The sequence below is a fragment of the Macaca mulatta genome, chromosome 4, assembly GCF_049350105.2.
Source record: "Macaca mulatta isolate MMU2019108-1 chromosome 4, T2T-MMU8v2.0, whole genome shotgun sequence".
In the NCBI taxonomy this organism is placed as follows: Eukaryota; Metazoa; Chordata; class Mammalia; order Primates; family Cercopithecidae; genus Macaca; species Macaca mulatta.
In genome coordinates this window covers 118,303,566-118,375,654 of record NC_133409.1, presented here as the reverse complement: position 1 = coordinate 118,375,654, position 72,089 = coordinate 118,303,566, and positions in this window count along the sequence as shown.

Genomic DNA, 72,089 nt, shown 5'->3' with positions numbered 1-72,089 from the left:
GAGGTAGAAACCAAGTTACATAAAACATCAACAATCAGGATATTTGGAACTTTATAATAACAATATTGGAGACCAAGCTATGGTCCTGGAGTACTGGGAATTTTCAAGCCTTGGCACATTCCTCAATACATCCCCCCAACAAATTGATACAGATGGGATATGGGGAAATACTGAGTAAAAGAGGGAGGTTCCCCTAGCAAAGGCCCCACCCTCAAGTCTGGATACTTATGGCCCTAAGTGAGAATAGGCATTCCTGTTTTTGCACACAAAAGTTGCCTTTTGGCCTGCCACACCCTGCTATCCTGTAAACAGCAAACCCCAGGATCTAGGAGGAGACAAGGAGATAAACAGACAAATGACAGAACAGCACGACAGGGAAGGAAAGAAAAGGAGTTATCTGAACACTGAGAGGAGTTTGACTGGTGGCAGTTGAAGAGAAGTTATGCCAAACTCCAGAGGAAGATCATCTTTCCACTCCATCCCCTTTCTAGTTCCCCATCAGTACTGCTGAGAGCCTCCACCACTCAATGAAGTGTTCACATTCATCCTTCCCGTCCCTGTGTAACTCAAGTTTTCTGGGACACTGGACAAGACCTGAGGATACAGAAAGCTCTCTGCCCTTGGGAAAAGGCAGAGAGTTCACTACGCTGATTAACCTGTAAGTTATCTGTGGATGGCAAAGCTGAAAGAGTGCACTGTAACATGACCACTTTGCTGTGAGAGTTGCAGACACTCACTCACCCCTAGATACTACCAGTGGAGGAGGTGGTCGAGAGCCCAAAGCACTCACTCTGGCTCCTACACCTGCTCATCCATGTTCCCCCTCCCATAAGGGGTTTGAGCTCCTGGTGACTGAATGGAGAGCCACACCTTTGTTGCAGGTCCTGAAAGGGGGAATCAAGGAACTCTCTCATTTCAAAATTGTGGAAATTAATGGAGAAATGATTCTCACTGTTTTGTTTTGTTTTGGCTTGAAAAATTCTGGAAAGCATTCCATGTGTTCCTCAGAACACTGCAATGTAACTGAGCTATAGTTGTCCATATCAGTGGTTACATATTCTTATGTTATCCTTCCTTTCTTACTGTTTTCAATTTCCTTGATCCCTCCTTCTTCCTCTCAGGAATCAACATGTAAATAAATTACTTGAGATCAAACTCTTGTCTCACACTTTCCTTTCAGAAAAACAAAAAAGCAAACAAAAAGAAAAATAAACAAGTTAACAGAGTACATTTATTGTACTGCAGGCTACATGGGCACTTTTAGATCAAATATCCAAATGTATTTAACTTTGAAAAATTTTCTTTGATTGTTTGTTTGAATAATTCCTCTATTTGGGTGTTTGTTTTGCTTAAAAACTCATTTTATTTTAATATTGAGTCTCTGGAACATAAATTTTATTATTATTTATCAATCTATATTCTTTAATTTCAGTCCTTCCTTGTCTTCTTGTGCACTTTATTTTAAACTTTTGTTTTTTGAGAATTGTAGATTCACATTGCATCATAATAAATAGAGAAATCCCATTACTCTTCACACAAAATTAACATTGTTTGAAAATATACTACAGCATCACAACCAAGATACTGACACTGATATAGCCACAATATAAAATAATACAGAATATTGTCATCACCACAAGGATGCCCATGTTACCCATTTATAGCCTACACACTTCAACTTCACACCCTCCCACCTCAACTCTCATTACTCACCAGTGATTACTAATATGTTTCCATTTTCTATAATTTTATTATTTCAAGGATGTTATAGAGACAGAATTGCACAATATGTACCTTTGATATTGACATTTTTGCTCAGCATAATTACCTGGAGATTTATTCAACTTGTTGTATATACCAATAGTTCATCCATTGTATTGGATTTTTTGAAGTATTAGCTTGCTTTAGTTTTTAGCTATTTGAATAAAGCAGCAAGAGACATAGGTAGACACTCTTTGTTTAATCATAAGGTTTCATACATTTGGAATAAATGTTCAGGAGTGAAATTTCTGTGTCATATGATAGTTATATTTTTAGTTTTTTGTTTACTTGTTTTAATAAATGACCAAAGTGTTTCCTTAGAGGGGTATTACCTTCCAAATAGCAACAGATGAATTATCTGATTTCCTCACATTCTCACCAATATTTGACGTTATTAGTATGTTTTATTTTAGTCATTCTGATAAGTGTGAAGTAATAGCTCAATGTGGTTTTAATTTGCATTTCTCTAATAGCCAATGATGTCGAATATTTTTTCATGGATTTTTTTTTTTTAACCATAGGTATAGCCTCTTAATTTAAATCACTTTCTTAACATCTTTTACTCAATTCTCAATGACTTTTTTTTTTACTTTGAGTTTTGAGGCTTCTTTGTATATTGTAGAAACTAACCGTTTGTCAGTATCATTTGTATATATAGTCTCCTAGTTAATAATTTGTATGTATATATTTTCAGTAAGGTCTTTAACAGAACAACATTTTAAATTTTGCTTAATTTATCATTTTTTAAATTTAATTTCCTTTGTATTTATTTTAATATTATTCATTTTCTTTTATCGTATTTTCCTTTTATTAATTGCATTTTTGTTATAACATCTAAGGAATTTTTGTCTAGCCCTATATTCCTAATGTTTTTTCTATGCTATTTTTCCAAAAGTTTTATAGTTTTGTGGTTACATTTAAATCTGTATTACGTGTTCAATTATTTTTGCCTTATATAACTTGAGGTTATTTTGCCTTATTAGACTTGAGATTAATTTTTTGCATATATTCTCTCTTCAGTACTATTTATTGAAAAATGTATTTCTCTTCCATTGAATTGACTTTCTACCTTTGTCAAAAATTGATATGTAGGCATATATATGTGGGTTTACTTCTTGGATATCTGTTTTATTTCATTGATCTGTATGTCTATCTCTCAAAAAATATCACACAGTCTTTATTGCTGTGGCTATATAACAACCATAATTGCAGAAAGATTATTCTTCCGGGTTTATTCTTCTTATTCCAAAATGTTTTAGTTATTCAAGTACTTTGTCTTTCCAAGAATGTTTTAAAATACTTTTGTCTAAATATACAAGATAGCTTGCTGGAATTTTGACAGGAATTTAATTAAACATTTATTATCTATTTGGAAAGAAATGACATTTTGTTATGTTGAGTCTTCCAATCCATAATGGTACCATACCTCCATTTATTTAGATCTTCTTTGATTATTTTCATTAATGTCGTGTGGTTTTCAGCATACTAAACCTATATAAATTTTGATAAATTTGCATATATAGAGCGGTTGTAAATAGTACTTTATTTTTAATTTTGTTGTCCACATATTAATTGTCCCTGTCTTTAAACACCATTTGGGTTGCCATAACAATATCATAAACTGGGTAGTTTATTTACTAGGGAAATTTTTTTCTCACAGTTCTGGAGTTAGCGAAGTCCAAGATCAAGGTACTGATAGATTTGGGGTCTGGGGAGAGCCTACTTTGTAGCTTTCAGTTTCATAGGTAGCTGTCTTCTCACTGTGTCTTAACAGAGTGGAAGAGGAGAACTGTATCTCTAGCTCTTTATAAGTGCACTAGTCTCATTCATGAGGGCTCTACTCTCATGACCTTAACACCTCTCAAAGGCCGTACCTCCTAATCTCCTAATAACAACACATTGGGGATTTGGTTTAAACATTTAAATTCGGTAAAAGCATAAACATTCATACCTTAGCAGGACTCCTCATTACAATTTGGAGAGAGTGAAGGTCTAGGTGCTTCACTCATCCTTTACTGACAAGGATGGGAGAAGGATCACAAGTTTCCTGTGTTTTGTCTGGAGTAGTGCAGTCATTGTCTAAAAATTCACTGTCTCGTTAAATTGACTTTTTCCCTCTTTTGGCTAGAGATAGCAGGATTTTGTTAGAGCTTTATTTGTCTACACCATTGGAGTATATAGTTTTATGGCTTCTTCAGCATCCACTTTGGGATATGTGAGGCAAAAAAAGAAACACAAGGAACTCACCACTATGTTATTTGTCAGGTCCCAGACTCTCCAGCTTGTCTGCATTTTCTCTACCTTCAAAATATCTTTTATGTTTTTAAATAATATTTGTAAAGCCTTAAGTTTTTACTGTACTTATTGGGAAGAATAGGGAATTGTATGTCCACTTCATTTTCCAAAAGTAGACGTTGTTTATTCTTTAGTTTATTCCACTTTGGAAGATTTCAATTTTTGTACTGAGATATGTGTGTATTTTAAAATTATGTTATCACATTTTTAATCTTCAAGAACTCTTTTTTATTACTGTAAATATTCCAAATTTGTAATATCCTGTTTCTGTTTCATAAATGTGTTATAGCTCTCTTAATATCCCAGAGGACAATTTTGTTTTAAGTTTTTGTCTTTGTGCATTGTTTTATTTGTTTTGGACGATTTTCAATGATTATTTTGGTTTTACTCTTTAAGTTAAAGAGGTTTATTGTATATCTGCTGATTCTGGAGTTTCTCTTCATATTTAAGATTAAGACAACATTAATTGAACCAAAGATGTTTCCTCATACACAAGATTCATTAACATAAAGCTCCATTTTGCTGAAGTATGAAGACTTTTTTAACTTGTACTAATCAAATCTCACAGATAAAAATGTCTTAATATTCTATTTGCAGTACACCACTTTATTGTCATTTGGTAAACCAGTAATGTGGAGACCTTCTAATCTTGGTATACGTTACAAAATATGATTATCTGTGTTTATAATTTTTTTAAGAAAGTAATCTTCTCCTTAACATCCATATCCAGTTAGTTGTACCTGGGATTCCTACAATTCCTACAACAAGAAACTCTCTGATTTTCCTTCAGGGAGTAAAAGTCTATCATGTTCTTTACCCCCATAATTATTTATGTATAATTGACAAATAATATTGTATATATTTACTGTATACGCCACTGTGTTTTGAAATATATATATATATCATTGTGAAATGATTACCACAATCAAACTTATATTCCTTAGTTCAAATAATTACCCCTTTTCATGTGTGTGATGGGAAAAATAATTAAGATTTACTCTTTTAACACAATTTAAATTACAATACAGTATTATTAACTATAGGCACCACAATATACACCAGATCTTCAGAGTGTATTCATGCTGCATAACTAAAAATTTGCTGTAATTTATGTTATCAGGGTATGACCAGGGCAGAGAAGCACTGTCCTGTGTCAGTAGTTAAACACAGCAATTTCTCGGCCTTTTGGTTTATGTGTGCTGAAAATTGGCTTACTTCATTATGTTTATTATTTTATGATCTTATTGTCCTTTTCCTGGATATTTAGTGTGGTTTCAGTACCAAGCAGAGCTAAAGGTTTACATTAGCAGAGTTAAATCTAAAGCTTTTAGGCAAATAGCCAGTATTTTTGATGAATCTTTAAAATGGTTTGTTCATGTTAATATATAATAACCCACTAGTTATTTTTTATTTGTTTGTTTATTTCATTAGACTAATTTTGTCACGATTTTTTCCAAAGTTTGCCAGTTGATAAAACATAATCCTGGGGTACTTTGTGTGAATATTTTATATTTAAGTATCATAAACCCTTGACACACTAGGTGGATTTAGTCAGTGTAAAATTGTATATAATCTCATTGTGAAGTTGGAATTTCAAGAAAAGTTTGAAGAAGGTTCAGATTTAGATATATGTTGCTCTTTCATTTCACTTTGTCTTTTTCAGTTGAAAAGTTGAAGCTTTTTCTGGATTTTCTAACAGTATTTTAAAGAGCTGTACATAGTAGATAAATGTGTGTGTGTTTGTGTGTGTGTGTATAGGCGATTACACTATTTGATTTTATAAAACAGCGAGCATATTAGAAATAAAGATATAATTTTTGTCTCATTCAGCTTTGAACAGGCTTCTTCTATTAGTTTTCTAATTTTTTGATATATCAGAGTTTCTATGTTGCTTCTTGTTACAATTTCTTATTTCTGTATTTGTAGTTGAAATTTTTATTTCAACTGGCAGCAGACCATTTTATTCCCACTATGTCTTCTTACAGACACATTAAGAACAATCTCAGTGGTGCTTTTGGCCTGCTTAGAATTCATGATTAGAAGCTTTCGAGCTCTGGATACCTAGGAAATTCTCCACTCAACATGTGCAGGGAAGTTTGGCAATTCCTTACCGGCGAGGAATAGAAGATTAAAGGAGGTCCACTACTCCTCACATGAGCGTCTCTTCAGATACAATGTTTTTAGTTCATTGAAAAATCCTATTTCTGTTTTGAAATGTTTGAAAGTGAGCAATTTTGACCTGAATATTACTGGTGCCTCCAGTAATGGCATATCCAAAGCCCACTTTCAACACACAGGGAAGAATATTAATTTATTACATAAGTGCTTAGAAGTACTTGTGAAACTTGTTGTCTGACAGAAGAGTTGTACTGGAATCAAGACTTATGTGTGCATGATATAAATAATTCTCCCTGCCACGATACCTTCTCCCTCAACAGGAAGATCATCTCTCTTTACGTGGGACAATAATAGTGCAGATATTCTTTTAAGTATTAGCTAAGTATTAGCTAACTCTAAAATCACCAATTGCATTTTTGACACTTTATGGTCACATTTACATATGTTTATTTAATCTTTTGAGAATCCAAAATATTTTGAAGACCATAATATGCATTATCAAAAATCTAGAAAGATATTCAGTTTTTTCATCTTAAATTTAATCACAATTTATGTTTCTAACCCTTAAATATGTTCTGTTTAACCTGGAGAACTTCTCTCTCAGCAAATCATCACCTTAATTATGCCCTCAGTTGTTCTTCCTCCTTTTTCACTTTGTTTCTCTGCCTGTTCAGTTCAATCTATCAAGCAAGGTTAATATGTGCTTTGCAGAAGCAAGAGGTGTAGTCACAGTGTGCTAGACCAGAGTGTTGGAGACCAGGAAGAATCAGAAAGGCATCAAGAAGGAAATGGAATGATGTGGTATGTTGGCACCTGAGCAGAGATAGGAGGGCATCAATGCAAGTTGAGGTGGAGTGGAGCTCATAGTTGTGATGAAAGATTGGTTACATGCACAACTGTAAGAGGAAATACAGCTAAAATAAATTCAGGAAAATTAGGCAAGAAATAAAAATCAATGACATTTATATGTATTATATAAAACCCCACAAAAAAAAATGAACCAAAAAAACACTATTATATTTAATAAACTAGTTTGTCAATGTTGCAGGATGTATCTTTATAGATGATCTATAACTTAGAATGGCTCAACATATTATTTTTCAATTTTATGATAGATTTATGAAGGTATTAATTTATTTTCTACTTACAATATTTTCAATATATCATGGCAATTGGAGCCCCATGATATTAGGTTGGTGCAAAAGTAGTTGAGTTTTTTGCCATTACTTTAAGTGCAAAAACTGCAATTACTTTTGCACCAAGCTAATACATTAAGAAACATCTGTATATTAAAAAATGATACTTTGCCTAATTGTCTTGTATGAACATACACAAATATTCACAAAGAAAGGTAATTATAAACATATATAGAATATGCCACATAATTAATGAGCTGGCATTCACATCATAGTTTCTAAATATCATTGTCCAATAAAATGATCTGAAATTTAATGGAGAATGGCTGAGTTAGTTTGTATAATTTATTGAGTTACTGATTGTGTATGATATATTTTCTTATCTTTGCATTTTACTTAAATACAAACTAAAAAGAAAATCACTACAATGAATAACAGTGTTTTTACTATATAACAGATGAGCCAGTTTTGTAAGATTGATTGCCCATGTCCTAGAGAACATGATTTTGCCAACTATATATATAGTTTTAGATATATATGTATTTTTTCCTTTTTCTGGCAAAAAATATTATAATATTCGGTTTCCTCTACTTCTTCATCATTTATACCATAAAAACATTTACTATTACAAAACTTACAATGAGTACATAATATACAGGACATCCTATGAAATTTGAATATTAGATAAACAATTTTTTAGTGTAAATATTCAATATACTTTATATGAAATACTTTATACTAAAATGTTCTTATGTATCTAAATTTTTAATTTAACCTATTTTTTTGCTTTTGCTAAATTAGAAAATCCTAACTGAAGTAGTTCTGCTCAAGTCAAAATGAATTTCAAATAAAAATAAACCCATGGAGCAAAACATATAATATTGAATAGATCTGCTGAGATAATTGATAAATCTTCCTGACTTCCCAGTGTTATGCTACAGGATTGACAATAAATGTAATTTTTATATATATATGTGCAAATAATTATGAGTTTTGCCTCATTAACTATCTTCTATAGTTTTTCAAAAGCTAAATTTAATAGTGTAATATCTCTACCATTATCAAAGCAAATATAAGATAATGTTTAAAAACGTCAAGATGCCAAGAATAGTTTGTCAACAATTTGATTCTATAATATGAATTTCATCAGACACTTCCGTGCCTTTAAAATCAATAACATTGCTTTCACTTCTGAGTTATAGTATTTTAAAGTTATTTTCTGCAACTACAGTTCACTTATATTGGAGTTGATGATCTTGAGTAAACAGAATTTATTGACATTGATAAATGAATAACTAAAAAGGAAACATTACAGCAAAAGCAACTGTTCATTTGAACTTAAATAATTGAATCACTGATTTTCTAAACAGAAAGTGCTATAAAACTTCAGCCGTTTAGGTGTCTGTTATTCTTAACATTATGAAAAACCCGATATTTATAAAGTTCTGTAAAACTCAGTAAACATATTTAGATGGAGAGTTAGAAACAAAAATAACAATAAATAGGAATAATCAAATGGACCAGTCCATGGGAGTCTAGGGTGTGGAATCTACACTAGACAGTTGCAATGAAAGATGAGAAAAGGCTGAAGGATCAAACAGGCACAACAGACTAAATCATTTCATTATGGGAAGTGGGTAGGAGGGAACTTGATGATCTTAGTCATGGGAGTAGGTTTCTGTGGTGGAATTACAATTTCAAAGTAAGTAAGAGAGACAAGGCAGGAGGACAGAAGGTCAGGTAGAAAAGAGAATTCAATTCAAAATATATTTAGTGAGCTCATAATTTACAAAGCTGATGGCTGGTGTTATGGGAGTAAAAATTTTAAAAAAGCATATATTTTTATCAAGGAGGTTTGGTTTGGTATAAGGGATCGAGTTTTGTAGAATAATAATAAAAACTATCTCACAAAATGTAATTAGATGGTATAGAACAATTAATAAACCAAGAATCATGTAACCTAATTTATATATGACCAGTTCAATTTTCATAAAGCATCAATGTAAAATTTGGCTCCCTTTATTTAGCTACACTTGAATTTTATCAGAAAAATGTGGAGAAATATTCCAAATATTATGCCACTAATCTAATGTGCCTTAAATCGAGTTTCACTTCCATTCTGACTTATCTAGGTTTGACCTCACTTCCATGACTTCTTTTTTCTTCTGTCATTCCTTATTTAAACTTCTCTGTATCATCCATAATATTTTATTTCAACTTTTGCATTTGGAAAGACATCAAGACTCTATGCTCCCAAAAGGCAAAACTTTAATTAGATTCTTGGTATTATAATGCAAAGTTTTGTTTGTGATGAAATCCTTTCCAGAAATATATCTATAGGAAAGTTCTGCAGAATGATGTTCTAAATGGTAATTTAAGGAAGAGATGTAGGTCTATTTTATTTTGCTATAGGTATTTCTTTTTTTTTTTTTTTTTTTCTAAATCTAGGTTTAGGCGAAAATGTTATGTGAGGATCATGTACTTCAGTATCCACCTATCTGTTCTGCAACTGCTTGCTAATAGGTATATTACACCCAATGTGGGACTCTTAAACAATAATTTTTGTCTTATTTATTTATTTATTTATTTATTTTTGAGACAGGGTCTCGCTCTGTCGCCGAGGCTGGAGTGCAGTGGCGCGATCTCCGCTCACTGCAAGCTCCACCGCGTCCCAGGTTCACGCCATTCTCCCTCCTGTCTTCCGAGAAGCTGGGACTACAGGCACCCGCCACCACGCCCGGCTAATTTTTTTTGTATTTTTAGTAGAAAACGGGGTTTCACCATGTTTGCCAGGATGGTCTCGATCTCCTGACCTCATGATCCGCCCGCCCTGGCCTCCCAAAGTGCTGGGATTACAGGCGTGAGCCACCGCGCCCAGCCAAACAATAATTTTTTAAAACTTAGGTATTTCATTATTTGAAAAAATAATACAGTAATTCCTCCTTGTCCACCCAGTCCATGGAATCCTATATATATAGGAATATATATTATATATAAATAAATAAATGAATATATATATTTCTCTATAGGAATATATATGGAATCCTATATATATATGGATGATATATATAGTTATCCTAGAACTATAGGTATATATATATGAATATAGGAATATATATAGTTTTCCTTATATGTACATACCTATGATAAAGTTTTATTTTTTTAAGTTTTATTTGTAAATTAGTCACAGCAAAAGATTAACAATAAATAACACTAAATAATATTACAATTATATTACTATTAATAATATTAATAAACAATATTAAAAATAAACAATTATAACAATATGCCAGCATCACTACTCTGTGCTTTGTGGCCATTATTAAGTAAAAATGGGTTATTTGAACACAGGCACTGCAATACTGTGACAGTTGATCTGATAACCAAGAGAGTTACCAAGGGACTATACAGTATGAATTTACTGGACAGAGGGATGATTGATGTCCCAAGTAGGACAAAGCCAATGCCGTGACATTTCTTCATGCCACTTGGAATGGTGTGCAATTTAAAACTTATGAATTGTTTATTCTGGAGTATTCCACTTAATATATCCAGACAGTGGACAACCATAGGTAACTGAAATCATGAAAGGTAAAAATATGGATATAGGGTGACTACTGTGAAGTGATCATAATATAATGTGTAAAACCACAGAAAGTCTACGGAACCACCCATTATTAAAAACAATACTATTCTGAAGTAGTCCATACATTTTGCTTCAATAAATTGAATAAATAAAACTATAACTTACTTCAGGACATATTTGTGCTAAATGAGTTTGTCACCAAAGTTATAAAATATTCAGTTTTGAATACTTATATGGATAAGTTATTGTGGACTTATACATTCTTTCTAAATAATAGTCACTGTGCTAATATTCTCCTTGAGGGCACTTCCGCCTCTATTAAAGGAGATACAATGATTTTAGAGAAATACGAAGTTCAGCTTTTAAAAAATACACAAGCTCACAAAACAGGTAAGAAGCAAAGACAAATAATTGCTCCAGGATTCAGATGTCACTGGATTCCCATGCTCTCTTAAGCACCAAGGAGTTCTAAAGTCCCTTAGGCTGGCCACCTCTCTCCATTTTTAGTACCATAAAGAAAGTTACATGCCTTAAGTTGATATTGTCAGCCTATTTTCCTCCACTATATGCAATTACTTAGAAACAAAGAATTATGTTTCCATGGAGCTTTGAGTGATAAATTATGTGTAATTAAGAATTTCTGACATACACATATATATATATACTCTCTGTTAATACTTATCAAGATAAAATTGATATATTTTAGCAAAAATTATTTTAGTCTCTAAAACACAACATACAAAAATGTTTTATTTCACATATTGTTGGAGAAAGATAATTAAAACATGAATTATTTCACAGACTAAAAATTTGGAACTTTCAAATTGCACTTTTTACATTCCAATGGCCTTTTGAGATCCTCTTATCATTTAAAATAATTTTCTTGTTCTCTCACATTTATCTGTAGGATTATATGCATTTCATGTCATATAGTTATCTATAACTATTTGATTTTACAACATTAACATTTCTATACTAGTATCTAAATCTTGATAATAAAACTGCCACAAGTATGTAATTCTGTGTTTCACCTTGTACTGGCAAAGTGAAAGATGTAACCTAAAGCTTTTAGAAGTAGCTGTTTGGAAATTATGGGTAACTCCTCCCAAGTGGCTTATTGCTTTAAAATATTAAACAGGTAGCTATTATATTTACATTGATGTTTTCATTGTTTCTTACTGATTTGTCTGAAGTAATTGTATGTGTATATTTGAGATAGATACTAGTTGAGATATATCTTGAATAATTTACTTTATGAATCATTTTAGTAAAAAAAAAAAATCACTCATAGTGCCTTTAACTCTATATTTGTTTGCTGGGGAAATGTCTTGTTTGGAGTTTGATGTCAAAGCAACCTGGTTTATTCTTGAACTAGGGTCAACATGTTTCATCTCCGTTGATAATGTCTCCCATTCTTAGAGTGTGGCTAAGTTCAAGAAAGAAAAAGACAAAATTTAAGATCAAAGAAACTCTAGGCACAGCTGGGCATTGTAAGATAGCATAGCACAATATTATGTTCAATGAGGAATAAGAAAGATAATCAAATGATCGTATCTTTTTTACAGGTATAATGACTGGAATATTTTTAAATGACCCAGACCTATTTTCTTGCACTGATAGTCTTTAGGATACTGATTAGAAACCAAAGACATAGCTACATAGGAATGGGAAAATCTTACTTGATATTATTTCCAAATGGTTACTCTCCCATTGCAAGTCAATCAATGCTCAGGCTTAAACCATCTTTTGAGAAAGAAGCTTTCTCAGGCTTTTGTAATCCAAACTAGACCAGTCATGTTCCACAGATAATACCTCTTTCTTCATATATAATAAAAGCCACCTATAGAGTATTAGGATGGGAAAAATATATCGAAAGGGGAATACTAAAGACATTGTTGCTGGCACTTTTAATATGTTGTCTTAAGTTTGGGTTCACATCTTCTCAAATGGTTGTGCCTCATTCCTTATTTTCCAAATTCATCTTGATAAAACTCCTGCCAAATTTCAGAAATACATAATGCAGTCCTTCTCCACTTGCCTTTTCTCAGACACTTACATAGGTATTCTTACTCAATGCAAATGTCTGGCAGTAAATTTGGAAGATTGCATATCTTTTTTTAGCTCTTCATCTGGATTTCTTTAGGAATACTAGCTGGGGATATGTTTACAATGAAATCTTAAGGAAGAATAACAATAATGATGAGAAAATAGCTTTTGTATGAAATTAGTTTTGTTTTGCATTCATCATTCATTTATTCAACAAATAAATATTTTGAACTAGGCCCTGGAGATGTACCTGCAAAAAAATATTTAAAGTATACAAAGCAGCACTTTGGGAGGCCGAGACGGGCGGATCATGAGGTCAGGAGATCGAGACCATCCTGGCTAATACGGTGAAACCCCGTCTCTACTAAAAAATACAAAAAACTAGCCGGGCGAAGTGGCGGGTGCCTGTAGTCTCAGCTACTCGGGAGGCTGAGGCAGGAGAATGGCGTGAACCCGAGAGGAGGAGCTTGCAGTGAGCTGAGATCCGGCCACTGCACTCCAGCCTGGGTGATAGAGCAAGACTCCGTCTCAAAAAAAAAAAAAAAAAAAAAAAAAAAAAAAAGTATACAAAGCAATTCTTGCCTTCATAAGGTTTACATTGTAGTGGTCATGAAGACCAAAAGTAACCTAATTACTGAATTGCTTAACATATTCCTCTTCCCACAGCTGTTTTCTTTCTTTTTTTTTTTTTTATTGTCCAAGTATCTCCAGATAAGGATTGGTAATCTGATTAAATCATGGTTAATTAATAGCACGCTAAAATTGGTACATTTTTGGAAAAGGCGCAAGATACAAACCATTAAACAAAGCATAATATTCTTATCTGGCAAGAAATAATTTCATCTTGCCAAGCAATTGACATTTTCAGAATTAATTTGGAAACTGATTTGTTAAATTTATGTTTTGGAGAATTTGTTTTCTCATAATAGTTGTAAAATAAATTCATTTCATAATTCAGAGTATGAAAGCAAGTTCAAGTTCAGAATTTTGTCACCCTAAACTATTTTTCCAAGCTAAGCTTTACTTTTGTTCTCCTGACTTGTAAAGAAAGTCAAAAATTATCTTTACAAATGTATATAAAATAACAAATGTGAATATTTGCCTCCAACCTAAAGAGTTGTGAGAGTAGCTAAGTTCAAGAAACTTGCATTTAAACTAATATAATATGAATATATGTTCAAAATAATTAGCAGTAAATATAATTGGCTATCATATGACAACTTTAATTTATTTCCAAAAGTGTTTACTCTGCAAGAGAATGAGAAAATTAGTAAAATATGTACACATATACACATATATACATAGACATACATATATACACACACGTGTGTGTGTGTGTGTGTGTGTGTATATAAAGTTAATATAGCAAGTTTTAAGCTAAATAATTTGCCATATTATTCTGGGAGGTGAGGTATGGTGGATGATTATCTAGATTTGTATTTCACAAATCATCCAGCCTAACCATTCTTAAAAGTAGAACAGAACAAATGCTTTTTTTAACCTCAAGAATATGAGGAAACCCCTGAGACCTCTTGCTAAATTAAAAGAAATTATTTTAGTGTCTTATAGTTAAAAGTGAAAATTTAGATAAATTGTATTTTCTATGTCTTGATACAATAATTTTTTCCTAAGATTTTATAATTCCCAGATCTCAAAAATCATCAGGTAGACGTCCTATTTATCAATGTCAACTAACTTTGCCATATTCTTATGACTTAGCAAGATAGGAAGCACTTCAGTAAACTATTGACATTATTTTTAATATGAAAACAATGTCATATATTGCACTGCTTTAATGAAATGATATTCCAAGTTGCTGTGTTTTATATGTCAATTTCTACAGCTACACCAGTGGGCAGTGCTTGTCAAAGGGTAATGTTTCATCTGTCATCTAGGGAGGGAGCTCAAAAAAGCACATGCAAAAATCCCGTGGAGCTTTCCTACCATTTTAAAATGACCATTGCTTTGATTCAGTATTTACTTGAGTGCTACAAACCTTTGACTGTTTTCCAGAATTCTGACAAAGTTAGTTCTACAAGTTAATGCTCGATTTTTTTCTTTTTTTCTTTTTTTTTTTTTTTAATTTTTTGAGACTGTCTTGCTCTGTCACCCACGCTAGAGTGCAGTGGCATGATATTGGCTCACTTCAGCCTCTGCTTCCTTGGTTCAAGCTTTTCTCCTACCTCAGCCTCCTGAGTAGCTGAGACTACAGGCGCATGCCACCATGCCCAGATAATTTTTGTATTTTTAGCAGAGACAGGGTTTCGCCATGTTGGCCAGGCTTGTCTTGAACTCCTGGCCTCGTGATCTACCTGCCTCAGTCTCCCACAATGCTGGGATTACAGGTATGAGCCACAACGCCCAGCCAATTTTTTTTTCCTTTTTTATGTTTTTGTAGAAGAACAGGTAATTGGAGCAAATTACTCCATCATTTTCACTGACATTCACAAATATCTTTTAACACCATAATAAAATGACTATGATTATTTTTAGCAAATAAAATCTACTTTATGTATATCTACTATGTTAACTAAGCAAATGCATATTTAATATACAGCATAATATTTAATTTTTAAGTAAATTTACATAGTAATAAAATAAATACTTTTAGCTGAAGAAACAAACCCACTCTTTGGACGTCCCCATGAGGAGCTCCTTGATTCAATCATCTTTCAGACTTTAAAGATGTAGGCATCTTTCATTTTAATTCCTTTAATAAGTTAATCACTCATAATTTTTTTAACATCATTCTACAATCCTAAACAGCATAGTGCTTAAATATTTTATCTCCCAAACTGCATTAATAAAGAAGAATCCCACAGACTTATGTTGAATCAATATATGCATCACAGAATAATACATAGACTGTGACAACTTACCAAGGAAGAGGAGCTGCCTGTGTTTTTCTTATCATTTTTTTAATCTATCTCTACTCTGACATTTTGAGATGTTTCTCATGTGCAGCATACGGTTATCTTTCTTTTTTACATCTAGTCTTAAAATCTTTGTGTTTTGAGGGGAGGGAAGTATAATTAGTTGTCCTAGTTTTAATTACTGGTATATATGATAAATTTCTTGTCTCTTTATCTTCATGCTGCATTTTCTGTTTATTTTTTCATGTTGTTGCCATTGATTGTGGGCTTTTACTCTTTTCCTTTTTTAAAACAAATTGGAAATTATACAAGTAGTAGATACCCATCAGCTTTAACATTCATATATCATGAAATTCAGAGTTAAACAATATTTTTACCCATATCTCAAAAACTAAGTCAAGAGATATTATATGTTGGATAAGATATTCTCCCCTTTTATTTTATTTTGGTCTAGAAATTTAGCCTTTTTAAAATGCCAAATAACCGTTATTATTGTTAGTTTTTCACGTAATAATTTATATTTAGCTATACATGTATTTGTTAGGTTAATATTGCTAATGAGATTAGTCTTATGAACTCCACTTTAAAAATAAAGACTGGATACCCATAGAAGTCAAGGAACATAGGAACATGTCCAAGGATATTTAGATAAAAGGAGTTGGAATTGTCCTACCTTCCTGATATGGTTTCGGTATGTTCTCACCCAAACCTGATCTTGAATCATAGTTCTCAAAATCCCCATGTGTCATGGGAGGGACCCGGTGGGAGGTAATGAATCATGGGGGCAGTTACCCTCATGCTGTTCTCATAATAGTGAGTGAGTTCTCATGAGATTGGATGGTTTTGTATGGGACTCTACCCCCTTTGCTCAGCACTTTTCTCTCCTGCTACCTTGTCAAGAAGAATGTTTTTGCTTCCCATTCCATCATGATTGTAAGTTTTCTGAGGCCTCCCCAACCATGTGAAACAGTGAGCGAATTGAACCTTTTTTCTTTATAAGTTACCTAGTCTTGGGTCTGTGTTTATTATCCGCATGAGAACAAATAATACAGTAAATTGGTACTGAAGAGAGTGCAGTGTTGCTGTAAAGATATCTGAAAATGTAGAAGCAATTTCAGAACTAGGTAACAGGAAGAGGTTGGAACAGTTTGGAGGACTCAGAAGACAGAAAGATGTGGGAAAGTTTAGAACTTCCTAAAAACTTGTTGAATGGCTTTGACCATAATAATGATAGTGAGATTGTCTCAGATGGAGATGAGGAACTTGTTGGGAACCGAAATAAAGATAACTTGGTATGCTTTAGCAAAGAGACTGGTCAACATTTTGCCCCTGCCCTAAAGAGCTGCGGAACTTTGATGATTTAGTATATTTGGCAGAATGAATTTCTTTTCCTGTTTCTTTTTTCTTTTTTCTTTTTTTTTGAAATGTAGTCTCACTCTGTTGCCCAGGCTGGAGTGCAGTCGGTGGAAGAAATTTCTAAGCAGCAAAGTGTTCAAGAGGAAGCAGAGCATAAAAGTTTAGAAAAACTTCAGCCTGATGATGCAATAGAAAAGAAAAACTCATTTTCTGGGGAGAAATTCAAGCCTGCTGCAGAAATTTGCATAAGTAACAAAGAATGGAATGTTGCTCCCCAAGACAATGGGGAAAATGTCTCTATGGCATGTCAGAGACCTTCATGGCAGCACTTCCCATCACAGGCCTGAAGGCCTAGTAGGAAAAAATGGATTTAAGGGCTGGAACCAGGGCCTCCCTGCTCTGTGCAGCCTTGGAAAATGGTTCATTGCATCCCAGCTGCTTTAGCTCCAACCAGGTCTAAAAGGGCACAAAATACATCTCAGACTGTTGCTTCAGGTGGTGTAAGTCCCAAACGTTGGCAACATCCATGCAGTGCTTGGCCTCTGGTTGCAGAAAAGTCAAGAATTGGGGGTTGGAAACCTCTGCCTAAATTTTAGAGGATATATGGAAATGCCTGGATGTCCAGGTAGAAGTTTGCTACTGCAGTGGAACCCTCATGGAGAACCTCTGGTAGGGGAATTCAGAAGGGAAATGTGGGGTAGAATCTCCCAAACAGAGATCCCCCTGGGACACTGCCTAGTGGAGCTGTGAGAAGAGGGCTATCATCCTCCATACCCCAGAATGGTAAATCCACCATGTGCCTGGAAAAGCCGCAGAAACTCAATGCAGAGCCTGTGAAGGCAGCCTGTAAAGGAATAGTACCCTGCAAAGCTACAGGAGCAGAGTTGACCAAGACTGTGGGAGCCAACTTCTTGCATCAGCGTGACCTGGATATAAGGCATGGATTCAAAGAACATCATTTTGGAGCTTTTAGGTTAAATGACTAACCTATTGGATTTCAGATTTTTATGGGGCCTGTAGCCCCTTTGTTTTGCTCAATTTCTCCCATTTGGAATAGGTATATTGTCCCAATGCCTGTACCCCCATGTATCTAGGAAGTAACTAACTTGCTTTTGATTTTACAGGCTCATAGGTAAAAAGGACTTGCCTTGTCTCATATTAGACTTTGGTTTTGGACTTTTGGGTTAATGCTGGAATTAGCTAAAGTTTGGAGAGACTGTTGGAAGGGCATTATTGTGTCTTGAAATGTGAGAATATGAGATATGGGAGGGGGCAGAGATGGATTGATTTGCTTTGATATGATGAGATTTGGTATGTCCCCATCCCCAATCTCATAATCCCCATGTGTCACGGAAGGGACCCAGAGGGAGTTAATTGAATAATGGGGATGGTTAACCTCATGCTATTCTCATGATAGTGAGTAAATTCTCACAAGGCCTGATGGTTTTATAAGGGGCTTTCCCTCCCTTTGCTCAGCACTTCTCTCTCCTGCTACCTCATCCAGAAGAACGTTTCTTCTTCTCCTTCCACAATGATTTTACGTTTCCTGAGGCCTTCCCAGCCATGCGGAACTGTGAGTCAATTAAATCTCTTTTCTTTATAAATTATCCAGTCACAAGTATTTCTTCATAGCAGTGTAAGAATAAACTAATATGCTTCCCAATACCTCACTGTATATCCAGTTTTATGTGAATGTGTAAACAAACTTTCTTTTCAATCAATGTAGTTTTGGCCATGATGACATTAAATCTTCTCTCTTAATTTCTATAGATGGCCATCATGTACTCAATTTATCAAGTACCAGTTATCATATTTGTTTATTTCAACTCTCACATATTTGATGAATTTTATTTTCCTCCTCATTCCCATTATGCCTGCCTTAGTTCAGACATGAGTGAATTAGACACTACTTTTAGCTGTAGCTCATTTTTTTTCTGTACCCTGACATAAATATCACACTGCTTTGCAGACCTGATTTTTTCTAAAATGGAATCTAATCACAATATTCTCCTACTTTAAATATATAATACCATTCTAATACCAAAAATAATAAACCCTAAATCTCTTGGTTATTTTTCCCTAATATATGTATTTCATAAAATGCTTAGTGGCAAGAATGATATACACAATATTTACACAGACTAAGATGCAGCTAGTAACTGATCGGGACCAGCTTACTGAGATGCTACACTAGAGTATCTGTGATACTTCCTTCTCCTATTCCCAAAACAGAATTAATAAGCCTTCTGAATTGACGCACAAAATTATACACATAAACTTGGGCAACAGCATTCTTGATTGAAAGCTGAAAAGTTGAAAAGCTGGTGATGCATAGCTATGATCTCAAGTCTTGGTTCTCATTGCTTCTTTACACACTTAACAATTTTTGAATATCCCAGCTAGAAATTAAAACTGGAAATCTTAGAGTATTTTAAATAACTGATTTAAAAATCAATCATATGTCTATTACATGTTAACATGAATACATTTTTTATAAAATGTGAATATGAATCAATTTTATAAAATACAGACATCTTTTTTAAGAGAGTAAAAATTAGTGAAAAGTAACTCTCTTTTACATTTCTAAATCTCTTTAATGTCTGTCTTAATAGAATACAGCTGGATTTTCATTTACTCCTGCATTCAATCTGTAATGATGAAGCTTTTTTTTTTTTTTTTGAGACAGTCTTGCTCTCTGCCTAGGCTGGAGTGCAATGGCACAATCTTGGCTCACTGCAAGCTCCACCTCTTGGGTTCACACCATTCTCCTGCCTAAGCCTCCCAAGTAGCTGGGACTACAGGCGCCCGCCACCATGCCCAGCTAATTTTTTTTATTTTTTATTTTTTTGTATTTTTAGTAGAGATGGGGTTTCACCATGTTAGCCAGGATGGTCTCGATCTCCTGACCTCGTGATCCACCCTCCTAGGCCTCCCAAAGTCCTGGGATTACAGGCATGAGCCACCGTGCCTGGCTGATGTATCTGTTTTATTTACAAAAGAATGAGAATGAGGCAGTCAGATTATTTTGTTTTAGTATTATTATAAAATTAGTTTTGAGCTTGTAGAGACCCTGAAAGTTTAGGGGTGCACAGAACACTGAACCACACTTCGAATTCTAGCATGGAGCCATTACAGGAAACATGTTACTTATTTTAAATATATGTCTTAGAAGAAAGCTTGAAACCTGCATTTCTTTATTAAATAATCTGTAAAATCAAAGTTTGAAGATTTGACTTCAAGAATGTCAAATTCTGCAATTATTTGTATATGTGTCCTCTGTTCCAATAGACTGTGAGCATCTCACTAGTAATATTTTTAAAAAGTTATGTGTCTACAGCATGAAGTCGATTCTAAGGGAGTATTTATTGAATTAATCTTATTTTTCACCCGATTGCAAACATCCATTAAAGCAATTCAAAATTCTGTTTATCTTACTGTGGTTTATAATGTTTAAATGGTTAGTGAATGAAAATTGTGAGGGATTATAGTACTTCTGAGTGACTACTGCTTACAACAGGAAAAAAAAAAGTGTTCTAACAAATTCTTACATCTTGTTTCTAATCTAGCAAGAAAAAAAAATTCTGCACTTCGATCATTCAGACCTAGGTTAATTGAAATGGCCTCCACATGCTTTGGATCTAATTAATTGCATTCTCTTTAATTGTACTTACATCCCATGTAGTCTCTTACCAACACCAAAGTTGTTTTATTTTTTTTTTACATAAATGTGCTATTTTTGTCTGTCCACCTAGTATCCACATTTCAGAAGAAAATTTAACATATTTTTACTTCAGGGTATAAAAGTTGCATTGAATTAATAAATCACAGAGGCAACTTAAAAGTATTTATGAAATAGAATTTTGTCCAAAACCACAGAAAATTACTTAGTACCCATCAATCCTAGTATCCTAAGTTACTACAAATAAAATTGCTAGAAGAAACCTATGATCAAAATAAATATTCAAACATATGTATATATTATTATAATGATTATTTCAGACAGGTATTATTGACTTCCTTTTCATTTTCCAGAGATAGTCTTTGAGCAAAACTGAACCATCTATTATCATGTCAGTTCCATTTAAATTTTTCCCAAATGTTTATATTTTCATAACAAACAAAGTTAAAAGCAACTGAACTGGTCAGACAAAGCTAGGTTGCAATACGATCTTCTCTATCTACTATTACATTTACCTCTCTTGCATTTAATGTTACAGAATTTGTGAAGTGTTTTTATAAATGCTGACACAAGAGAGAACCATCTACTTTGACCTCTTGTCTTTGACAACCTCAGGATTATTTCCAAGCAAATGCTCAGCAGATCTGTGTAAGCCAGGATCTTTGGATAAATGGGTGTACTTTCTGAGTTAGGTAAATTAAATAATGATTCAGTCAATGATATAAATATTTGCATATTCTAGGAGTGATAAACAGGTCCTAAATCCAGATAAATGACAGTGGCTACCTGGTGGCTACTTAAGACTAGGAGGCTCCAGAACAAACAAAATGAAAAAGCAGTAGTGGTGTTTTACATATTCAGACACTGGTTTATAACTTGACAAAATTCAGATATGATTATGTTGAAATGATAATATGAGAAAACAAAACATCAGAAATAAAGTGTAGAAGGTAAAAAACTGGAATTGTAGGGTTGCAAGGATGATTTTGTTTTTCAGACTAGCTTGCAGAGAATCTTGAGTATCAGTAAGTCTCAAATGCTTTAAATGTAATTTGATAGTTAATAGAAACCATTAAAATATTTTAGTGATTTTTCTCAATTCCTCAACAACAGTATTTGATTAGAATGTTGGCCATGTCTGTAATGCTTAGAATACCCTCTTTATGTGTATTATTACTTTTTTCAAATTCAGCTGATATCGATGTTCTTTTTATACACATACTCAATGTCTTCTCTCTTCCTCCTCCAATAAACACAGAAAACAATATCTCTTCTCTCAAAATGTCTGTTACTTAATACACATTTCTATCAGGGCATCTTGGACATACTCTGTCGTTGTAATTGTTTATATACATGCCACATATCTACTGTGGGAAAATATAATTATTAAGTTTGAAATCGTTGCCTGATTCTGGGAGGCTGAGGCAGGAGAATGGCCTGAACCTAGAAGGTGTACAGATTGAGACTCCGTCTCAAAAAAAAAAAAAAAAGGAAAAAAATCAGTGTCTGATTCATTTTTCTATATTTTCTTTTAGAGTAGTTTCTTTAAAAATATTCAATACATATTTATCAATTGACTAAATTACTTTGGAAATACAAATTATCAAATAATTGTCATAATGAAAAAAAAGCAGAACTATCATAGCAGACTGTCTTACTCTATTTTGTTTTGCTATAAAAGAATACCTGAGACTTAGAAATTGTTAAAGAAAATAAGTTTATTTAGCTTAAAGTTCTTCAAGCTGAGAAGTTTAGCAGCAATCTTTTGATATTTGATGAGAGCGTTCATTCTGCATCACAACACAACATGGAAGGTCAAAGGGGAAGTGGATAGATGTGAAGAAAGGGAACACAGAGGGGTGTCCTGGCTTTATGACAACACATTTCGGTACCAATTTCTTGCCTTAGTCCATTTTCTGTTGCCTATAACAAAATACCCAAAACTAGGTAATCTGTAAATAAAAGGAATTCATTTCTTACAGTTACAGAGACTGAGAAGCCTGGGGTCAAAGGACTACAGTAAGAAACTTCTGGCTTTCAATGACTCTCTGAGGAGTCCTGAGGCAGTACAGGGTATCACATAGTAAGGGTCTGAAAATGCTCATGTCCTAACATGTTAGCTTAGGTATCTCTTCTTCTTTTAAAGCCACCAGTTCCCAACCCATAAGTACCTATTAACCCATTAACTCACTAATAAATCCAATGGACTAATTCATGAATGTAATTGACAATTCATGGTGGGAAAGCCTATATGATCCAATTACTTCCTAAAGTACTCACTTCTCAATACTGCCACATGAGGGATTCAATTTCAACATGATGTTTAGAGGGAACAAATATTCAAACCATCGCAAAAACACAACAAAAAGCACTTAAATGTTTGAGGCGATAAACCACATTTTCACTCTTACTGCATGTTTTGACATTGCATAGATGATTTATGATTAACTAAGCCCAAACCTCCATATCCATGACTACCATCTTTTGGGGGAAAAAAAAAAAAAAGAAAAAAACAGTAATTGCAGAAAAACTAGATAGGCAGGGGAAAGCAAGGTTTTCCCTTTCATCTTATTTGCATGACTATGCCTTATGTCTCTTAAAATGCTTCTACGGAAATACACTGAGATACCTGCTGAGAACCTATAGCTGCATTTCTTTCCATGCAGAGGTAAACTTGGCTTCTGATGATAAACATTTCACTTTTTCATCCAATAAAGAAAAATGAAAACTTATTTGAGGCAAATTATGCAATATATACATGGAAGAACCACTGTCTAGTTAAATCACAATCTCTTTCAAATTACTTTAGTATTACCTTCATATAAAATTCACTGTTTAATTCTGTTTTATCTTTCCTTCTCCTAGGTATAGTATAATATCTAATTTGGGGTCAAGGTAAGATTTAAGAATTCAGTTTCTCTTTCATAAATGTGCAACAGATTATAACAATGACTTTATTGTGCTTTTTGACTATATTTCATGAAAGCCATGTCTTAAACTGTCCACTGAAAAAAAAAATAAGATAATTATCATTTAAATGCATAACAAGTATATCATATTTACCTTTCACATAATGCATATAATTTTTCTCAATATTCTGGGCTCCTAGATGATACAACCAATGGAGTGGAAACACCAAGATTGGATCTGAAAGAATCTGCACTATGATTATAGAGCATGCTATTCAGTTAAAATATTTTAAAATAATAAAACACTGAAAATTTCAAAACCAGTGATTTATAGTAGTGTAGTGTTAGTTGTCCACATTTTATAAAACTTTCAAGATTCTATTAAGATTTAATTTTGGAGAAAAAAAGAACTTGAAAATTATTTTTTAAGAGCTAGTTTAAATTCTATATTCTAATAATTATGAAATTTGATGTTAAGCAAGTTGAATTTCTGGTTATTACTTCTGTTCTTGGTTGTGAAACACACACAAACACAGACCTTGGGTTTTACTGTTGTGTTATATATATATATATATATATATATATATATATATATATATATATATAGTATACACTATGACATTCTCTATATTTCCCTCCAGTGATTATTAGTCCCATCTTCTCACTCAATTTTTTTCCTTTGGTTGAGCATGGCTACTTCTAAGGTATTATTGCCTCCATATAATTATAGCCAAAATGGGGTCTGCTTTTTTAGATTACTCTCTTGAGAATTGGACCCATTCAATCATTTTCTTCTTGGATATCTTCCAAGTAGTAAAAAACAAGTTTATATCTGAAGTTTCAGCTTCTCTTCCCAAAAGTTCTCTTCTTCCTATTTTTCTTAATGTCTCTACCATTTACCTCATTTCTCAAGCTAGTCTCTGTCTTGCTATCATTATCATTGGCAAAAATCTATGCTCTTTTCCTTCTTTTCAGTGTACTTTCTTAATGACTTGAATTTTTCCTCCTCTTGGTTCCAATAATAAACAATCTAAACTAAATTCTCATGATTGATTGCTTTGGTTAGGGTAACAATTGCCCAACTACTGATAAAGATTCAGCCTTTCCCCATGTCCACAGTCCATGCTATAGAATACATCTATTATCTTGACAATTGTCGATGCTGCATATCTGCATCAATAATCCAAAGTGGATATTATATTAGAGTTGGTAGAAGCCCTCCCAAGAGGAAATTCATTTAACTTTTCCTAAATGTGAATTTTTAAAACCTACTTTTTGGCCAGACACAGTGGCACATGCCTATAATCCCAGTACTTCAAAAGGCTGAGATGGTATGATCACTTGAGACCAGGAGTTTGAAACTAGTTTGGGCAACAATAAACAATTAGCCAGGTACAGTGTGGCACGTGTGGTCCCAGCTATTTGGGTGGCTGAGGAGGCAAAATTGCTTGATCCCAGATGGTCAAGCCTGCAGTGAGCCGTGATCATCTCATTGAAATCCAGCCTAACGACAGAGTAAGATCTTGTGAAAAAACAAACAAAAAACTTATTTTCAAAAATAATGTGGTTTTTGTTAAATGATAAACATTCATTATTAAGGGAATACACTTCAAGTCGTATTGTATAAAACTATCCAAAATTTTAAGCATGATGATAGTTAGCAACATCACGGATGAAGGGAGAGAAAAATACATGAAAGATGCGATAATATCAAAAGGGCCAGAAAGCTAATATAAAACATTTATATCAAAAATAACTTTTGAGATTCTTGAACTTTAACAATTGTGGAATGATATGAGGAAAAGTAGTGATAACTGTGGCAAGCTAGTTCTTTATTATATTAAACTTATTTCTGTGTAAAACAGAAAAAACTTCCAATAATAATCATCATCTGAAAACCTCTACTATTATTTAGAAATATTTTAATAATTAAAAATTTAAAAAAACTAAGACTCAAACTAATAAAATACATGCATTACAAAAGCCTTATCCTGACTATGTGTTTGAGTAAATATGCTATGAATGATTAATGTAATTGAATTACATGTATTTGATTTACTAGTGAATATAGGCAGCTAATACCCATTGATTAGAAATAGTCCAATAATATTTAAACAAGAAAAGATATAGAATTATACATTCAAAATGATAGATGGTAATACCCTAGAATATGCAAGCATTTTAACCTAAAAAAGGGAAATGCATGGCCTCAAGTTTCTTTTCAATTTAAGTGTCATATAATTAATGAAGAATAAGTTCAAAAGATCTATTGTGCATCATGGTCACCATAATCAATACAATAGATTATGAAAATTGCTAAGAGAGTAGACAATAAGTACTCTAACCACAAAATTCATAAATATATACAGTAATACATAAGATAATTAGCTATTCCATGTGTACATATTTCAAAACATCACATTATATACCACAAATATATATATGTATTTGTGGTATTAATTAATTAAAATATTCAGCTTAAATTAAGCGTAATTCTTGGATCCCAGTCTGAACTTACATGTCTCATACACCCTTTCATTCTATACTAACGCTCCCAAACTAAATTCAGCTGAGGCTTCACTGTTGCTCTATAGCTCATTGGTCATGGAGGCCTAGTTCTAACTGAACTTCTATCCACAAGACAGTGCAAACCTTACACAAAACATAGCACAACCAATCAATATTGTATTATTGAACTTGGACAACAAGTGGATGATACAGGGAAAGTAGCGATAACTGTGGCAAGCTAGTTTTTTTTTTATTTCATTAAACATATTGTTTTGTAAAATGGAAAAAAAAATCCACTAAGAAAGAGTTATATATTATTCCATCCATTTGTCTCAGGCATTAAAACCCACAACCTCGCAAGATTAAACCAGAAATAAAATGGAAACCTGACAAGACCAATAGCAACTTCCAAAACAGAATCAGTAATTAAAAAAAAAAAAAAAAAAAAAACACTTGCCAACCAAAACCAGCCCTGGAACAGAGGGATTCACAGACAAATTCTACCAGATGTAAAAAGAACTGATACTAATCCTACAGAAACTATTCCAAAAAAAATCAAGGGGCAAGGATTCCTCTCTAACTCATTATTTGAAGCAGGCATCATCCTGATACCAAAATCTGGCCCAGACACAATGAAAAAAAGAAAACTTTAGGCCAATATCCCTAGTAAACATAGATGCAAAAATCTTCAACAAAATACAACAAAATACTAGCAAACTGAATACAGCAACACATCAAAAAGTCAATTCAATACGATCAAGTAGGCTTTATTCCTGGGATGCAAAGTTGTTTCAACATATGCATATCAATAAATGTAATTCACTATACAAATACAATCAAAACCAAAAACCATATGATCACCTTAACAGATGCAGAAAGAACGTTTGATAAAATCCAACCTTCCTTCATGATAAAAACCCTCAACAGGTCATGCATTGGAGAAACATACCTCAAAATAATAAATGCAATCTATGAAAAACACACAGCCAATGTTATACTGAATAGGCAAAAACTGGAACCATTTCCCATGAGAACTGGAAGAAGAGAATATTGCCTACTCTTGCATTTCCTATTCAATACAGCATGGGAAATTTTAGCCAGAGCAATGATAAAGAAATAAAAGGCATCCAAATAGAGGGGAAAAAAGGTCAAACTATCTCTCTTTGCAGATGACATGATTCTATGTTTAGAAAACCCTAAAGACTCTATCAGAAGGCTCTTGGAACTGATTAGCAACCTCAGTAAAGTTTCAGGATATAAAATCAATGTACAAAAATTAGTAACATTTCTATATGCCGATAATAGTCTAGCTGAGAGCCAAATCAAGAGCACAATTCTATTTACAATAGTCACACCAAAAAGATGAAATATCTAAGAATACATCTAAAGGAGGAGGTGACAGGTCTCTACAAGGAAAACTAGAAGACACTGCTGAAAGAAATCAGAGATGACACAAATAAATTTAAAAACATTCCATGCCGTTTTAGAAGAATCAATATCATTAAAATGGCCATTTTGCCCAAAGCATTGTACAGATTCAATATTCTTGTAAATATATCAATATCATTTTTCATATAGTTAGAGAAATTCTACCCTAACATTTACATGGCACCAAAAAAGAGCTCAAATAGCAAAAGCAATTCTAATCAAAAACAAATAAGCAAAACAAACAAACAAAAAAACAAAGCCAGAGGCATTGCATTACTAAACTTCAAACTATACCATAAGGCCACAGTAACCAAAACAACATGGTACAAAAATAGACAACAAGGCCAACAGAATAGAATAAAAAACTCAAAAACAAGACTGCACATCTACAACCATCTGATTTTTTTTTTTCCACAAATAAGTAATGAGAAAAGGACTTCTAGTCAATAAATGGTTCTGGGATAACTGGCAAGCCATATGCAGAAGAATAAATCTAAGCCCATATTTCTCACAATATACAAAGATTAGCTCAATATGGATTAAATGTTTACATAGAAGACCTTAAAATATAAAAATCCTAGAAGAAAACCTATGAAATACCCTTCTTCATGTTGACTCTGGCAAATAATTTATGACTAAACCCAGAAGCAATTGCAACAAAAACAAAAACTGGTAAGTGGGACCTACATAAGCTAAAGAGTTTCTGCACAGAAAAAAAAAAAAAAAAAAAAAAAAAGGAAATAATCCTTACTAATAGATTAAACAGACAACCTAAAAAATGGGAGCAAATATTTTCAATCTATACATCTGACAAATGTCTAATATCCAGAATCTATAAGGAAATTAAATCAACAAGCAAATAACAAATGATCCAACTCACAAATGGGCAAAGGGCATGAACAGACACTTTTCAAAAGAAAATGTACAAGTGGCTAACACATATATGAAAAAGTGCTCGTCATCACTGAGCATAAGGAAAATGAAAATCAAAACCCCAATGAGATACCATCTCACACTAGTAAGAATAGTGATTATTAAAAAACAAATCATAGCAGATGCTAGCAAGGCTGTGGGGAAAAGGGACCACTTATACAGTGTTGGTGTGAATGAAAATTAGTTCAGTCACTATAAAAAAAATCTGTTTGGAGATTTCTCAAGTAACCTAAAATAAACCTACCATTTGACCCAGCAATTTTATTACTGGTTATATATTCAAAGGAAAAATAATTCATTCTATCAAAAAGACACATGTACCACAGAGCTATTCACAACAGCAAAAAGATAAATCAATCTAGCCATCTATCAATGGTGGACTGGATAATGAAAATGCAGTATATATATATATATATGCCATGGAATACTACATAAAAATATTTAAAAAGAACAGAATAATCTCCTTTAGAGCAACATGGATGCAGCTAGAGGTCATTATCCTAAGCGAATTAATGCAGTAAGAGAAAACCAAATACCACATATTCTCACTTATAAGTGGGAGCTAAACATTACAACATGTAGACAAAGATGGGAACAACAGAAACTGGGGACTACTAGATGGGGAGTGAGAGGGGTGTGGGTTGATTAAACACTTATCGACTACTATTATTAGCACCCAAACCTCAGTATCAAGCCTGTTCAATACAGCATCAAGCAAAATGTACTCATGTAATAATTGCACATGTACCACCTGAATTCAAAATAAAAAAAGATTTCTGTTCAAACAAAACTTTGTCTGAAAGACTAAGTATGCTTTACCATTGTCAGTCACAAATGTCTTAGCTAGAATTACTTTCTAATGTGATATTAGGGAAGAGAACATAAGGGAAAACCATTTTGATAAAAGGAATAAATTAAGGAAAGTTGAGACCATTTAGATTAAATCAAAAATCCACTCTGAGATCCTCAGCCAGATGATTGGATGGGGTAACCAGTGCAGGGTTTGGGGAGTGGTGGTGGTAAAAAACAAACAAACAAACAAATAAATAAATGTATATGATTAGTTAGAAATGATGAAAGTAGAACCTTACGTGAAGTCTCGGAGTAAAATTACCATAAACATGTTGTATCAGTGTGTATGCCAGGTTACTTTGCACGTTGTAGCATAATGAAATAAATAAAATATTTTGACTCATTTTTCCCACAAAGTATGGGATTTGAGCAAAATAATATCTAAGGTTTTTCTAATTATGTATTTATTAACACATTCATTAATTCATAATTCCCTGAGGACCTAGTATGCAAGAAATTATATTAAAAATGTGTTATGAAAGGTAAATAATTTGTCCTCAGTCCCTTTGTTACTAACAATTGACTGTAGGTAAGTCATGTAAAGACAGACAATTTTCTCCCATTGCAATAAAAGTGGTAAGAAATAAAAGCATTAACAATCCCATGGAATATCACTGTAAATAATCAAAAACAATTTGAGATATCTATATGTATGTAGTGATTTTGAAGATGGATCTTATTCTCCATTGATAGAAACATTAAATTGTATGCTTTTACACTAGTAAGTTATATCAGTACCCTAGCTACCAATCACTGTTATTTCTTGGAAGGCATGTGGCCAAAAATTGAAATAAGGTAATCTTATTCTTTTGCGTGGAATTCACAACTGAGACCTGAGATTCAGCAAGCCTTTGCACTAATCACAAAAGGAAGAAGAACGAGAAGGAGAAGAAGAAAGAAGGAACTTTAAGAGAGAAAGAGAAGGAGGAGCAGAAGGAGGAGGAGAAGGAGAAGGAAAAGGAAAAGCAACAGAAGCAGAAGCAGAAGACGACGAGAGAAGGAGAATAAGAAGGAGAAAAAGAAGAGGAGAAGGACGAGAAGGAGGAGAAGGACCACCATTCTTAGTATAGTACATAAAAAGAAGTTTAACTCCAACTGGATTTTCTACCACTCTTGCTTTTAAAAGTATAATTGATACTACTTAAAAGATTGCCAACATCCCTTTATTTAATGAACATTTACTCATCACCTGTAAAGATAAACTGTTTTAAATTATATCTGTGCTGAAATTCAGCATTTAATCCTGGTAGAAAAATCAACTCATATCCAAATATTATACTAGAATAATAGCAAAATCAGAAAGGAGTAAAAATAGTATCAACCAAATTACTTGGGACATATAGCCTTTAAGATGGGTGAAATTTTGATAAAACTTCAATGATTAGTGTACAGAAAATAACAGTAATAAACAATGGTTCCTTACTCTACTTATTTTGGCAGCTCAACTTTAAAATATAGCCAGAGTTATTAAGGTTTTGTGCCAAAATCCTCCTATATTTAGTAATAACGTTTGTGAAAGCAGTTATGCATATTTGTTACCTGAAACTTGTGCCTTCTTTTTCATCCATTCACAGTGAATGAAAAAACATTTAGTCAAATTAGAACCTTCATAATCACAGGATCGAATCTAGGTATGCAAGTGATTTGAGGCCTTGATATTTCTGTGCAAAGGATTAAAGAATATAATTTTATTGGAGTCAGAGTATATGCTGCTTTTCAAAGTGCATTTTACTTTATTTTACATTAGTTTGATAATATTTTTTCTTGTACTATGTTGTTTTAACCAAACTAGTAAAATTTCATCACCATGTCTTTATAAGCACCTTTGAAATTAAATGATATTATGAATATATTTTAAAAATAGAGTGAAAGTTTTCCTGCCTTCTTAAAATTGACTATGTCATTACATTTTCTTCAATGCAGACTGAAAAATTTTAACTAACTTCAAGTGCCATAATGCTTTGAGGAAATATTAAGGTGTGTGGGTCTTTTTGCCCCAGTTGAGTTTATAAATTGTGATTCGTTTGCTGTTTCTACTTCTTTTGAAAGCTACTTGTTCAGGGTCAATTTCTTTCACTATCTGCTTCTCTCTGCCTTTTAAACTGAAGAGATGGAAGTTGGGCAGATTCAATAACCAAACATGTCAATTTAGCAGGCCTATTATTAAAATAATTCTAAGTAATAGACTCTATTTTGCGGGTAAAAGGATAACAGTCTTATGCTTCTCTTCCACAAGGTTTGTGATGACCAGTTCTCTGCTGCTTAGAGACATTTTCTGTGATAATTCCAGGTCTCTAACTTTGTTCCCGGCAATATATACTGACGGATGTTTGATTAGCAGATAAATAAGACATTGCCACAGAAAATCAATGGATGTTACAAGTACCAGTGAATTCTACGTTCTTAATAAATTACGAAGGACAGAGATGAAGAGAATCAGACCCATAAAATTTCTTTAAAAATCAGACCATACATGCTTTGTTGCTTTATCTCTGTTAGTATCTTCATTTGAAGGTGACAAGATAAATCATATTGCAAAAAATGAATAATGTACAGAAAACTCTGGCTAATAGGATTAAAGAATTATGTTTAGCATATGAATTTATGTATATATATGTATTTGTTCATATATCTACACCTATATATAATTCATACTGATGGAGGATGCATAAATGGACTCTCTTAAACTAAACATAAAGAAAACTCTGCTTGCAATGATCTGCCTGCCTTTCATTTATCACTGCATGCCATGTTTGGTTTCAGTGGTGACCCTCATAGTTCAGCATGTAGTACTGACAACACTTTAAGTCCATATTAGCCAAGAGTCACCTTTGCAAGTAGTTGTTTGAATGTAGGCTTACAAATGAAACATTCACTCACTTGTAGCCTTTTACTCTTTCTGTCACTCTGCAATAAATAATCCAGTAACTCTTTTATACTCACAAACCTTAATAGCCAAATATAAAAGGGCCAGACTTGAAATGTCTCCTTTGCCATGTAAATCTAAGAAGCAGGCAGTATTTTTAAATTATAAACAAGTGCAACTAATTTACTTTTTAAGAAGAAAACGAGGGTGGGATTAGTTCAACTTGTAAATAAAATAATACTTTATGATATGACATTTAAATAATAATAAAATTTATGCACTTTACAACTTAAAATTTAATTGAATAGATATTTTATATATATATATACACACACACACACACTTTAGTGTTTTTCACAGCACCATACTTAGTATCTTTTTTGAGGCAAAGAAGCAAAACTATGTATTTTATCATGATCATATTAAAACATTTATGTTTTAAACGTATCTAGAATAAATTGATTTCAGTAATTTAAAAATACATAGGCTCACTTTAATCTTGATGAAATTTGCTGATTTTTGGTCTGCTCAAATTGTGATTTAAAAAAAAATCTGAAAAGATACTGTTTTTAATCTATATATTCTAGACATCTTATTTACATGACTTCTGGTTGGTAGGATGGCTCAGTCAATGGAAATATTAGAATTTGTGGTACTTCTAAAAATATATTATAATACTAGTGAATTATTCTAAGGTTTATTATAAGGTGTGAAAGTCATATGGATAGAAACATTTACGTAGGAGTGGGTCTGCTTGCTTTGTCTATTGCAATTTCCCCAGTCTTTTATGCAACCTGATTTTCCCTTATAATTATATCTATGTTTATTCATTATTATGTATTACATGTTTATTTTCTGACTCTCCTATTGGCATGAAAGTTCTTTTATTTCTCTATTGTATGTCCTGTATGTGATTGATCAATAGACTATACTAAATAATTATTAAAATAATGGCAATTGTTTAATGAAAATAATTAGGCAAACAATGACTGTTGTGTCATTTTGTCCTCTCTTTTGTTTTGATTCACATGTCTCTGTGTGTGTGTGTGTGTGTGTGTGTGTGTATGTGTTTGTGTGTAGTCACTTACAGCCAGGAATTTAATTTCAGTGTTGACTTTGCACTTAGCATATCTCTATCAATAAGAGTGTACATCTAGATTACTTTCATAGATACATTTATCTTTTATAATCCGTAATTATGAGATTGCACATTGAAAAACATTAGGAATTTTTAAAAGTAGTTTGGAATGATATTAGTACACTGTAAATATTGTAATTATAGTAGTTGTAATTGAAATTAATTCATTCTTTGCATTTGTTTGACAGCTTTTGTTTTAGCTTAAACCACACTAAATAATATGTTTTGCAATAATGAAAAAAAAAAAACCCTTTATCGTATTCTTTCCAAGCTCATCACAGTTGTTTCTCTTTGATGTAGACTTTCTAGTTATATGATGGTTAAAGATGAATACATTGGAAACTGATAGGTATCAAGAGAAAAAGTAAGATAGAAGGAAATTAGAGAGCAACATTCTCCTAAGCCTGACTTCATAAATTCTTTTTGACCACCTATAAGTAGAAGGCACTCTTCAGACCTAACCTAAGAAATGTGTTGCAATAGTTCTACAAGTCTCCTTGGAATTAACTATCAGAAAATGCTAAGGAAAGTCAACAGTAATTCAGTCTGTGAAAACAGGCCTGTGACTTTGAAAGCATTTTCAGTGTTAAGGTTCTACCTTTCATGTATTTGAACAGATTCTCTGGTGTGTAGTATGAATTTGCCTTTATTTATTTTTAATGGCAGTTTCACTAGTGACACCATATAGACAACATACCCTTTTCTCCCTGCTTCAAAAGGGCAATAAATTTTGCCGCTCTGAAAATGACTAGTGCATTGTGTATGGAGTAGTCGAATAAGGTCTGTTTTTTGGTATTAGACAAAAATAAGGGAAAATGGGATTGAGCAAAAGGCTAAAAATATTCGTGTGGAATATCCAAGGTCATGCTTATGATAAGGCAGCATTGACACAGGTAAAAAATAATCCATGATATTTTAGTTTGAGAAGAAAGTTTTCTCTATTCCATTCTGTCAACTTGAACTACACAGCCCAACTGAATATGTTTAAAATCAAACTAATATTTGGATGACTATGCTGTGGTCCTCATTACAGGAGAATAGGACTGCCACTGATATCTTACTGTGTGTGAGTATGGGTGTAGATAAATATTTAGAATATATGTGTATTTATACATGAAAACATATATGTATATATGCATCTGTATATGAATCTTTGTGTAGATACATAATAAATGACAGGGGAATGTAAACTTAAAAGAAAGGATAAATGAATGAGAAAAAAGTCTTTGAGTATTATATTCTATTATTTGTACAATTGTGGGAAAAGTTGCTGGGTTTAGTTTTTCTTCATTTAGAAACCAAAACATCTCATTTATTTATTTATTTATTATTTATTTGTTTGTTTGTTTGTTTATGTATTTTGAGACAGATTCTCGCTCTGTCTGGAGTTCAGTGGCGCGATCTCGGCTAAATGCAACCTCCGCCTCCTGGGTTCAAGTGATTCTTCTGCCTCTTCTCCTGAGTAGCTGGGATTACAGGCCTGTGCCACCACGCCTGGCTAATTTTTTTGTATTTTTAGTAGAGACGGAGTTCCACCGTGTTAGCCAGGATGGTCTCAATCTCCCGACCTCGTGATTCGCCCTCCTTGGCCTCCCAAAGTGCTGGGATTACAGGCTGAGCTACCACGCCCGGCCATCTGGTTTATTATTTAAGGATGATTGACTAATGCAAAGTCATGCCCCATATCAGTATCAATTTATTAACCTTTAAAGCAATGCTTGAAAGTATTAAATCTGTTGCTATCTTTTCTGAAATGAGAAATTTGAGGAAATCGATTTGATAATCCCTACTTACTAAAACAGATGTTGAGAAACGATTTCCCACATATCTGTGTGTTATATACCTTCACATTTAATGTTAATGACTTTGACAGCCTTCTAGAGGTAAGAAGAAAATATTCATTGTTTAATATAGTTAGTTCTTTGCTTGTGTGTGTGTGTGTGTTTCCTTGTACCTGAACATAATCTCCATAAAAAAAGCAGAACAATTCAATGTGCTATTTATATTTATACACTCAAATAACGTCTATGAATATACATTTTAAGCTATATTTTTACTATATAATTAATTGAAGGTAATATACAAATAATTGAAAGTATGTGAAGCGTGTATAATAAATATGGTTTATTAGATTCTTAGGAATTTCATAAATATTAGTGATCAACTCTACCTGAAACTGATTTTTACAATAAAAACATTAATATGATCTCAGCTGAAGATTTAAAACCCTGTTTGAGATTTGTTGTGTTGGCATGCTTGGAAAGATGAATTACAGACTAAAGATAGCTCACAGAAAGGCAAAAAGACACGGAAAATATGTGATAGATTTCAGAACATGCAGAAGTGTGACTGCAGCTTAAACTGCATAAAACAATGGGAAAGAGAGGTGGTGGCAAAAGTGAAAGAGAAAGACATCAATCTATCTTCATGTCTGATGTTAAGGTCATTTGTATACACTTTTGAGGAGTTTAAGCTTCATACTTCTAATGAATGGGTAACTTTGGAATTTCTTAAAGTGAGGAGTTTAGGCACTTTTGGGATTACTTAAAGAAGGATGTGGTACTGCAGTGTGTTCACACTGTGTTATAGCATACTAGGAAAGCAGTGTTTTCCATGGGAGAGTAACCAAAACTTTTTCACAACACTGGCATGGACAACCATAAAGTTGGCACAGCTCTGAAGGAATAAAAATGAGTCCTGAACACCTCAAACAAAATAGGTATTAATTTTTCTTCTTAATTGCTGATTAAATTTATAAATAATTTTACTATTTTAAATGTTTTTTCACATTATATACAGAAACAATATAGGTATCTGACTATTTTAAACTCCAGTGTGTAATAAACAGATACAAGGCAAAAATAATGCCTCTAAAAATGTTTCCTAATGTTTAATAAAGCTTGTTGTTTCAAAAAATCAGTAGTAACAGCAGTTTCTATAGTAACCTTTTCCAAGGAGAAATAGTGAAATTGTAACAAAAAAGAAACACACACACACACACACACACACACACACACACTAGGGAGAGACTGCATTTAATCTGAGTCATCTTGTCAATTCATAAAACCTCATACAATGAAGAAACAATTTTCTGTAAAGCCGTCTACTTTTGAGCAGAGTTGCTCATTGAGAGTAGTAAATTAGCTTAAATGGTATAATTTCAATACTCTTCAAAATATATATGAATTGTTTATTAAAATACAAGTTAATATGCTTTATTTCCACTTCTCATGTATTATATGTATACATTTCTTCATTTTATGATGTCTCCCAGTTGATGAATGATGGGGAGAAAACTATGGCATAAACCATGTTATAGTTGTTTTAATGTAAGGTAGCTCACGTCAACAAAATTACTAGAGTAGAAAAATCATACCTTTTAATTTCTGGGAAAATGTGATTTTAAAAAATCTAAATCCATACTATATCAGTTATAGAAATGCTTTTTGGAAGGTCTTTGCTATATCACAAATTACTTGTGAATATCTTATAAATTCCATAAACAAACGGCTCCATATATCTATCTACCTACCTGTGTCTGGGTGTTTAAGTGGGAAAAATGTAGAAATGTAATATAGGGTGAAAATATTGTTTTTTCATTATTTTGACTAGAAATTGTTGTTTTTAAAATTGAATACCGATTTTTACATTTCACTTGCAGCTAAATATCTGATGTATTACATTAATAAACTTTTGATCTTTGATAAGCTCTAGATATACAAAAGATTATTAAACTTAATATAGACACATTTTTTCAAGGGAAATGGACTCTCTTCCATTTCCTCAAGGTACTACACTTCTCAATTCCATCCTGATCTTAGGCAGCTGCATGCCCCTGATTAGATCCTTACAAGTTTGGCTTCCATTGTATATTGAGATAATTCAAATGATTTCCAGCTCTTAGTTTCAAATTTACCATTAAGTTTATAACGTATGCTGCTAAGTTTCTTTTAAATTGTGCAAATGTGCCTCTAATGAAACAACACTGGAAATCTTGGAGAAAAGAATGCCAGCTTGGGAAGAGACAGATTTTTTCAGGAATTTTAACGTTGTCACCTGTCAGCTATGCAACGATGAGATTTTACCTACACCAGGGTATTTTTCAAAATGCTTGAAATATAGGAGAAAAGGAAAAGAGCTACCATATTGTAAATCAAACACATTTAAATGAATTCAACAGACATTCGCTGATCATTCATTTTTTGCAATATACTGTATTGAGTGTGAAGGCTTCAACAGTAAAAGTTCCATGGGAAATGAAATTAAAATCCAGTAGAACAAATAAGACAGGTACATAGACATCTCAAATAGACTTGTTACCTAAGAGAAAGTAAATAAAAATATTATGCCATAATAATGGAGTTAGTCATTGTTTTGCTGTATGTTTGTACTACACTTATAAAATCTTAATTTTGACCTCTAGAAATAGAAGTATATTGTTAAATTAAGTCAGGAAATAAATGGAGTTATTAAGAGTCTCCCAAATTGAATGGTATTGTATATAAATTGGGGGTTAAGGTAGCCGTCTTTGAGAGTATAGATCTATTATTGGAAAACTATAAAACTTTAAAACATACCTCTCCCTGCCTTCCCCAAGCTTCCCTGAAAGGGGAATGAGGGGGAGAGAGAGGGAGAAAGAAACAAACACAAAAGGAGACAGACACACACACACACACTATGCCAGTGAGTAGTGCACTTTGAGAAAGTAAAAACCATAATAAAGCAAGAAAAAGAAAATGTTAAAATCCATTTGCCTGCTTTCTTATGGTGCACTAGTATATAAACAACTAATTGGTACTCGGAATTTGAATGACTAAATGTGGAGATATGTAATAGTGTGGAGGTTGAGAGACATCTCTCCCTTATTACCATAAAATTACATTGACAAAATTATATTACGGAAGTGAGAATCACATGGTTCTCTCTTGACTAAGCTAGTCTAGATTTTCGATAGCTTATGGCTGTGATTATTCCAGTTTTCTTTACTTCACCATGATATGAGATTTATAGAAGCTTCTACTTTCTTGATGTCACTCCATGTTTTCCTCAGTTATACAAATATGTGTCTAGTGAATTTGCCCTCATTTTTTCTCATTTTTACATATTACATTTTTAAGAATGTAGGTTCTCTAATGATTTTGCAGAAAATAATTATTTTATTTTGATGATCAATTATAAAATAACTCTGCAGGAACAGAAACTTGGCAGGAATAATCACATTTTGCTTGATACTCATTGTTGCAATTACAATTGCATTATTTGATCAATACATTTATTTGAAACCTTAAAATTATTTCATATGTCATAATGTCCTTTTCAATTCTTCTTCATGATTTTTTCAGTCATCATTGGAACTGAAAAATTCTCTTATGGTACTAAGAGGAATCTCCGCAGATTATTTTTTCCTGAAGTTGGAATGAAACTGGGCCCCTACCTCTCACCGTATACAAAACCTAACTCAAGATGGACTAAATATATAAATGTAAGAACACAAACCATAAAAATCCTAGAAGAAAACCTAGGAAATATACAATTCTGTATGTTGGTCTTGGAAATGGATTTATCAATAAGTCCCCAAAAGTAATCTCAACAAAAACAAAAATTGACTGGGAGACTTAATTAAACTAAAAAGCTTCTGCACAGCAAAAGAACAGAGTAAAAAGATACATTAAAGAACGGGAAAAAAACATTCACAAACTATGCAACTGACAAAGCTCTAATATCCAGATTCTACAAAGAACTTAAATGATTCAAAAAGCAAAAAACAAATAACCCCATTAAAAAATAGGCAGGGGACATTAACAGACACTTCTCAAAAGAAGAACATACCTCCACCCAACAAATATATACAAAAATGCTCAATATCACTAAAAATGACATTTTAATTTGCATTAGAGACATGCAAATTAAAACCACAATGAGACACTATCTTACACTTGTCAGGATGGCCATTATTTAAAAGATAAAAAATAACAGATGCTAGTAAGTTTGCAGAGAAAAAGAAATACTTATACACGTTTGGCGGGAATGTAAATTAGTTCATCTACTGTAAAAAGCTGTTTGGAGATATCTCAAAAAAATTTAAGAAGACCTACCATTCAACCCTACAATTCCATTACTCATTTATACCCAAAGGAAAATAAATCCTTCTACCACGAAGGCACATGCACTCATATGTTTTTTGCAGCACTGTTCACCATGGCAAAAACGTGGAATCAGCCTAGTTTTCCATCAGGGTGGACTGGATAAAAAAAATGTAGTATTTATACACTATAAATACTATGCAGCCATAAAACTGAACAAAATTGTGCCCTTTACTGCACCGTGGATACAGCTGAAGGTTATTATCCTAAGCAAATTAACATAACAACAGAAAACCAAATACCACATATTCTTAGTGACTTAGCCATACTTACTTTTCTGTGATTTGAGATCTCGAGGGCAGTATCCATTTCCTAGCAGAGGAAAAGATTCCTCAATATCTTCTACCACAGCAAAAATGCTAGTCATTACTAGGATGACGTAGACCACCAATGAAAGCTCTGAGAGTTCAGAAAGTTTAGCAGAGCTGACATTCTAAGGATCATCAATCCAGCAATTTGTATCACATGTGTCAGAGTCCTCGCTTTTCTCTGCATGGGCCCTTCAGCATAACAGACATGTTTGAGTGAGCAATCAAACTTCTTTGAAATTCTTCTACTCTATCATATTTTTGGGCTGCTGCTTAGCTGTAGCTGTAAGAGATAATGAACTTCACATAAGCTACCTAAGATGTCATTTGGGTAACTCTCAGCTACTTGTTAATGGTCCTCAGTCTCTCAGTAGTACTATGCATGGGCTTCACATAATTTAACAGTACCAGCCAACTCTACAATTTTTAAAGGAAGGTTCCCTCCACATCTTTCAACTGGCTTAATTATTATTCCCGAACTATCAATTTTATAAATAATTTACCTAAAAAAAACACTGATCAAGTAAATAATCTTCAATTATTATTATTTTGAATGATTTGTCATTTTAGGCACCATATGAACATATACTTCTTCAGTTTTATTCTGGTTCAAATTATATGATTATCTCATGCTGAATAGATCTATTAAAATTTTCTTCACACGTTTTGAGAAATTCCAAGGCAAAACTATAGAATTTCAAGATTAAATCTAATGTTGTCATATTTTAATTTGCTTGGTTGTGACCTTGATTTTTAAGGATAAATTTTAGTACTTTCGGTCAGGTAAACTTTTATTTTATTAAATGTAATTCACTAAAAATTGAACAATAAAATATTATTTGGGGGTACATAATTTGTATATTTTTATTACAAATTTCTAATAATTTTTAAACCAAAGTTTAGAATATTATTTAATTAGACATTTTGTTATCATTGTAGATCATTTAGTTAATTTATGAAGAAGTTTTTAAAGGCTCAAATCTTTTTGAATTCAATCAATGTTAGGCAGCACAAAGAGAATGTACAATCTCATATACTATAGTATATTTTCTATTCAATATCAGCTTTGTCCAAAATGGTACAGTTCAGTGACTGAATACACATGAGTTTGTAAATTTGGCAACTACAGCACCAAACTCTTTTGTCACATTTATTTTAGACATAATTTTCAAGTATGTGTATGCCATAACCCCGTGCGACTACATTTCTGGTCCATAAGTCACTTAACAAGAAACTTGTTTTTACCATAATGTATTTTCTAAATTTTATATTCATTATGTTAATATCAGTATAAAAACAAACAACATTATCTTCAATGTCAAATGCTTAACTGAATTTACATCAGTGTCATGTTTCCCAATGAATTTTCAACGTTTTGCTTTAATTTTTCAAATTTGATGTAAAATTAGCATTAGATTTTGGTGTGGGCTGCTGTTTCTTCTAGGGATGATACACAAATATATTGGACTGTTTGTTCTTGTCCCCAAATAGATCAGATTTTGTTTTCACTTTTTTTCATTTGCTAATTTTAGCTCATATTTATGCTTAATATTTTGTAATTTATCAATATTAACAGTCTTTAATTACCTTTGCTTTGTTTATATTCTCTTACACTTTCCAGAATCCTGGTCAATTTATATGTTAAAGTAGTTATAACTTTAAATGTCACTTACTTGTTTGTGAATAGCTGAAGAACAATGTGTATAGTTTTTCCCAGTATATTTAATTAGCCTCAGTCTGTAGAGATTGAGTGGAGTATAATTTTTTAATTTTAATACCCATATATTTCATGCATAAGGATGTAAGAAAATATTTTCTTATCAATTAATATATTAGTTTCAGTAAACAAATAGAATTTACATTCTACTGGGCAAATAAACGTAAATTAACTTGTCAACAGCAAAAATGGTTGTTAACAAATATTAACACCCAACAAATATTAACACCTACAGCTTAGTGAGCAGAAGAGTTACAGCTCTTTTGCTCTTACAGTTTGGCAACTTCCAGGTTCTTGTCCTGTGACCAAGAGGAATAAAGCATACAGATAGTGGAGGCAGGTAAGGCAGAGTAGAATTTATTGAGTGAAAGAAAAGACCGCAAGAGGGGACCTGAAATTGGATAGCCCTCTGTGAGACTGATTCTTGTTGTTTTCTTTCTTCTTCTTCTTCTTTTTTTTTTTTTTTTTTTTTTTTTTTTTTTTTTTTTTTTTTTTTAATGAACTTAGAATGGGGGAATATGTGCTAATTTGTCTTTGGGTGGCCTGGAAAAGGTACCATTCATTGGTTAAAAGGCATAATTGAGAAAAAAAACAAAAAACAAAAACAAAAAAAACAATTGAGAGAGAATAAGACAGGGATGAAAATTCTCACTCTGGTCCATGGATTCTATCCAGAACTGGTAACTCGGTTTTCAGGCTTTAGGCTGTACTTGGCTTGAAAGTTGAGTTTCACTGAGGACCCATCCCTGTCTGACTAGGAATTTGTCTGTCTCATGTTGCTATCAAGGGCAGTTACAGCAATATCCTTATTAAACTTAATAAGTTATAGTAAATATATTTAGGAAGTTTTTATCTTAAAATTGTTTTGCAATGAAACTATCTGAGACTAGTTAAGTTTAAAGCCATGTGAAAGAGCAATAGAAGTTTTCTCCATATGTGCTTTAACAACCATGAATTGGATTTACCAACTTCTCAATTATTTGCTTATTAATCATGTGTTTGTTCAATCAAAATACATGATTAATAATTTGCATATGCTGTTTCATTAATTCTTTCAGCTATTTCACTTCATATATGAGGGAATTGAGACTTACAGGATTTAAAACTTTGTCCTAGAATCATTAGATAGTAAATAATTTATCTACATTACTTAACACCTATATGAATTCTATTTTATTCTATCAACTTTTGTGATCATGTTTCTTTTTTCCTTAAGAGCAAATTTCAAATTATCAACAGGTAGCAAATCCCTGCATAAACTGATTGTGTCTATCTACTTTAACCAATCAATGTTTTTTTGTTGTATACTGAAGATGGTGATATATCTTGATAGCACATATAATGACATCAGCCATACTCAATGAATAAAAAGAAAATTATATGCCAGAGATTCAAAGTAACAGATATATATTCAGCTTCTAAAAATCTTTTGATTAAAGTAATTAGATCATGCTACACTTTTTAGTTTCACACAAACGTAAAGTGAAAGAAAAGATGAACTTGTCAAAGTATTTGAATTAATCCCAAAATGAATTTACTTTTAAAATTGAGTTTTAACATAATTGATCAACTCAGCATTTCTCTGCTAACACTGGAGCATTTGGAAGTCATATAAACAAACATTACCATTTTTTTTTCCCAAAGCTCTTTGTAGTATACTTACAAATGATTGCCTCCAAACTCCCAAAAATCTCCTCACAGTGTGCTTAAAGTTAACAGGCTCATCATGCCACTGTATATACTTATTCACTTACACAGTTGAATGATCACTTATGCCTTCCCACCAAAAAGTTGAATCATCATGTCAACAGATTTAATGTAGCTGCAAAGTATTTCACTGAAAACTTCCACCTTCAAGTCTTTGACCAGTTTGTTTTGTACAATTCACTCAATCTATTCTCTTTCACTTAAGCTATGTGCTCCTGCTAAAGAACTTTCCTTTTTGAAAATTGTTGACTATGGATTTTGTGTTTTCACTACAAAAAAATGATAAGTATGTGAAGTAATGAACGTGTTAATTAGCTTGACTGAGCCATTCCAAAATGTATATATATTTCAAACCATCATGTTTTACACAATAAATATGTAAAATTTTTGACTGAAAATTTAAAAATGGCTGTTGAAAATTCCAAAATTTTTAATTGTTGTATGATTTGCCCTTCCTACTAATTATTGCACATAATTCAATCCTCTAATCATCTTTAAATGTGTCCATTTCTTGGTTTCAGGAAGATGGAAAATTTCTGATTTTTCCTGTATGATGATATTTGAATGTATTTGTGGAAGAAACTCTTTGTGTTTCCCCAGTTATATCACTGAATTTCAGGGATCAACACCGCCTCATTTATCTTTATCCATAGGGTTTTACTGCTAACAAAATGGGGATAAATCCATTTCCATTTGCCAAATCCCATAATGAAGGCTTACTTTCTAGAACCTCTCTTTGCACACACCTGGTCTCTTAGCCTGGGTCTGTGGACAGCAGAGCCTAAGACACAAGGTTAAAATGCTATTATTGTACTAAGAAATGAACACCAAAAAGCAGAATTGAGAAACATTGGGAGCGTAATTTCTTCCATCATTTTATGCGATTTCTATGTCAATATCACTGATAATTCCTATATAGACTTCTTCATTCCATTACCTTGTTTGCACCAATAATATCTCCATTGTAGTTCAACAGCCTTTTTTTTCATGTCTTCACTCTAGAGGCAAAATTGTATAAATGAAATCCAGAATTTTTGTCAGCCCTTCAAAGGGACCCCAACACAGAAATGTTAAAGATTCTCTAGATCTGTGCTGTTGAATACACTAGCTTACTAGCTGTATATAATTATTTGAATTTTAATTTAAATTAATTAAATTAAATTAAATTTAAAAATCAGACCCTCAGTCCCTCTGAAGTGAAGCCAGCTGGACTTCCTGGGTCAAGTAGGGACTTGGAGAACTTTTCTGTCTACCTAAAGAATTGTAAAGTCACCAATCACCACTCTGTAAAAATGCACGAATCAGTGCTCTGTGTCTACTTAAAGGATTGTAAATCCACCAATCAACACTCTATAAAATGGATCAATAGGCAGGATGGGTGCAGAGCCAAATAAGGGAATAAAAACTGGCCACTCAAGCCAGCAGTGGCAACATGCTCGGGTCCCCTTCTGCATGGTGGAAGCTTTGTTCTTTCACTCTTCACAATACATCTTGCTGCTGCTCACTCTTTGGGTCTGCACTACCTTTATGAGCTGTAACACTCACTGCAGAGGTCTGTGACTTCACTCCTGAAGTCAGTGAGACCACGAACCCACCAGGAGGAACAAACAACTCTGGGTGTACCACCTATAAGAGCTATAACACTCACTGTGAAGGTCTGCGGCTTCACTCATGAAGTCAGCAAGACCACAAACTCACTGGAAGGAAGAAACTCTGTACACATCTGAACATCTGAAGGAACAAATTCCAGACACGCCATCTTTAAGAACTGTAACACTCAACATGAGGGGCTTCAGCTTCATTCTCGAAGTCAGCAAGACCAAGAACCCACTGGAAGGAACCAATTCCAGATACATTTTGGTGACCCAGAGGGGACTATTGCCAAGCAGTGAGTACCAGCAGACCCCTTTTGCTTGCTGTTCTGTCCTATTTTTCCTTAGAATTCAGGGGCTAAATAGTAGGCACCTGACAGCCAGTTGAAAGCGACTAGCATGGCTGCCAGACTTAAGACATGGGTGTCAGACTTTCTGGGAAAGGGTTCTCTAGCAACCACCAACTCTTCGGAGTTGGGAGTGTTGGTTTTCCTGGCACCAGCTTCCACTTTTCCTGTACCTCTGGGCTGAGCTGAAGGTCGACAGAGAGGAAAGCCATTCAGCTCCAGGGTCCGGACAACAAGTTGGTTGACCTTGTGGCCACGAGCGGAACTCTCAAAGTCATGTCGCCCAAGTAGACTTGCCCATCTATTCTATCTATCCTGACCATTGCCTCCTGGGTCCTAACACCTGTCAGATAAACTTCCTCTTGCCTCTCTTCTCCAAGGCTAGTCCCACTTCTAAAAACCACTCCTTGTCTCTGGTGCTTTTCTAGTTTCTCCTATAAAAATGATTTATAGTGTAAATTTCAGGACTCTGTTCCCCTCTTTAGGCATCTGGGCTCACCAATCAGAAAGACATTATTTTTGCCCAAAGCCCCACTGTAGGGGAGGACTCTCTGAAATTTTAGGACCTCTCCTCAGACAAGCAGTCCTAACAAAACCTATTCCTGAAGCTAGGATATGGGGAGCCTCAGAAGTGATATTCTTCCTATTCATATAAGTGAGGACAAAAGGCATCACTCTTCCAACCCTGGAGATCCCTTCCCTCCATCAGGATATGGCCCTCCACTTCATTTTTGGGGCATAGCATCTTCATAGGACCCGGGTAAATACTAACAGGAGAATGCTTAGGACTGTAGCAGGTTTTCAAGAATGTGTCGGTAAGGGCCATTAAATCCAACTTTTCTCAGTCCTCATTGTGGTCTAGGAGGACAGATAAGGGTGCAGGTTTTTGAGAATGTGTCAGTAAAGACCACTAAATCCGACATTCCATGGTTCTCCTTGTGGTCTAGGAGGAAAACTAGTGTTTCTGCTGCTGCTTCAGTGAACACAACTATTCCAATCAGCAGGGTCCAGGGACAATTGTGGGTTCTTGGGCAAGAGGTGTTTCTGCTGCTGTGTCAGTGAGTGCAACTATTCTGATCAGCAGGGTCCAGAGACTGTTGTGGATTCTTGGGCAAGGGGAGAAACAAACAAACCAAAATTGTGGGCGGTTTTGTCTTTCAGATGGGAAATACTCAGACATCAACAGGCTCACCCTTGAAATGCATCCTAAGCCACTGAGACCAATTTGACCTGCAAACCCTGAAAAAGAGGTGGCACATTTTTTTCTGCACTATGACTTGCCCTCAATATTCTCTCTCTGATGGGGAAAAATGGCCACCTGAGGGAAGTATAAATTACAATACTATCCTACAGCTTGACCTTTTCTGTAAGAGGGAAGGCAAATGTAGTGAAATACCTTATGTCCAAGCTTTCTTTTCATTGAAGATGAATCCACAACTATGCAAAGTTTGCGATTTACATCCCACAGGAGGACCTCTCAGCTTACCTCCATATCCTAGCCTCCTATAGCTCCCCTTCCTATTAATGATAAGCCTCCTCTAATCCCCCCTGCCCAGAAGGAAACAAGCAAAGAAATCTCCAAAGGACCACAAAAACCCCCAGGCTATTGGTTATGTCCCCTTCAAGCTATAGCGGAAGGGGAATTTGGCCCAACCCTGGTACACGTCCCCTTCTCCCTCTCTGATTTAAAGCAGATCATGGTAGATCTGGAGAAGTTTTCAGATGACCCTGATAGGTATGTAGATGTCCTACAGGGTCTAGGGCAAACCTTTGATCTCTCTTGGAGAGATGTCATGCTATTGTTAGAACAACCCTGGCCATTAATGAAAAGAATGCTGCTTTAGCGGCAGCCTGAGAGTTTGGAGATACTTGCTATCTTAGTCAAGTAAATGATAGAATGACAGCTGAAAAAAGGGACAAATTCTCTACCAGTCAGCAAGCCATTCCCAGTATGGATCCCTACTGGGACCTCGACTTAGATCGTGGGGACTAGAGTGGCAAACATCTGTTGACCTGTGTTCTAGAAGGACTAAGGAGAATTAGGAAAAAGCCCATTAATTATTCAATGATGTCCACCATAACTCAGGGAAAGGAAGAAAATCCTTCTGCCTTCCTCTTGCGGTTATGGGAGGCCTTAAGAAAATATACTCCCCTGTCACCCTACTCACTTGATTCTAAAAGAGAAGTTTATTACCCAATCAGCTTCAGATATCAGGAGAAAGCTCCAAAAGTGAGCCCTGGGCCCTGAACAAAATCTGGAGGCATTATTAAACCTGGCAACCTCAGTGTTCTCTAATAGGGACCAAGAGGAACAGGTCCAAAAGGAAAAGCGAGATCAGAGAAAGGCCGCAGCCTTAGCCATAGCCCTCAGACAAACAAACTTTAGTGGTTCAAAGAGGACAGAAAATGGAGCAGGCCAATCACCCAGTAGGGCTTGTTATCAGTGTGGTTTGCAAGGACACCTTAAAAAAGATTGTCCAACAAGAAACAAGCTGCTCCCTTTCCCATGGCCACTATCCCGATGCAATCACTGGAAGGTGCACTGCCCCAGAGGACAAAGTTTCTCTGGGCCAGAAGCCCCCAACCAGATGATCCAACAACAGGACTGAGGGTGCCCGGGGCAAGCACCAGCTCATGTCATCACCCTCACTGAGCCCTGGGTACATTTAACCATTGATGGCCAGGAAATTGACTTTCTCCTGGACACTGGCACAGCTTTCTTAGTGTTAATCTCCTGTCCTATACAGCTGTCCTCAAGGTCCGTTACCATCCGAGGAATCCTGGGACAGTCTGAAACCAGGTATTTCTCCCACCTCCTCAGATGTAATTGGGAGACTTTGTTCTTTTCACATGCCTTTCTTGTTATGCCTGAAAGTCCCCCGCCCTTATTAGAGAAGAATATATTAGCCAAAGCTTGATCTATTATTTACATGAATATGGAGAACAAGTTACCTACTTGTTGTCCCCTACTTGAGGAGGGAATCAACCCTGAATTCTGAGCATTGGAAGGACAATTTGGAAGGATGAAAAATACCAACCTAATCCAAATCAGGCTAAAAGACCCCACCACTTTTCCTTATCAAAGGCTATATCCCTTAAGGCCTGAAGCTCATAAAGGATTACAGGATATTGTCAAACATTTAAAAGTTCAAGTCTTAGTAAGGAAATGCAGCAGTCCCTGCAACACACCAATTCTAGGAGTGCAAAAACCAAACGGTCAGTGGACACTAGTGTAAGATCTTAGACTCATCAATGAGGCAGTAATTCCTCTATATCCAGTTGTACCCAACCCCTATACCGTGCTCTCTCAAATACCAGAGGAAGAAGGATGGTTCACTGTTCTGTACCTCAAGGATGCTTTATTCTATATTCCCCTGCACTCTGACTCCCAGTTTCTCTTTGCCTTTGAGAATCCCACAGATCATGTGTCCCAACTTACATGGACGGCCTTGCCCCAAGGGTTTAGGGAGAGCCCTAAACAAGCCCTCTGTTTGGTCGGGCACTGGCCCAAGATCTAGGGCACTTCTCAAGTCCAGGCATTCTGGTCCTTCAGTATGTGGATGATTTACTTTTAGCTACCAATTTGTAAGCCTCATGCCAGCAGGCTACTCTAGATCTCTTGAACTTTCTAGCTAATCAAGGGTACAAGGCATCTAGGTCAAATGCCCAGCTTTGCCTACTGCAGGTCAAATATCTAGGCCCAGTCTTAGACTGAGGGACCAGGATCCTCAGCAAGGAATGAGTACAGTCTATACTGGCTTATTCTTGCCCTAAGACATTAAAAGAGCTGTGGGGTTTCCTTGGAATCACCAGCTTGTCCTGACTGGATCCCTGGATACAGCGAGATAGCCAGGCCCCTCTATACTCTAATCAAGGAGACCCAGAGGGCAAATACTCATCTAGTAGAATGGAAACCAGAGGCAGATATGGCTTTCAAAACCTTAAAGCAGGCCCTAGTACAAGCTCCAGCTTTAAGCCTTCCCACAGGACAAAACTTCTCTTTATACGTCACAGAGAGAGCAGGGATAGCTCTTGGAGTCCTTATTCAGACTCATGTGACAACCCCACAACCAGTGGCATACCTAAGTAAGGAAACTGATGTAGTAGCAAAAGGCTGGCCTCACTGTTTACGGGTAGTTGTGGCAGTGGCCATCTTAGTGTCAGAGGCTATCAAAATAATACAAGGAAAGGATCTCACTGTCTGGACTACTCATAATGTAAATGGCATACTAGGTGCCATAGGAAGTTTTTGGCTATGAGACAACTGCCTGTTTAGATACCAGGCATTACTCCTTGAAGAACCAGTGCTTCAAGTATGCACATAGCCCTCAACCCTGCCACTTTTCTCCCAGAGGATGGGGAACCAATCGAGCATGACTGCCAACAAATTATTGTCCAGACTTATGCCACTCTAGATGATCTCTTAGAAGTCCCCTTAGCTAATCTGATCTTAACCTATATACCGTTGGAAGTTCCTTTGTGGAGAATGGGATATGAAGGGCAGGTTATGCTGTAATTAGTGATGTAACTGTACTTGAAAATAAGCCTCTTCCCCCAGGGACCAACGCCCAGTTAGCAGAACTGGTGGCACTTACCCAAGCCTTACAACTAGGAAAAGGAAAAAGAATAAATGTGTATACAGATAGCAAGTATGCTTATCTAATCCTATATGCCCATGCTGCAATATGGAAAGAAAGGGAGGTCCTAACCTCTGGGGGAACCCCCATTAAATGTCACAAGGAAACCATGAATTTATTGCACGCAATGCAAAAAATCCAAGGAGGTGGCAGTCTTACGCTGCCGAAGCCATTAAAAAGGGGAAGGAGAGGGGAAAACAGCAGCATAAGTGGCTGGCAGAGGCAAGGAAAGACCAGCAGAAAGGAAAGAGAGACAGAGAGATAGAAAGTCAGAGAGAGAGAGAGAGAGAGGAAGAGACAGAGACAAAGAAGGAGTCAAAGAGAGAGAGAGAGGAGCAGACAGAGAGGCAGAAAGTCAAAGACAGAAGGAAAGAGAAAGAGGAAGAGACAATGAGGGAGTCAGAAAGAGAGAGACAAAGAAGAAGTTAGAGAGAGAAAGAAAGAGAGATGGAAATAGTAAAGAAGAAACAATGTATCCTATTCCTTTACAAGCCAGGGTAAATTTAAACCTATAATTGATAATTGAAGGTCTTCTCTGTAACCCTATAACACTCCAGTAACACCTTGTCGGTGTAAACAAGGGCGTAGGACAAAAGCACTGAGGCCACTGACAACCCATAGCCTTCCTATCAAAAATCCTTAACCCAGTGGGTTTCCTAACAGGGGATCTAAATCTTAATCAATTACCATACAAAGGCCCGACCAGACCTAAGAGGAACTCCCTTCAGGACAGAATGATAGATCATTCCTCCCAGGCGATTAAGGGAAAAAAAAAAAAAAAAAAAAAAAAAAAAAAAAAAAAAAAAAAAGGGTATTCAGTAAGTGATAAGGAAACTCTTGTAGAAGCAGTTAGAAAGATTGCCTAATAATTGGTCTGCTCAAACGTCTGAGCTGTTTGCACTCAGCTAAACCTTAAAGTACTTACAGAATCAGGAAGGAGTCATCTATACCAATTCTAAGTTAATATGGACTGAACGAGGTTTTATTAATAGCAAAGAAAAATTGAAATCCCAACCTTACAAGGTTTTCAACAAAAGTAAAGTTTGCTTAAAAAGTTAACAGTGTAACATGTATTATCCTAACTTCTAATCTTATGGAAATCAGACCCTATCTGTGCCCCTCAAAGCTCAAGTCCACCAGCGCAGGGCCATAAAACTAATACCCCTACTTATAGGGTTAGGAATGGCTACTGCTACAGAAACTGGAATAGCAGGTTTACCTACGTCATTATCCTGCTCCCACAAACTCTCAAAGGATTTCTCAGACAGTTTGTGAGAAATAACAAAATCTATCCTTATTCTACAATCCCAAATAGACTCTTTGGCATCAGCGACTTTCCAAAACTGCCAAGACCTAGACCTCCTCACTGCCGAGAAAGGAGGACTTTACACCTTCTTAGGGGAAGAGTGTTGTTTTTACACTAACCAGTCAGGGATAGTATGAGATTCTGCCTGGCGTTTACAGGAAAAGTTTTCTGAAATCAGACAACGCCTTTCAAACTCTTATACCAACCTCTGGAGATGGGCGACTTGACTTCTCCCCTTTCTAGCTTCTGTGACAGCCATCTTGCTATTACTTGCCTTCGGGTCCTGCATTTTTAACCTCCTTGTCAAATTTGTTTCCTCTAGGATCAAGGCCATCAAGCTACAGATGACCTTACAAATGGAACCCCAAATGGACTCAACTAACAACTTCTACTGAGGACCTCAGTTGGAACCGCTGGCCCTTTCACTGGCCTAAAGAGTTTTCCTGGCCGGGCGCGGTGGCTCAAGCCTGTAATCCCAGCACTTTGGGAGGCCGAGACGGGCGGATCACGAGGTCAGGAGATCAAGACCACAGTGAAACCCCGTCTCTACTAAAAATACAAAAAATTAGCCGGGCGCAGTGGCGGGCGCCTGTAGTCCCAGCTACTCAGGAGGCTGAGGCAGGAGAATGGCGGGAACCCGGGAGGCGGAGCTTGCAGTGAGCCGAGATCGTGCCACTGCACTCCAGCCTGGGCAACAGCGGGAGACTCCGTCTCAAAAAAAAAAAAAAAAAAAAAAAAAAGAGTTTTCCTCTGGAGGACACTACAATTACTGGCCCCCTTCTTTGCCCCTATCCAGCAGGAAGTAGCTAGAGCAGTCATTGCCTAATTCCCAGCAGGAGTTGGGGTGTTCTGTTTAGAGGGGGGATTGAGAGGTGAAGCCAGCTGGACTTCCTGGGTCAAGTGGGGACTTGGAGAACTTTTCTGTCTACCTAAAGAATTGTAAATTCACAATCAGCAAATCAGCACTCTGTAAAAATGCACCAATCAGCATTCTGTGTCTAGCTAAAGGACTGTAAATGCACTAATCAGCACTATGTAAAAATGCACCAATCAGCTCCCTGTGTTTAGCTGAAGGCTTGTAAATGGACCAATCAGCACTCTGTAAAATGAGCCAATCAGCATTCTGTAAAATGAACCCATCAGCAGGATGTGGGCAAGGCCAAATACGAGAATAAAAGCTGGCCACCAAGCCAGCAGTGGCAACTCACTCGGGTCCCCTTCCACGAGGTGGAAGCTTTATTATTTTGCTCTTCACAATAAATCTTGCTCACTCTTTGGGTCTGCACTACCTTTATGAGCTGTAACACTCACTGCGGAGGTCTGCGGCTTCACTCCTGAAGTCAGCAAGACCATGAGCCCACTGGAAGGAAGAAATTCCAGACACATCTGAACATCTGAAGGAACAAACTCCGGACACACCATCTTTAAGAACTGTAACACTCACCATGAGGGTCTGTGGCTTCACTCTTTTTTTTTCTCTTTTTCTTTTTTTTTTTTTTTTTTTTGACAGAGTCTTGCTCTGTCACCCAGGCTGGAATGCAGTGGCATACTCCTGGCTCACTGCAAGCTCTGCCTCCCAGTTCACACCATTCTCCTGCCTCAGCCTCCCACGTAGCTGGGACTACAGGTGACCGCCACCACACCCGGCTAATTTTTTGTATTTTTAGTAGAGACGGGGTTTCACCATGTTAGCAAGGATGGTCTCGATCTCCTGACCTCACGATCTGCCTGCCTCGGCCTCCCAAAGTGCTGGGATTACAGGCCTGAGCCACTGTGCCCTGCTGGCTTCACTCTTGAAGTCAGCAAGATCAAGAACCCACAGGAAGGAACCAATTCCAGACAAAACTCTAGAGCTGTTTCAAGTTCTCAGTAGCCATATAAGGCTATTTCTATTCTTGCATAGAGTTTGGTTGGGCAACACTACTCCAGATTCTGCCAACCACTTAAGCCTTAAAGTGATCATCTCAAATGCCTTATTTTCTCACCAATTTTTCATCTTTCCTCATTTTCAACTGTCACCTTATATTTTATCATGAGTTTAGACTTTCCCGAATGCTCTTTAGTTTTCTAGGCTCTCCTATTTTCACATACCTCTCAATGTAGACTAGAGTGTGAGCAGCTACTATACCTTTAATTGATGTAATTTATTTTTTGTCACACATCTTACCAACCTTCAACATTGAATTATTTAATTAATTAAGCCTTTCAATCAATATTTATGGATAGCCTACTCTGGGCTTGAAAATGAACTAGTTAAGAACACAGTGGCCAATAAGACAGACAAGAACTCCATTCTCATAGAACTACAATCTAGGGAGTGAAAATAGATACTAAATTAATATAAGTAAGTGAATGAATGAGTTAACAAATGTCATAAAGTGATGGCACCACTATGCGTTATCTGAAATAAAAAGACATGGGACATTTATTGCCTCTGGAGAGATATATGCTAATCAGCTACAGTCTCCTTGAAGACAGCAGACTGCTGATCTTATGTAATGTTAAAAGGATATGAGTTCAGTGATTAGAGGGCTTTTGGGGATATAACAGAGTCAACGTAATCTGTGTAAGAAGTGAAGCATGGTTACTCAGATAAGGTGGTTGTTCACTGTTTGCCACTCAGAGGTGAGATTATTAGACATAATTCATTCCAATGGTCTGACTTTCAGAAGCAAAGGGTTGCCACAGATTAGTAAGCTTGCTAAAGCATGCTTACTGAGATGGGTTGTCACTGAATAACTAAACAGACTTTGATGGCCACTTCTTGCTGTGGAAACACTCAATCTTCCCCTAAGTTTGTAGAAACTTTTAAATTCTCAGGCAAAGGAAATTACAAAGTGTTGATGATTTCTGACAGAGAACTCTCTATTGGATTTTCACGTGTCTGTATATAATCTGTGTACAGTATTAGAAGTTTCCTTTATATACTATCATTTCAACCTTCCATAGCAAGTCAATATGGGAAACAGAGTCTTTCTCCAGGACAAGGACAGATTTTCTGCCCTCCAAAATAATTAAATAATGTCTCCTTCTAAGTCAGGCTTTCGGCAGATTTGTCTGCGAGGGCCTCTTTAAAGTATTGACGTTTCCTAAGATTGGTTTTGTGGGTATGTTTTTTGTTTTTTTGGTTTTTGGTTCTAATTTTTAATTTTGGCTTTGACAAAAACCTACTGCTTTTGTGGCATCCACCTGGCTTTTCCACGTTGTCCTCTCAAGGGGAATAAATGAAGGCATGAAGTTCATGCTGCTTGATCTGCAGTAATAAAGACCTTTGTCTCTGATCCACATTGCTAACAACCAGGAAACTATGGCAGGTTTGCTTGATAGTTTGCCACTAGGGAAAAGTCTTAGAATGTTCATAGTTCTTGGCAATGATAAGATTGAATGGACCAGCAGAGAAGATTCTGTCATAGGTAGTGAACAGGGAGTAGCCTTTATAAGAATGTGATATTTGAATTGTGACTTAAGTCTATTAAATCTATTATCCCTATTCCTGCCCTCTCTGCTGAAAATAATGATAATAATACAATTTAAAAACAAATAACTTGACAAATCTCTTAGTAGAAAACTGCAAATTCTAATCTATAATTGTTTCGTTCTGCTTAGTTTCCCTCCTTTCTCTTTTCCTATTTGGTTTCCTAATCAAAGCGCTGGTATTTCTTTTTAATAAACTTTTTAACAAATTTAACTGTGAAACAAAAGAGAACCCAGGGTATTGAAGGCTTTGAAATTTGCACTATTTGGGGCTTTGCTTTAAGAAATAATATAAAATTAGTCAAAGTGCCATGCAATAAACCTATGGAAGTGAGGAATCCTGAAACTTAAGGTTCATTAGCTTCTCTGTGACTCTACCTATGCCTGTATTACAAGTTGATGGCTTGCTTCCTGTTTCAAAAAGAAAACAATAAAGAAAATAAAATTTTGAAAACTCAATACTTTACTACCAGGTTAATTAAAGGGAAACACATTTTTAATTTAATATATTTTCATTTTATATCTTAAGTCACTACAGCTTTATGTATCCTCTATTAGCACTGCTTTTAAACTATTATTTATAAAAGTCATCAGAAACTTCTTAGTTTTGTTTGGAAGCTGTTTGGGCCTGAAACTATTTATCTTCACAAGTAACAAATGCTTCCTTTAGAATTAAAATTGGGATCGGTTTTACCATATCTATATATGCCTCTCTTTCTTTCTGCATTATGCTGCATTAATTATTCATTTACATGCATAGCACTCCATTTATACCTAATTATAAGTTGAGAGAGCCTGTTGTTTTCATCTATATCCTCAATATCTTGCTAACTGCTTGCTCAGTACATCATAGTTGCTTAAATATTATCTACTGAGTAAATGAAGTCTGTGTTTATATTTTATATGCACGTATTTACATGTGTTTAAACTCAAGACTTGACCACAGTGAGGGCAGAGATCGTGTCGTTTATTTTTATATATTCTATACTAACCATACTCCCTAACTAGTCCATAATGCCCATACAGTGTACATAATGAATTGAGTTAAATGAGATGCCAGGAGTTGTATACAGTCACATATTAACCACTTATTTTCTAAAAATATCACTTACATAAATTAAAAGACATAATTAGGAATACAAACTATAAAAAGTGAACTTTTTAGGAAATAAAAAAACTAGTAGTTAACCTCAGTTTACCTTCATAATAATGAACTCACGATATTTGTAGTATTTTATGTATGGATAAATAAATGAGAGAGGAATTAAATTAAGGAAAGTGTAATGGAGAGGAATATGCTCATTCACTTTGCTGTTCATTCAAGAACAAAATACTCCCATAAGTATTTACTGGATTTCTGTTGTAATTTTACATTCTAATGTTCCCAAACTACTTTTTGTCTATGAATTTACATGGGAGAAATATACTGTGAATATGTAAAGCTTAGCATAAACATGTGACTTTTTATTTAAGCTTACTGTTACATTTATTCAGGAAATGTAGACACATAATGGGAGAAATACATTATCATAAATTTATAGCACATATAGTAACTATTATAAAATATGACAATTTTTTTATTTCTTTTTATTAAGGTGTCCTAAAGACAAAATAACACTTCTGATACCTAGAATTATAACCAATTAAAATTTTGCATTGCTAAAAATGCACAGAATTGCAGGGGAATTGCCCTTGTCATCTGTTAAGTTATACAAGCACGTATGCTCCTGAGAGTTAAGAAGCATCTCTCTTCAAAAGAGAAGGACAAGCTCCAGTACAGGGAAAACAAAAACAGTACCATTTTTTTCCTTCACAAATGTAGAATAGCCGGGCGCGGTGGCGCAAGCCTGTAATCCCAGCACTTTGGGAGGCCGAGACGGGCGGATCACGAGGTCAGGAGATCGGGACCATCCTGGCTAACACGGTGAAACCCCGTCTCTACTAAAAAATACAAAAAACTAGCCGGGCGAGGTGGCGGGCGCCTGTAGTCCCAGCTACTCGGGAGGCTGAGGCAGGAGAATGGCGTGAACCCGGGAGGCGGAGCTTGCAGTGAGCTGAGATCCGGCCACTGCTCTCCAGCCCGGGCAAGAGAGGAAGACTCCGTCTCACACACACACACACACACACACACACAAACAAATGTAGAAGATTAGCCCAATAACTTTTTTTTATTTAACATAGTGAGCCACCTTATTAATATTGAGTTTATCTTATTTTACTTTATTTGCTACAATAATTGCAGAAATAACTGCAACAAATAAAATTTCGAAAATATCCATTAAGGAATTTATCATACATGTAAACTTTTCATTTCTTATTTTTAAAATAAGACCTTAAGAGTTATATAAGTATGAAGAAAATTACATTAAAAAGCAGCTAGTCCAAGTTTTTTTTATTTTTCAGATAAGAAAACTGTGGTCCAGAGAAGGGGATTTGATGATGCCAATGATGTAACCAGGATGAGAACTCGCATTTCCTGATTCCCTTGTCCTTTATTTCATCACACACACGAAAGAAGATGAGAAACGTTCAGCATTTAGTAGTGGGGGCCACTTTGAGATTACTTTGTCAATTGCCATATAAGTATGCTTTTGCTCGGTGTATCTGTGTAAAGCAATATGTACTTCACGTAATAAAGGTACATTATAATTATGACTTGAGGGCAACACAAAGACTCGTTTGTGATTAAACATTTCACATAGTAGGAGGTGCTTGGATCTTATTATATTTTTAATTCATTTTTATTATACTTTAAGTTCTGGGATACATGTGCAGAAGGTGCAGGTTTGTTACACAGCTATTCATGTGCTATGGTGGTTTGCTGCACCTATCAATCTGTCATCTACAACAGGTATTTCTCCTAATGCTGCCCATCACCCCACCCTCCACCCCCGGACAGGCCCCCTTCTGTGTGATATTCCCCTCTCTGTGTCCATGTGTTCTCATTTTTCATCTCCCACCTAGGAGTGAGAACTTGCGGTGTTTGGTTTTCTGTTCTTCTGTCAGTTTGCTGAGAATAATGGTTTCCAGTTTCATCCATGTCCCTGCAAAGGACGTAAAAATACAAAGAACCCAAGTCAAACTAGATCAAATTCTCTACTCTTCTATTTTAGGTTTCTGCCCACATGCTACTCACTTAAATTCATTGTATCCCAAAATAAATCTTCTTTTTCTTTTTTTTTTTTAAATAGAGACAGGGTCTTCTTCTATTACCTAAGCTGGAGTGCAGTGGTGCAAACATGGCTCACTGCAGCCTCGACCTCCCAGGCTCAATTGATTTCCCAGCCTCAGTTTCCTCAGTCTCCAGAGTAGCTGGGATTACACGTGTGTGCCACGATACCTGGCTAATTTTGTATTTTTTTGTAAAGACAGGGTTTAATCATGTTTTACAAGCTATCCTCAAACGTCTGTACTCAAGTGACCCAGAATAAATGTTAGTATTTGTGAGGTAGGGTATGTTAGAAATGTTGTATTTCTAAAATGAAAACAATGACTTCAAGTGGATAGTTTCAATGGAACAAGGTTCAAAAATATTGGGTGAATGATATAAATATGCCCTACATTTCCACAATGACTTAAGTTAAAATATAACCTCGAATGCTATAAATACAAGGAAAAAATATCCTGAGTGGACACTTTATTCAAACATTGATCAAATATGAGGAAAACATTGGTAAAATATGAGAAAAAATATGATAATTTTTAGATTCTATATGAAATATTGGTCCATATATGAATTTTTTTAGGATTCTTTAAATGTTTGCAAAATTAATTAAGATTTATGGTTTCCTTTCTGAATTATATTTGGCATACTAATGAAGGAACCGCTTCCCTGTACAATTATTTCCAAACATGTTAAGCCTGGACACTGTGAAAATTCTCATTATTTTTCAGAATTTTTTCCCCTGACAGCCTTATTTTCCCCTTCTCAAAGGTTTTTTTTTTTTTTTTTTTTTTAAATACCTGTATGTGAAAGCATAAACATTTCTATCCACACACCACTTTATACTCTCTCTCTCTTTCTCTGTCTCCCACCTCCCTCTTTCTGTCTAAAGGATATTGTATGATTTTGTACTTTACTTTTGAACTATTGACCTATTGAGCTAATCTATTTGTCATCTTTTCACTTTTTCTCAATTCAGAAATGACCAAAATTTCTCCAAAGGACAATTTCATTTTTTGGTTTAGAATGGAAGAATATACTTGCTATAGGTCAGGTATGAATAACAAAAATGGAAGATATGAGATAACAGTAGGCATTGGGGCGCATAAAATAGCATGGATGGAAATAAATACCATGGATGGAAATAAATACCAATGGGGTTGACAGTCATGGAAGAAACTCTGCTGAACTGAAAGAAGAAATTATTAAATCTGTCTGCAAAGGATCTTGAAAAGCTTTACTCCAGACTAGTTGTTTGAGTTCGGGAAAATATATATGCAGAAGAATTCCTAGGAATGGAAAATGTAATGTGAATATGTATGCATATAACAAAAGGACTTGTTAAAGAACAAGAAAGTTGTGACCATCACATTGTATAGGCTTCTTAAGTGAGAAAAGAGGATGCATTTCCAGTACAAGAAGTTTTTATAATTTCAGCTTCTTAATACATACTCATATTGTCATGAATATTTTACAATGTAAGTGTCTCAGTGTCATCTATATTACTATTTATTTGACAGAGCATATGCCAGACCCCTGTTACTGTAAGCTTCTTTTTAAAATGTCTAATAAAATATTCATTCAGCTTCACATTTTAGGAAAGATCACAGTAGGTATCCTTAACATAAAGTACATTGCATTTTATAAAGTTTCTGTTTTACTTTGAGGATCTTCATTTAATTGTGAGCTAGGTCTAAGTGGGCCAGAGATCTGGGCAGCAAATGTGATATTCTTCAGGTGCCCTCCCCCCATCACATGCACAAGCACATTAAAAAGTCTCTATAGAGTAAGACACTTCTTGGCATATGGCTACAACTTGGAGACAGAAGGCTGTAGTAAAAAAAATCCTAGATTTAATATTAGATCTTATTAGTCCTGGTATCAAGTAATTTCTCTGCTTTTGTGAGTAGAGTGGATTTAAACAATTAGTTTAACTGCTCAAAAGATGAATTTTTTCACTGAGAAATTGATATATTAACAGTATTTTGGTGTAAATTCATTCAGTCTTTTAAATAAGAAATAATTAATTCAGTATTTACTAATTCCCATACATAGATCTAGGAATTGCGACTATAGCTCTGAGGAAATAAAAAATAATTAAATAAACTCATTAATGTGCAATACGATATAAGTTAGGATAAGTGATGTGGGCAAGAATTGTCACAGTAATAGGACAGAGTGACAGCAGATTCTATTTGGAAAAGCAGTTAGTAAGTAACTTGCAATGAAGCAACGTGAATGCACCGTACGGCATATGTTCTCAAAAAGAAATGGTTACTAGTTTTATCATCAGGATTTATAACCATCGAAAATCTATAGAAGAAGTCAAATTTTTTAAATATAACCCTAGTTGAGTGGGATGGGCTCAATGGCTCATTTCTGTAATCCCAGCAGTTTGGGGAGCTGAGGCTGGTGGATCACTTGAGCCCACGAGTTTGAGACCAGCCTGGGAAACATGGTGAAATCCCATCTCTACTTAAAAAAAAAAAAAAAAATTAGCAAGAAGAAGGGGTGTGGTAGCACACACCTGTAGTCTCAGCTACTGGGATGGCTGAGTTAGGAAAATCTATTGAGCCTGTGTGTTCGCGGAAGCAGTAGGCCATCATGCACCACTGTACTCAGCCTAGGGACCAGAGTGAGATCTTGTCTCAAAAAAATTATATATATATTTATATAATTATATATAAAATTATATATACACACACACATACACACACACGTACATATATATGCATATATATACGTATATATAAATACATATATATGACTAGTTGGAAATAATTTATTCAAATGATCTCTCTCCCTTGTCACTGCACTTATTAACATTTCATATATCTTAATTCAATGTTAAGAACAAACAATAATAAGGGTTACTAAGGCAAAGATTCGTCTGAAAACACTTGTTACACATTGTCTAACACCATAATCATTCTTAATAAGTGACCTACACTTTTGTATTTATATCTATATTTAATTTTTAAAAGAACAGGAATTCCTTTATAAAACAAAACTTTCTAAACTGTTGTAATTATTCAAGTGGGAAATGTATACTTTAAGTTCTGGGGTACATGTGCAGAATGTGGAGGTTTGTCACACAGGTATACATGTGCCATGGTGGTTTGCTGCACCCATCAATCCGTCATCTACATTATGTATTTCTCCTAATGCTGTCCATCACGCCACCCCCTACCCCCCACAGGCTCCGGTGTGTGATGTTCCCCTCTCTGTGTCCACGTGTTCTCATTGTTCATCTCCCACTTAGGAGTGAGAACATGCAGTGTTTGGTTTTCTGTAAAAAAGTCTTAGATTTAATACAAAAAATCTGCTGCTCTATAAAATCATACAAAAACAATCTAAAAGATTTCCAAATTTACATTCAAAATATGCAATGTAGGTATCTAGAAATAATACTAAACATTGAAAAATTATTTGAGGAAATACTTGAATTAAGAAGTATGGGTTAAATAGTATATTTTATACTAAATTTGACTGCTGGTAATACTTGAGTTTCATCTTCTTTTCCCCAACTACTACCATAAAAATAGAGCCCAAAACAAGAATTTAGGTGTTCTTGTAGTTCCGAAATGAAAGAGAGAAGAACCAGGAATCATGAGTAGGGATAAGAGTTCAATATTAATAGCACATTATTGAGGGAAACTGGGACTCCGTTTGGAACCTTCTAAACTTCTTTTGGGACGTTTTAAAAGCATATCATGTTTTTCAAAATTATTTGAGCATCAAGGATTAACTGGAAGAAGTATTTTATTAATATTTCTTTAAGTATTAACAGGAAGAAGTATTAACAGGAAGAAGTATTAACAGAAAGAAGTATAATAGTCTACCTTTTCCCATTGGTCAAGGTTTTACGTTTAGGGAGAAAATCATTTACATTTCAAAGTTATGCATGCATGTTGGAAGAAGGAGATTTGGGAGACCTTAGCTGTATTCTTTTTTTAACTTTTATTTTAGTTTTCGGGATACATGTGCAGGTTTGTTATACAGGTAAATTGCATGTTGTGGTGTTTGGTGTACAGATTATTTCATCTCCCAGATAATAAGAATTGTACCTGATAGGTAGCTTTTCAATCCTCACTCTCCTTCGACCCTTTGTCCTCTAGTAGGCCCCAGTGTCATTCCCTTTTTGTGTCCACATGTACTTGATGTTTAGTTTGCATTTATACATAAGTACATGCCGTACTTGGTTTTCTGTTACTGTTACTGCGTTAGTTCACTTAGAATAATGGCCTCTAGTTCCATCCATGTTGCTGCAAAGGACATAATCTCATTCTTTTTGATGTCTGAGTAGTATTTCCTGGTGTATATGTACCACATTTTATTTATCCAGTCTACTATTGGTGGACATCTAGGTTGATCCCATGTCTTTACTATTGTGAGTAGTGCTGCAATGAACACAAATGTGCATGTGCTTTTATGGTAGAATAATTTGTATTCCTTTGGGTGTATACCCAAATAATGGAATTGTGGCGTAGAATAGTAATTGTATTTTAAATTATTTCAGAAGTCTCTAAACTACTTCCCACAATTGATGAACCAATTTACATTCCTACCAGCAGTTTAATTGTTCTCTTTTCTCCTAAACCTCACCCGCATCTGCTATTTTTTGACTTTGTAATAATATCCATTTTTACTGGTATGAGATGGTATCTCATTGTGGCTTTTATTTGCATTTCTCTAATGATTATTGACGTTATGCATTTTTTACATGCTTGTTGGCCATATATATACGTCTTTGTTTGAAAAGAGTCTGTTTGTGTCCTTTGCCCATTTATTAACAAAGTTGTTTGGTTTTTGCTTGTAAGTTTGTTTAAGTTCCTTATAGATTCTGAATATAAGACCTTTGTAGGATGCGTCGTTTGCATCCGATATTTGCTGTATTGAGAATCATAGAAGCAGAAAGTGAAAGGCAGGAATCAGCAGGTTGGAGGATACATGTGTAAATTAAAGACATTTCATAGCATATATGTATATCAAGTCATCATGTTGTACACCTTAAATATATATAGTTTTTATTTGTCAATCGTACCTAAATAAGGCTGGGGAAAATTTTTTTAATAACATAGATACACTTCTATTGTATAAAACTCATAATTTCTTGGAACTCCAAATGCATTTTCACATAATATAACTGTAAGATGAAAGTGTCTTAAATCAATAATATAACCCCTAATGTACTATATTTGTGAAGTAAAACAATGTATTCTAAATTTTGAAATACCTAGAAAAAATTACCCCAATACATCCAAATGACAATACAAAAGGTGACAGATATCTGAAATACCTTGACTTGATCATTACACATCCTATGTATGTAACAAAATATGACATGTACCTCATAAATATGTACAAGTATTATGTATCAATTAAAAATAAATAATGAAAGTAAATAGAGAAAACACTAAGGCCTTGCTAAAATCACAGATGAGTTTGAAAAATCTAACACAATAGGCAATAAGCAATCTACATATTTGCATAATGATAAAAATATTTAACAGTAGAACTAAAATAGATTTGATTGTTGGCATCCACAGACTCATTTAAGCAGGCTACCTTTTAATTACTCCATCATATATATTCCTTTATTTTTAAGCTGACCTTTTTTTTCCTCTTTGTCCATTTTCTCGTACCTGTTCTCTCTTGTTTAAAAGATTGTTTCTAGGAAAGAATCTGATACTATTCATTTATCATTTATTGTAAATTGATTCAATCTATTATCTCACATTTTAATTTAAGCATGTTCTTTCCTGTCTTTTAATGATATTTCAAAAAAGCAGTGACATCATAAGTATATTTTGCAGGCCATACAGCTGAAATTCCATTGAGTGACACTTTATCTCTTCTGTGACACACTTGTATTGTCCGGATGCTTTGAGATGAGGCAGTGTAAACCCATTAAGATTAAAAAAAAAAAAAGAAAACTTTATTGTTTGATTCTCCTTTCTTCACTTTGGAAATTACTTCCAAAATAAACTATAGTGCATGCAAATAAATTCGTGCTAATTCTCTAATTTGTGTCAGTGTAGAGACCCACATTGAAACATATGTATTATCACACAGCTAATTTTGTCTAAAAAGCACTATGTGTGTGTGTATGTGTGTGTGTGCGCTTGTGTATAAGTTTAATGCAAATTTATTTCTTCAGGTTAATCTATTGTAAACCTTAAGAGTAGTTATTTCACAACTTAGCAATTTGAGCTAAACAAAAATAAATATAGTAGAAATTAATTGCAATATAAGAGAAATTTGTCTCTCAAATATTGTTACTATTTTATCACACTGCAAAATGACAAAATTGTTATTCTAGAATCTTGATTGCAAAGAAAAACAGCCAACAAGATGCAAATTACTAGCCAATAAGTACATATTTTAAAAATAACAGCTATGCATTCTTAAAATAATTTTGTATTTCTATTATTTAAATACTTCTTGAGCTATAAGAAAATTAGCATATCCTAATCTTGAAATTTCAGTTTAATCAATATAAGAGTTTGATTTGATGATGTAATTCTCCCAAATCTTTGTAGTGATAAAAATAAACCATAGTTGTTTCTATTGCTACTATATATTTTTTTGAAGCATATATGCTAAGTAAATACTATTGCATAAGACTTATATGTTTATTTCCATGTTTTCAAAATCTCCTAATATACATATTTTTCATCAAGTTATATCATGTTAATTATGTGTTCTAAGCAATAACATTCTTAGTTTCTTTGGTAAAGATTTCTTATTTAACATCTATCATATCAGTAGCCATTATACGTTACCAAACACTTGGAAGATATGATTTTTGTGAATGCAAGTACTTCAATTCTTTACTGTTCAAATAGTTAAGAATCCATAAATTAATTTATCTTATTTTTTCTATTTTCATATTAAATAAAATATTTTAATAAGAAAATAAAATATTTTTACACATCAAAAATAAGTATTATTTTTAGAGAAAAAGTTGTTTTTGGTTTTTAATCACCAAAATTTGGTAAGATTTTTAATTCTTATTCAGACCAGTAGTGTAAAATTTACTGAAAATGAGGTGTTCAATATTCCAAAATTATGGTTCTTAGTGACTAGTCTCATGATGTAAATGAGAGATTTCACTTTCGTTTTTGAAATTATCTAAAAGGCAGTAAATCATATATTTAAAATATGAAATAGTGGCCAGGCATGGTGTCTCATGCCTGTAATCCCAGCACTTTGGGAGACTGAGGCAGGCAAATCACTTGAGGTCAGGAGTTCGAGACCAGCCTGGCCAACATGGTTGAAACCTCTCCTCTACCAAAACCAAAACCAAAACAAACAAATAAAAACACAAATTAGCTGGGCATGGTGGCATGCACTTGTAGTCCCAGCTACTTGAGAGGCTGAAGTGGGAGAATAACTTGAACCCGGGAGGTGGAGGATGTAGTGAGTCAAGATAGTGCCACTCCACTCCAGCCTGGGTGACAGAGTGAGACCCTGTCTCAAAAAAATAAAAAAAAAAAGAAAAAAATTCATATATAGCATATTTATCTTTAGTATAATTGTTTAAATCTTATTAATAATGAATATCATATTTTTATTACTAAAGTAACTATTACCCAGGAATTATTATGCTCTAAAAGGGTTATTACTTTTAAATATTTTATAAAGTAGGTGGAGTAATAGTGCTTTTTTCACTGTCTTATACTATGTTAATGAATGTATGCCTCAGAAGAGAATAAATATCTCAGAAGATTATGAGTCATTTTATGGCAATATCTGTGTTTTATTTATCTTACTCCCTTTTACACATAGAGTCATTTGATAATTTTGCATATTAAATGCAATTGTCACATGCTTTTCATTATTTAATTCATTAATATGTGCAAAGATGATTGTTTTCATGAATAAACAAGTATGACAATCCTAACAAACATTATGATAAAGTTATAGCATGTGCTTTTATTTTTTCTCTCAGGTGTTGGGAAGAAATTATTTACATTCCATATTTTGTAGTTAGTGTTAGGCTGATCCACATAAAATATGATAAATTATGATTGTTGGAGAAATGTAATTCAAAACAGTATCATTCCTGAACCCAGAATCCTCTTCCCAAGAGTAGCAAAGAAATAAAACATTTTTATTACTGACTAGTGTTTATACTAGAATATACTAGGCATCCAAGGCAATCTGCTAAGATAGCAAAGACAGAAAGAGATAGCACCCTTACATATAGCCAAGCAGATACAACCCATTTCATAAATGTTTCCAAGATAAGCAATAACTAGTCTTCAATAAGAGAACATGACAGCACCATTTTCATGCAGACTTGATGCCAGCTTCATCTAGTAATTATAATGACCATCTTTGTCAGCCAACTGGCTTTATCAAGAGTATAAATAAACTTCTCTTATCTTTATAACAAAAAGGTAGTTTTGCAAGTTAGAGCAAGAAGTTCACCAAAGTTGGACTCCTATCTCCATACAGAAAATTAGACATACAAGTGTTATCTCCCTTGATGTTTATCTTTCAAAGAGATGGTACTTAAGCTTTAGAGAAAGGCATTTCTGGGTCAACATAAAGCTGGCTGAAATTTTATAACATTTTGAAAAGGATTTACATTAATTTCAAAGAAATGTGACATTCATTTCAAAGAAAGGAAAAATACTTAAAGCTGCAATTTTTTTTTTTTTTTTAAGTATATGCTCTGAGAAAAAAGGAAGGTGACAAGAAGTCAATTCCCTTATTTTCGACAGGAGGAATTAAGCCTCTTATTTTAAACTTTTATTTGTCTTTATAATCTTAACACATACTAAATCACACACAAGAATAAGAGTAATGTCATGACATGCCTTACAAAAAAACATGTTTCAAAATTATACTAGAAGCTTTTGAAATTTGTACTAAGCGTTTTTATAAGCCATGGATTTCTAATATATTTTGACTACAACTTTAAAACTAACATTATTCTTAGTAAAGAACCACGTCCACACATTATGTATTTATTTATTTTTAATCAACTAATGACCTGGCAAACAACTAGTGGACTCACAGAAGTCTGAAACCCTATTTTAAAATTGCCAACCTTAGTCCCAGCTACTCGGAAGACTTAGGCAGGAGAACTGCTTGAACCCAGGAGGCAGAGGTTGCAGTGAGCTGAGATCTTGCTACTGCACTCCAGCCTGGGTGAGAGTGAGACCTTGTATCCAAAACAAAAGAAAACATTGCCAACCTCTTTGATGTTTTGTGGAAACTATGTTGAAGTAGTGTTTCCATATACGTACAGAGAAAACTATCGTCATGCATTTTATAGATTCTAGCCAGCCAAGAAATAAAATAAATTCTGTCTCAAGAAGAAAATAACAAATATTGAACCAATTATATTTAATCAATACATTAATAGATAATGAGTTTAAATTACAGATAGTCTGGTTAGAAATAGGGACTATTACAAATATTGACATAGTGCGTGATGTTAGGAAATATGGAGAATTATATATGTGCTATGAATAATTTCCTAATCATTATTAGCAAAAAATTAATTATATTAAGTCTAGATTGGATGAGCAGGACCTGATGACACACACATATTGTTGTGAAGTTATCTAGGAGAAAATATAAAATTAAAATTGTTATCTCACTCCTAGTCCAGGAAGATGTGATGTTATAGAGAATTGAATACGGGATGAAGTACTCTAGTTTGTTTATTCTTTATAGAAATAAGACATAAGAAATTCATAGTTTTTAAATCATGAATGAATACAACTCATACCTTTATAAAATAGCTAAAGCACTTATAAAATACTGTGTGCCACGACTGTACTAAATGCTTTTCACATGTTGGTCATCTCATTTATGAAAATTGAGGCAAATATTTTCAATAGAATTAGCAAATAATATTCAATGTTACCTATCAGACTAATTTTCAGACAACTATTTTCAGTCATTAATAAGACTGGAATTTTGCTAATTTTCAATAAAGCGAAACATAAATTTAAAAATATATATATAAATTATCTTTGGTTTCTAAAAAACATTTGACAAAGTTCAACATCAATATAAAACCATATATATATTAAACCTTATATATGTATATGTTATAACCATATATACAATTTAAAACCACACATATCTAACCATATATACATATATAATCATATATAACCATATATGCATATATGTATAATGTATGTATATGTAGGTATATATCTCATATATGTATATAATCATACACAACCATATATGTATAGATGGCTAGATATATATATATATGGTTATACATATATACATATGTGGTTATCTATATGGTTTTAAATCGATGTTGAATTTTGTCAAATATTTAATTGGAAACTCAAGGTAATTTGTATACATATATTTTTAATAAATATGTATTATATATGTATATATAAATATAATGTCATGCTCATAATACCTTAACATGAATGATTAACGATAATAAAAGAAGAAAGGTATACAATCTAAAGCTTCAAATCATGAACATCCACAATTATTTAATGTTTGTGAAGGCAGAAGTCAATAAAAGAGAAATTGCAAAGAATGAAAATAAGAAACAAAATTATCATTAGTTACAGATATCATATTTAAACATCTGAGTTTAAAATAACTGCCTTAAAATCTCTGAGGAACAATAAAAAGACTCCATTATTTCTAAGGTGAAACGTGTTTCTTGTATAAATTTTATCATCACAAATCTGCAGGCAATCAAAGTGTTTATCAATAGGCAACGAATATAATAATTAAAAGACGATGTACATACTTTAGGAAAAATTAATTTTAGGAAAAATAAAATTTAGGGAAATTATGGAAAATTATGAATTACAATTATGAATGTGTTGTGTATATTTGGAGGAGGATTTAAATATTTGCAATGTTCTTTGATTTGAGGAGATATGTTCCATCGGCAGTATTTTAAATCTCAATTTTTCAATATAAACTCAAAAAAATGTTTATTCTTCTTGTATATTTTTTGTTATATTTTGTCTCATTTCTTCATATATGGTTACTTAAGTAATACTCTAGTACATTTTTTTTTCAGAGTGCTTTTTTACAACACTTTACTTTTACCATAATGTATAACTCAGATAATGGTTGCCAGATCACCCAAATATTCAAGAGAAAATGGAAGTCTGCATTTCATGTCAAATGTCTTGTTTTTAAAGGATATCAACTTAGCCAACTACAAAACAGTGTCTGAGTCAATACAACTTCTTCTTCACTTGCTTTCTCCTCACTTGTAAAGGGGTTGTAATGGAGAATTAGGCAAGAATCTATAATGAGCTACGTTATGGTAAAGATAGATGTAATAAAGAGAAGTTTCAGTTTTAAGATGTACACAGTATGAAACCAGTAACTGCATTTAAGGGTAAGAGAAAGAGGAAATTTAAGAATAGATATCACTGAAGTTTCTATATTAGGTAACAATACTAAATGAATTTAAAATATACCCTCAGACGATTAGGTACATTAGCTTAGCTTCAAAGAAAAATATGAATTAGAGAAACCAGTTTGGGCACCAATAAGATCTGAGTAGTAAATGGAACAATGAGGGAAGATGAGGTCTTCCACGGAGATAATGCAGATTAGTTATTAGAAAGAATGATGCAAAAGTTGAAAAAAGGAGTTTAAAAGGATAATACAAAAGGTTCCATTAAGGTGAAGAGCTCCAGGAGAATTTGACTTCAATGAAAGGGAAAGGACAGAACTGTAAAAGTGCACAAGAGATTTGGTAAAATACGCCATTTGAAACATTGTCAGCCAGATTTTATCAATTGACAAGTAATGGGAAGGAGGCACATTTGGAAATACATAAACATTTTAGTTTGTGTTTAGTTTTAGTTTGATTTGCTTTGACTGATTTACCTTTATACCTAGGAGATGAAGCTATTTGAATGGAAAGAGATAGCAAATAGAAACATTTTCAAAAGAAGAAAGGGGAATCCAGTTGCAGGTAAAAAGTCAAGGTAAGGAAATTTATTTTGAGTTAAAATCCATCCCCCCTAGATTTACACTGTAACTCTTACAATAATTTATCTGTTCTATTTAAACCCTTACCAATAAAAACATATTGTGTGGGTTCACTGGGAAATTTTCATTAGATTAAAAGAAAAAAAATATGTAATAGGTCTCTCAATGTCAACAGAAAATATAAAGGAGTTGTTTTGGAACTTTTCAATATTAATTTAGCCTATCAAATGATATATTTTGGGCCATAGTGTTAAGTATGTCTTATCTATCATAAGCATTTCATTAATTAGAAACATATTTCAAAATCTCTATCTTTAGACAAGCTTCTTCAAATGTAACTCTAAATGGAAAAATTGTATTTAAGTTATAAACAAACAGGAAAGGTTTCTGTTTTTTATCCACACCCTCTTCCCTTTCTACTTCAATACTGCTTTCCTCTTGTGAAGAATTCGTAGACTTCAGTTATGCAGCATTCCCCAATTCATTTCATTATCTTCAATGAGAGTGATCACCATTTATGCCAAAGCTGAAGCTTATAGTTCTTTACATCGAAATACGTACTTCAATATTTCTTCCGACTTTGCTTTCTTTCATTTATAATATTATTCTGTCATTTTTATTCAGCTGAAAATAGTGACTAAAGCTGAAAACTTCTTTATCCAGCTATTTCAACATTCTTATGGCTTATCAACATATTGTTGATATTTTTAGGTCCATTTAAATTACTGAAGATAACTCAATCCTTATTAATACTTATTGGATAAAACTTACTTAGAAAATGTTTTTGCTTTCTTAAAACATTCACAAGACACATAGCTGTCAAACAAATTTCTTTTTGTAGCATGATGGCCTTTATCAATAACAATAAAGGGCAAATCTAATTTACTTTGACTCCAGTAATACAGTTACTTCTCTTTCGAGTGACACAGTATTGTTTTTCCATTGACAGAACTGCCTGTGGGTTAGATAATGTTATTGTTGTGTAGGAATTTGCTTGTCAGGAACCTAAACACAGTGGTTAACAATTGGTAATTTAGTATTGATTTAGGGGAAGTTTAGTGTTCTTCTGCCAAGCTTCACCTGATACAATATAATATTTTCAGCAATGGCTTAGGAAACAAAATTTCAAAACTTATGTGTACTATAGTTATCTAAAATTTGAGAAATTAAAAACATAGCATTAGAATGGCAAACAGCATCACAAAGATTTTTTAAATAATCAATGCGAATATCATCTTTTCTGAGAAGCCATACTGATCCACATCTCTCAAGGAGGTGCCTCTCCTAATGGGTTCATCCAGAACAGTGTGTTATCTTCTATGTCTCTATTTGATAAACTTAAGACTTCCTATGTCTGTGCTCCCACTTGAGTGGCAGCTCCTGGAAAGTCGATAATGTGTTATAAATATCTGAATCTTCAAGAACTTATATAATATTTGAAGTTAATAAATTTATATGGAATGAATGGAATATGCTAACATTTTATATAATGTTTAGCCAGAGGTATTTATTAGTTTAAATGGAGGAAGTAATTTAATGAAGATTACAGTTCAAGGCATATGTGATTTTATCAAGTCATTAGAAAACTTGACTTCAGGAAAAAGCAGAGCAGTTGGTGTACGCATTTGAATTTTCAGAGCTATAAGCCTCTAGAATATGAGGACACATTATGTATTCATCTATTTAACAAGTAATTTCTTAGGTACTTGCTATATACCAGGCTTCATCCTAAATAGTAGGGGACAATGTACAAAACAGAGATATCCTGCCATTCCAATACGCACATTTGAATAGATAGGAAAGACAATCACAATTTAAAAAAATAAATGGGGTATATCATTGATGGGTATTTGGGTTGGTTCTAAGCCTTTTCTATTGTTAATAGTGCTGCAGTAAACATATGTGTGCATGTGTCTTTATAGTAGAATGATTTGTAATCTTTTGGTGTATAACCAGTAATGGGATTGCTGGGTCAAATCGCATTTCTGGTTGAGATCCTTGAGGAATCACCACACTGTCTTCCACAATGGTTGAACTAATTTATGCTCCCACCAACAGTGTAAAAGCATTTCTATTTTTTCCATATCCTCTCCAGCATCTGTTGTTTCCTGACTGTTCATACACCATGGAATACTATGCAGCCATTAAAAGGATGAGCTCATGTCCTTTGCAGGGACATGGATAAAGTTGGAAATCATCATTCTTAGCAAACTAACACAGGAACAGAAAACCAAACACCGCATGTTCTCA